Below are 70,376 nucleotides of genomic sequence, written 5' to 3'. Positions count from 1 at the left end.
AGGCCCAGCCAGCTCTGTGTCTGGTGAGGGGGTCGGGGGGTGGGGAAGGTTGGAGAGCCAACAACCAGTCTGGGGGGCTGACCTGGTGTCAACCCTTGAGCAGACACCTGGCCAGAACCCCAAGCCTCTGGAGTCTCAGCTCCGCCCCTCAGGCGAGGCCCAGCTGCAGCCTGGGGACCCCTGAGTGTCCTCGCCCCGGAGTCCAACACTGTGGGGTCACAGGGACCCAGGGTACTCACTAAGCCTCAGGCTCTGGGTCCTCCTTCCCTGAACCTGCAGCTGGTACAAGGGGAGCAGGGCCGTGCCAGGGGCTGGGCCAGGGAGAGGCCTGGCGGCTGCAGTCCCCCACCAGGACCCCTTCCTGCCCCAACAATCCCCACCCCGTCGCTGGGAGCTATACAGACAGCACCGTGGAGGGGGGGCACCCCTCAGCTCCGGGCAGGGCGGAGAACTGGAGATTTCCTAACGCCACTGCCGTGTCTATGCGCACATAACATAACCGTGGCCTGCAGCCTGGTTTCAGGTGACCACGCCAGTCGTCTCCGCTGCCGCGTACTTCTAAGAACTCAGGGAGATGTTCACACGCGGCTTGAACTCATGCCTGCCACTCAGGTTGCTCAGGGTGGGTGTGCAGGTTGGGGACTGTCCAGCTCCAGGCCCCGCTCGCAGAACTGCCTTTGCACCTCCAGTCAAGGTCACTGACATGAGTTCAGGTTCTCCTCTTTTTTCCAACAGGCCTAAATCACCCAAGCAAAGAGGTGACTCCCCCCCAAATCGGAACTTGAGTGATTTTGCAACACCCGATTTAAGCTCTCTGCACTTGGTCCTTGTAGGCTTTTTCCCCTCCAGTGGGTATAAAACAATTATTTTATTTATTTATTTATTTATTTATTTATTTATTTATTTATTTATTTATTTATGATAGTCACACACACAGAGAGAGAGAGAGGCAGAGACACAGGCAGAGGGAGAAGTAGGCTCCATGCAGGGAGCCCGATGCGGGATTCGATCCCGGGTCTCCAGGATCGCGCCCTGGGCCAAAGGCAGGCGCCAAACCGCTGTGCCACCCAGGGATCCCAAACAATTATTTTATTAGTTGCCGACCACAAGTAATTCATTTTGCAACCACGACATCACCTACGGAGTCAGCTCCACCCCAAGCTCTGGGCTGCGTGACTCGGGGGCCACCTGCCTGTGATGCTGTTGAGGATGGAGCGCACGAAGTCACCTGGCTCTGACCGCGGGTGCAGTCAGTGACCGACACCCTACACCTCCCACGGGAATGGAGCTCGCGGGACCACGTTGCTTGTTTGCATGTATGTGTGAGTGTGTGTGTGTGTGTGTGTCAGTGTGTGTGTGTGGTAAAATACACGTAACATAAAGTTTACCATCGTAACTATACATATTTTTTAAGATTTTTGTTCAAGGCACCTGGGCGGCTCAGATGGTTAAGCGAGTTCTGCCTCTGGCTCAGGTCATGATCTCGGGGTCCTGGGATCGAGCCCTGAGGCCTGCTCCCTGCTTAGTGGGGAGTCGGCGTCTCCCTCCCCCTTCTCATGCTCTTTCTCTCTCTCAAAGAAATAAATAAAATCTTTCTAAAAAAATAATAAAATCGGGATCCCTGGGTGGCGGCGCAGCAGTTTGGCGCCTGCTTTTGGCCCAGGGAGTGATCCTGGAGACCCGGGATCGAATCCCACATCGGGCTCCCGGTGCATAGAGCCTGCTTCTCCCTCTGCCTGTGTCTCTGCCTCTCTCTCTCTCCCTCTCTCTCTGTGACTATCATAAAAAAAATAAAAATAAAAAATAATAAATAAATAAATAAAATCAGGGCAGCAAAGGGGGCGCTCAGCGGTTTAGTGCCGCCTTCAGCCCAGGACATGATCCTGGAGACCCGGGATCGAGTCCCACATCAGGTTCCCTGCATGGAGCCTGCTTCTCCCTCTGCCTGTGTCTCTGCCTCTCTCTGTGTCTCTCATATATAAATAAATAAATAAATAAATAAATAAATAAATAAATAAATAAATAAATCTAAAAAAAATAAAATCATCTATTTATGGACAGAAGCATTTAAACTATCCTGCATTTATTTACTTTTATTTTTATTTTCTTTTTACTATCCTGCATTAAAGCACATTATTGATATTAGACTCTTTTCTTTTATTTCCCTGGACCCTCAAATAAGTAATAGTGACCTGGACTGTCAGACTCTGAGAGGCCCCTGACAGGCTCCCCTCCTGAAAACATGAGTCTCAGCTACCATTGTCACACCTCCGATCCCCTCTCTGCCCCTTCCCCCCTTCCCCAGCCCCTCTGTGCAGGCCTTCATTCTCTAAGACTCCCGGGGCCCCTTCATCTCCCATCACCTTGCCCCACTGCCCCACATCCACCATTTTTGTCCCCAAAGCTCTCTCTCTCTCAAATAAACTTTCCTCCCCAATCCAGATAACTACTTCCAATGGTCTGGAGTTGGTTCCCGGAAGACAGACTCCAAGATGGAAATCCGTAGGCAGGAAGGAAGTGTATTGGGGAGGGCTCTTGGGATTAGCATAAGTGGGGGAGGACGGAAGAAGTAGACTTGGGCAGATGAAGGAACTGAATGGTCAACACAAAAGTCACCACCACTCTCATAAAGCGCTCTGGAATCCAGACGGTCTTCAGATTTGGGGGGGCCTGGCTCTGGTCTGTCTCTGAGGTGGATTGCCCAGGAAGGCCATGTGACCTTGGGCCTCTTCAGCTGAGGGCAAATATGGAGAGGGATTCCGCTGGGAGCCCTCAGCCACTGACACTTCCAAGAATGAGGGAATGAGTGTTTTGGCCCCCAAAAAAGGGATCTGGGTGATGTACCGCAGCATGTGGTACACCTGCCACCACTTGGACGTCCTTGGGTAGCTCAAACTTGATATGCCCAAGACTGAACTGCCTCTGCTCCTTTTCTAGGTTCTCATGTTGTGGCCTAATTCCTAGACTTGTCAGGTCTGAGTCAGTTATCCCCCACTCTCCTTTACCCTACATCCAGCTGATACCTCATAGAGGGTGTTAGACTCGGCCTAAAGCCTCATGAACTCATCCCCATCTCCTCCTTCCCCATCACCACGGACCTGGCTGCTCGGGCCCCCACAGCCTTGTTAGGGCACCGTACTTCAGTTATCTTTGAGTATATTTAGTGGAAAGAGCCATGTAGCTCGGAACAGGTGCTGCATGAAAGATTTATTGGGATGCTGTTAAAAAAATGAATGAGGGGCGCATCAGTTGGTTAGATGTCCAACTCTTGATTTTGGCTCAGTTCATGATCTCAGGGTTGTGGGATCGAGCCAGCCCCCCAGCCACCCCCCCCAGGCTCCATGGTCATTGGGGAATCTGGTTGAGATTCTTTCCCTCTGTCCCTCCCCACTTGTGCGCGCTCGCATGTGTGCTCTCTCTCTCTCTGTCTCAAATAAATAAATCTTAAAAAAAAAAAACAGTGATTACTCAATCTCATTAAAAATCAGGAAGGAGGGCAGCCTGGGTGGCTCAGAGGTTTAGCGCCTCTTTCAGCCCAGGGCATGATCCTGGAGTCCCAGGATCGAGTCCCATGTCGGGCTCCTTGCATGGGGCTTGTTTCTCCCTCTCCCTGTGTCTCTGCCTCTCTCTCTCTCTCTGTCTCATGAATAAATAAATAAAATCTTTAAAAAAAATCAGGAAGGAAGGAGAAAAGGAGGAAAATGAAAATAACAGTTTTCATAACATATTAATTCTAATATACATAATAATACAGAGTATATTTTGCTAGGTATATATACAGTTATATCTGATAACTATTGATTTTGTATTTATTAAATTTGCAAAGAAGCCTTCATTTCTCAAGAGCAATAGAGACCCTTTGATCCAGAAATCCTGAGACTCTACCTCAAGCACATGGTTTGAAATATGAGGGGAAATATGAACAAAGATGTCAATTATAGCATTATTCGTGATGGTAAAAAAAAATGGAAGGATCTTAATTATCTAACACTAGGGGATGAGTTAAGTATGTTGTGGTTTGTTCTATGTAACATGATAAAATTATCAAAACTAATGGTCAAACAGTCAATGTAACAGCATGGAAAATGATTACTGCAATGTTGAGTAAATAAAATTGGGATTCATCATGCTTACACATCATGGTTGTGATGATGTAGAAAATATGGTTGGGGAAACAATCTAAAAGAAAATACACCAGCACGCTGAGTCATTGTATTAGAACAGAAGAGTCATTCCTGGTAGCGTTAGCTCCTCTTCTTTCACCATAATCTCCTCCTCATCCTTGGAGATTGACATTATTTTCTTATATATACTAGAGGTGAAATTAGTGGGTTGTGGAATTATAGTAACTCTATTCCAACCTTTTGAGAAATCCCTAGATTGTTTTCAAAGTAGCTGCATCATATTACATCCCCACCAGCAGGTCATGAGAGTTTCAAGTTCTCCGCATCCTCACCAACACTACTTATTATCTGTTGTTTTGGTTATAACCATCCTTGTGGGTGTGAAGTAACATCTCTTTGTGGTCTGATTTGCATGTTCCTGAGGGCTAATGATGTTCACTATTATTCATTTGTAACTGAAAATAATTTTTTTGAACAAAATAAAGTTGAAATGTTCCCGTTACAAAAGTAATTCATGCATATTATTAGATATTTTGAAAAAAAATTTTTTTTTAAAAATTTAACTGTACCCAAACAGCACCATCTAGAGGGCATCAGTGTAAAAATTTCAGTATTTCCTTTGATTTTTTTTTTTCTTTCTACTCTTTCTAAAATATGGCTGAAGTCACATGACGTTTGCAATTTTGCTTTAGGCATTTTTACCTAATACGATAAAATGGAAACTTTCCCATGACTGGGTGAACAATTTCCTTAGCCATTCCTTTTGATGGACCTTTGATGGGCCTTTCCAGTTACGTATAATATTGTAAACAATGGAATAATACAGTAGTTTGATGCTGTTTTTTGATCTGTGTTCCATTTATCCAGTGTGGCTGAGATCTTTGGGGGCAAAGAACCTGTTTTCTCTTCCCTTTCCATCCACCCACATCCTCCTGGGACAGTACTTGGTACAGAGGACTTACTGAGTCTTCACTGCAGGACAGGCACTGCTCTGAGCACTTGACACACATCAATGCATTTAATCCTCTCAATCTTCCCAGGACTAAGTAATATTTTTATCATCTCTGTTTTCTACGTGAGGAAGTTGAGGTAGAGAAATTCGCCCAAAGTCATCAGCAAGTAAAGCAAAGAGGTGGAATTTGAATCCAGGCAGCCTGGTTCCCGAGTCTGAACTCTTAACCAGCAGCCTATACTGCTTCCCTGTGATGCTGGAGGCAGAGGGAACTGGTGATGGGAGACAGTCATCGGCGCTTTGGGGGCCGGTTGGTTTGATGTGTGAAACCTGGCACCCAAGCTTGTCTCTTAATTGGGAAGGGAGGGTCAGGAGGGCTTGGGGGAGGGAAGTGATTCAGATCCAACTCACAGGCTAGGCGCTTCCAAGTGTCTCCAGCCTCGCGCCTTTCCACTAGCCCACGAAGCGCCAGTGGTCTTTCTTGTTGCAAATCCCATCTTGTCACTTCCCTGCTCAAAGCTCTCTACCACCCTCAGGATAGAGACCCAGCCCGCACCCAGCGGCCGAGCTTCTCTCTAGCTCCATCTCTCTCCACTCTCCACCTGGCCTCGCTTTGCCTTACCCACAGGCCCTACAAACCCCGCCACACAGGGTCTCACTCTTGTCCCTATTGGATTAGTACCCTGGACAGCTCTTTCTACCTCACCCCTGATGACTTCGGCCCCCTCAAAGTCCGCTTCCGCGCTGCTTGCTTCTAGAAGGCATGCTCCGAACCCCTTGACTGGATTCTGTTCCCCTTCCCCCGCCACAGACCTCTACTTCTCTCTTATAATTGCTTTTCTTAAAAACAATACTTTTTTGTTATAGAAAATTCAAATATAAGAAAAACAAAAGGGGATATGCTCACCCACAAACTCCAATTATCAGTTCACAGTCAAGCTGGTTTCACCCGAGCTTCCAACTACCTCCCTCCTCCTTTATTATCTTGAAGCAATTAATATAGAGCATTTTATTTCATCTGAAAACATTTAGCAAGCGTCTCTAGAAGATAAGGACTTTAAAAATGATAAGTACAGTATCATCATCATGCTTTTAAAAGCAAATTTTCTTTTTTCGCCTTTTTATTTCGAAAACTTTCAAACTACAGAAAATTGCAAGAGTAATTCAATGAACAACCCTACGTTTCTCACCTGTTCACCAATTGTTAGCACCTTGCCACATTTGTTCTCTGAACCGCCTGACACTAAGCCACAAATATCCTGGTCCTTTATTCCTATACATTTCCGTGTATATTTCCCCCGAACAAGGAGATTCTTTATTTTTTTTAAAGATTTATTTATTTATTTATGATAGACATAGAGAGAGAGAGGCAGAGACACAGGAGGAGGGAGAAGTAGGCTCCATGCCGGGAGCCCGACGTGGGACTCGATCCCAGGACTCCAGGATCACGCCCTGGGCCAAAGGCAGGCACTAAACTGCTGAGCCACCCAGGGATCCCCCAAGGAGATTCTTCTATGTAACCATAATACGCTTTTCATAGTCAAGAAGTTTAAGAGGGATATGATAAAATATGTATAATGCAATACATGTTCACATTTTTGCCAAATGTCCCAAAGCTGTCTTTTACAGAATTTTTTTTTTCCAGTTCAGTATCTGACCCAGAATCATGCTTTGCATTTAGTTGTCTTTTTACCCCGTTTAATCTGGAACAGTTAATTCTTCTTTCGTGTCTTGACTTCAATGTTCCTAAAGAGTGCCTGCCTGTTTCCTACCCTGACCTTGAATTGGGGTTTGTCTGGTGCTTTCCGTGCTAGTTCTGCACCCCTCAGGTCCTGCACCTTTGGCAGAAGTGCTACCTAGGTGACAGTGTGTCCTCGGGGCTTCATACCAGGGAGTGGAGGGCCATTTGTCTCACTAAGATGATATTTTGATTGCTTGATTAAGGTGTCCTGTAATTGCTTTTAAGTGTTTAAATAATCTGGGGGTTTTTTGTTTGTTGTTTTCCTGCCAGACTGTGAGCTGCATGAGGGCAGAAGCCATGTCTAGAGCTCCACCTCCATCTCTGGATCCACCAAGCAAAGCAGGTTTAAACTGGGGATGTGCACCTGCCCTGCCCCCCCTTCAGCCTCACAGAGCCTCTATGAGGGACTGAGACCTCAGATGAAGAAAATGAGGTTTAGAAAGGGCCTGGCTCCCTAACACAGTGATTTCCTCCCACTTTCACCTCACCTGAACTGTCCCTCCCTTCTAAGACTCTCTAGGGCTGGCACCTGGGAAAAGCCCGCCCCTCCCAGCCCCCCCCCCCCAATAAAAATTGGTTTCAATGGAAACAGAAATTCCCCCAAAGAAGGAAATCACATTAGCTGTCCAGAGCCTAGGGGCTGGAGGAGAGAGGTGGGAGGCCCTATTTGCATTTTTTCCATTAACAAGCTAGAGTCAGAGCTCGCTTGCCTGGGGAGATAATTTGAGAGGGAAATCTTTGCATATTTTATTTAAAAGCACGCTGCGTTAGGCGGGTAATAATGCGGAGTGCAGCGATTAGGTGAGGCCTGCGGGCGCCGGGGGTGGGGTCTTTTCCTCCCTGGCTCCCACCACCCAGCCCACCCCCAAGTCCTGGGAACCAGCCTCCTTGAAGGAACAGCCTCCTTAGGCCTCAGAGGCCGGTCGGGGCTCCAGCCTCAGTCGCCTGGACACTTTCTTGCTGAGTGAGCCCAAGAGGAAGGGCTCCCAAACGGGGACACTGGCCCTGCGGTTCTCAGCGGCTGGGGTGGGGGTGGAGTGGGGTGGGGTGGTGGTGGTGGGGATGGGGGTGGGGATGGGGGTGAGGTGGAGGTGGTGATGGGAGTGGGGGTGGAGTGGGGTGGGGGTGGGGTGGGGTGAGAGATGGGAGTGGGGGTGGAGTGGGGTGGGGGGGTGAGGGATGGGAGTGGGGGTGGAGTAGGGGTGGGGATGGGGTGGAGTGGGGTGGGGGTGGGATGAGGGATGGGAGTGAGGGTGGAGTAGGGGTGGGGATGGGGTGGAGTGGGGTGGGGGTGGGGTGGGGCGGGGAGGGCAGTACCGGGCTCTAGGGGGGGCTCTGAAGATGTGAGAGAGGTGCGTGGGCTCAGCCACTGCGGGGGGCCCTAATGGCACCTGGCACCTGGGGACACGATGCTAACACCAGCTGCCCGGGGCACGCGCTCCCGGCGCGCATGCGCGAGCCTGGTCCCTAACTCCTGCCGGGGCTGCTAGGGCCTCTGCCCAGCCCTGAGGTCGCGCGTGGGCCAGAGGGGCCGGGGGCGGGGGGGCTCCACGAGCTGTCCCACTCTGTGCAAGTCACTTCACTTCGCTGGAGTCTGTCCTTCCTCTTTTTTTTTTTCTTTAAAGCTTTTATTTATCTGTTAGAGGGAGGGAGAGCGTGCAGGAGGGGGGCGGGGGGTGCAGCCTCCCGCTGAGCTCACAGCCCTGCGCGGAGCTCCTCACAGGGCCCCGGGATCATGACCTGAGTGGAGAGCAGATGCTTAACCCACTGACCCCCCGGGCGCCCCTACTGCCTCTTTTATTAAAAAGGCACAACAGTGTCTCCTCCTCGGCGAGAGCAACGGGGAGAGGGGGGGGGGGGAAGGTTTCAAGTAGGGGGGGGCGCAGTAGGGGACGTGAGGAGCTCCTGGGGGTTAGTGACCCTTCTCCCCGCCCAGTTTGCGAGGCCAAGGCGACCCTAACCGGTCCCTGCTCACCAGTGGGGGACTCATCAGGTCACAGGTCGGTTAACCCTGCTTGCCCTGGACCGTAGCTTCGCCGCCGGAGAACGGCCTTCGCTGCACCTGCCAAATACCAGAACCGGAGGCGACTTGAGATAATCTCAAATGTTATGAGGCGGCCCGGTGCTAGAGGTTCTGCGGGTCCTCGCCGTGTCCAGCCGGGCCAGAGCAACCTGCCTTCTCCATCCCCTCCACCCCCGCCTCGGTCCCCTCCTCCGTTAGGTGAGGGCAGGGCCATTGACTTGCCTCCCCCAAAATGCTTTCGCGTGCGTGCACCTCCCCCCCCCCATGACCTAGAAGGTCTTCTAAAGAATTAGGGGAGTGTCTGTGCGTCTCACACAAAAAGAAGTCTCATTATGGAGAAGAAGGTGATGATTGCACCTGAGACGAATTGGGGGGAGGAGAGGGGTAGTGGGGAATCAATAAAAGATCCTGTTCCTGTCTGCCTGAGTTTGGGGATAGGAAGGAATTCGAGGTGGGGGGAGGCTGGGGGGCTCTATGGGTATCTGCCTTCCGCTTGGGTCAGGACCCGGAGGTCCTGGGATGCACATTGGGCTCCCTGCTCAGCAGGGTGTTTGCTCCTCCCTCTCCCTCTGTTCCTCCACCTGCTCAGGTTCTCTCTCTCTCTCTCTCTCTCTCTAATAAATACAATCTTTTTCTCCTAAGTCACTTAAATAAACAAAATCTAAGGAGGGAGAGGAAGAGGAGTGGGAGGGGAAGGTGGCTTGTGAGTCCTGGGAGGACCCGTGAGGATTCCAGGCCCTCTGGGCCCAGGAAGCAGAATAAGTAGGACCTTCCCTTCCCTCCATTTTCCCCTAAGAAGGAGGAAACCGTCATTTAAAGCATTAACTGGGGGGATCCCTGGGTGGCTCAGCAGTTTGGTGCCGCCTTTGGCCCAGGGCGTGATCCTGGAGACCCGGGATCAGGTCCCACATCGGGCTCCCACTGTGGAGCCTGCTTCTCCCTCTGCCTGTGTCTCTGCCTCTCTCTCTCTCTGTGTCTCTCAAGAATAAATAAATAAAACCTTTTTAAAAAATAAAGCATTAACTGTATAAATAATAATAGTAAAGCATTAACTGTAGGGGTGCCTGGCTGGCTCAGTCAAAGAACGAGTGACTCTTGATCTTGGGGTCATTAGTTCGAGCCCCACATTCCGTGTACAGATTTCTAAAAATAAGTCTAAATTTTTTTTTTAATTTAGAGCATTAACTGCAAAAGTGTACCAGGAGGCAGACACCAGCTATCATTTCTCCCTCCCCCTTCCATTCCCATGGCAAGCTCCCCCTCTTCTCTGCTCAGAGCCACTTAGCCCCAGGTGGGCTGGTGGGGATGTTCCCTAACTTATAGAACCCTTCCTAAGTGCAGATGTTTCTCGGGCAAGGAGTGTATAACCTCGCTTCTTCCTGCTCAGGGTTTGAGGGGGAAGGTGAGAATGCAGAATAGTTTGTGGGGTCCTACCATCAATGGAACCCACATAAAGTAACTTCTGTTTATTCACCTGTAAAATGGGAAAATAGAGAAATGGCCCCTCGGAAGGCCTGAAAGACACCCATGCCCCTCGTCTGCTCTTTATCTCTACCTTATTCCCACCCGCTTCTCTGTCCCACCCCCACTCCCATCTCCCCTCCTTCCCACCCTGTTCCCCAGCTCCTTCATTCACAAATATTCCACTTCCAGGAATCCTAAAAGTAGAACCTCCCATGGAAAGTATTCCCAACCTTGATGAATAAAAGCAACCTTCACTTTTCTTTTTAAAAGTTACTAATCAGATAAAAAAAATAAAAAGAAAAAATAAAAATAAATAAAAAGTTACTAATCACAAACGATAAAGGTGACCATTTCAGTAGACTTCATTACAATGAATTTCAAAACAGCATAAAAGGGACACCTGGGTGTCAGCGGTTGAGCATCTGCCTTTGGCTCAGGGTGTGATCCTGGTCCCTGCATGGAGCCTGCTTCTCCCTCTGCCTGTGTCTCTGCCTCCCTCTGTGTCTCTCACGAATAAATAAATAAAACCTTAAAAAAAAAAAAAAAGGTCAGCTTCTGAAATAACATTTGCTTCTAGAAAGGGTGAAAAATCATAGCAAGACCAATTAACAAAAAAAAAAAAAACCCACAACGCATTGGCCTGTAACAATTTTGCAATTTATAAAGCAATTTCAAGAGCACTTTTTTATACTTATAATAATCCTGTAAAGTAGATGATACTTGCTTTCTTACCCCCTTCTAACAGATGTGGGAGCTGAGGCTCCAAAAAATTAAATGACTTCGTCTCTTGGTCACAGGGCTAATGAGCTTGAGAACAGAATGGAAAGCTAGTTTTCTAAGGGCCACAGGGAAGAGGAGGGGAACAGAGATGGGAAGTCCCGAGGGGCCTGCTTGAGGTGAATGGGATGAAACCAGACACCACCGAGGTGGGAAAAATACACTCAGGACAGGATGCTAATGGCATTTGGGCGCGGAGACATGCACCTGCATGTTCTAGTTGGAGCCTGTGTTGGGCTCTTGCGGGGCCAAATTCAGTCGACACCAAGCAGGCCCTTTTGAGGGACTTGTAGGCTCCCGTGATGATACCCAACAACCCTGGTACAGAAGCCCTCTTTCCAGAGGACTGGCTTCTGGGGTGCCCAGGCTGCACCCGTTACTACCCCATATGCCACCAAACCATGAAGGTGCTGGGTGCACCGCAGACAGAGGTATGCCTGGCACACAGACGAGTGGGGTATTTTACCGACCGTAATACATGCCCCAGCATCCCAGGAAGTGACGTGATGCCAAACTGTTGAGAGTGAACATTTGTGACAGTTGTACAGACAAAGCCCCTTTCTGCACCGCAGTTGCTGGCTCAGAAGGACTCCTCTGTCTTTGGGGCAGTGGCCTGCTTCTGAACCCTCCGGCCCCGGGCCTGGCTCCCCAGGGCGAGGCCCCTTCCCTGTTCCTACAAGGCCCTTCCCCTCACCTTCTTTCACCCATTCTCCAGGTTGACACCAGCTCCTCTGTGAACTCTTTCTTGATCGGCCCTTACCTCCCTCATTGCACTTTCCACCCCAGATGCAGTCTTTCCATTCTCCACGTTCCCAAATCTGATCTCCGGAACACTCAGTCGATAAAGAGGATCTATGGAAAAAGGGTTCCCTGCTCAAATAGATTTGAGAAGCCCTTTTCATACAGCGCTCTCCTCTCAGGAACTCACAAGACATGCGGACACAGTAAAGGCCCTGAGGAGTCCTGCAGTAGAGGAGAAGAGGTCTGGTTTGCATGGTTAAAGCCGGTGTTCCCCAGGCCCCTGTGATCTCGGAAATCTTTTACTTCCTGCCTATTATTCTGGAAAGTGTTTCCATAGCCCTGCGTACACAGTCCTATTAGCACTTGTCACACTGCACTCTGATTACTTATGTCTGGGCCTGCCTCCCTGGAGAGACTGTGACATCCCTGCGGCCGGGACTGTCTCTGCTCCACCTGAGTCCCCAGTGCCTAGCGGAGCCTGGAGCCTGGTAGACAGCAACAAATATTTGTTCAATGCAGGGATTTCCTGTCTGGGACTAAGATGAGGACCTGAAGGCAGCTTCCGGGCAGTGCCTGGGAGGAGGTCTCTGGTGACAGTGGTGACGGGAGCAGGGTGACACAGATCCGCTTGCAGACTGTGGGGTTCTAGGCCTTCTGGGGATATGATCCGTCCTGAGGGGTCTGGGACAGAGGGTGTCCAGCATCTCTGGGGGTTCAAGCCCCTCAAGTGGCCTCTGGGGCTGCCGTGGTCCAGGAAGGGCAGGACCTTGTTCCCGCGGTGTGGGTAAGGCAGGGCCAGCTGGAGGGGGGGGGGGCCTCCCTGACTCAGCCACTGCCCTGTGTAGCTCCCTGGACCCCGGGGCGCTGAGGGCTGGTTCTGTGAGGAGCGAGGCCAGGCGGCGATTTCATTCCTTCCCCTGAGAGGAATCAAAATCCCCGTGAGGGCTCTTGAGGGAGGTGTTTGTGGACCAACCGGGAACCTGCAGCCCCGCAGGCGCTGGGGAAGATGGGCCAGAGGGAAGCAGGGAAGGCCTGGCCTGGGGAGTCAGCGGAGAGCTGCGGGGGGGCGGGGGAGCCCAGCAGGAGGGCCTGGCGAGGCCCTGGGGAGGAGGACCTGTGCTGAAGGTGGGGAGGGGGGCGGGGGAGACGGGGGTGGGGGGGAGGACAGGGGTGGGGGGAGCCCAGAGGAGGGGCTGGAGAGGCCCTGGGGAGGAGGAAGCGCGGCATCTGGTGACCCAGGGCCCAGGGTGGCTGGTGGGACCGGAGGCGGGCTCAGCTTGGGGATGGGGGGGGCTGGGTCCTGCGCACCTGGGGGGCGGGGCCTGAGGACGTGAGGCCGGGAGGGCGTCGCGGGGTCACCGGGAGGGGCCCCGGGGGAGGTGGAGATCCCCGGTGCTGGGGGGGGGGATGGGGGGGCGCCAGCGGCCGGGCCACCCCCGCGTTCTCACCTCCGCGCCCCAGCGGGGAGCCCCGCCCGCCGCGCCGCCTGGGTTAATCCGGCAGTTTAGGGGCGCTGCCCCCGCCAGCAGGGGCGCGGGGAGGGGCGCGGGGGGGACCCGGGGGCGGGGGGCGGCAGCTGTCCCGCGGGGCCGCGACAAAGGGCCTGCTGGCTGCGGCTGAGCCATTTGAGCCATTTTCACGCCTGTTGGGATTAGGCGCCGGGCCTGCCCCTCCCCTGCCCCCCCCCCCCCCCCCCCGCCCCGGGCTTTGTGCTGGGGCGCGGGCTGGGGAGGGTGCCAGGTGTTGGGCCACCAACGTCTCTACCCCGCTGCTCGCATCCCATGGCCCCAGCCCTCCCTCCTCTCCGGTGGGGGGTGCACCCTATAGTGGGATGAACCCCCTTTCCTGGAGTGGTTAGAGGGCCCTAAGCCCGAGCCGGCGCAGGGGTGAGGTGGGCGGGAGAACCCCCCAGGCCCGGAAGAGAAGCAGACCCCCTGGGGGGCACCTCTCCCGGGCGGGGCACCTTCTTTCCCCTGAGAGGGGGGAGCATGCATGCAAGGTCTGTGGCCAGAAGTGTGCATTTGTGAACGTGAGCGGGTTTGTGTGTGTGTGTGTGTGTGTGCTCGTGCATAGGTGTGCGCCTCTGGCCTCTATGTCTGGGGGCGGCCTGGGAGGTGTGCACTCGTATATGAGTGTGGGTTTGAGGTCTGGCTCAGACCCCAGAGCACCCCCATCCCCTGCTCCTCTGCTCCCGGCCACTTCATTAAACTCCCAGGGTCTGGGATTCCAGGCCCTTCAGCAAGGCTTTTCATAGACAGTGCGTGGCCCAGCGGCTCCTGCTACCTCATGCCCCTCCTCTCCAGCTCAGGAGCAGCTCCCAGTGGGTGGGCTGCTAAGGGCTCAGGTGTGAGCCCTTTCCATGTGTAAACTCGTTTATCTCTCACACAATCCTGTGAAAGTACAAATTATCCCCATTTGAGAGCTGACAAATGTGAGGCACAGCTAGTAAGGGAGGATCCGAGACAAATGGGTCCAATTTGCACTAGACATCACCATCCTCTGTGGCTCCAAACTTTTACTCCTTCTCTAGGCCCTTCTTCCTCCAGGGAGCCTTCCTGGATCAGGGGCTCACAGATTTCGCGGCTTCCTGGTCCTGTCACCTATTCATGGCGAGATTAGGAGCCGCCAAAGGCTTATGGGGCCTGGAGACAGGTCCCAGGCTGCCACCAGGGGGGTGTTGGGCCTCCAGAGCCCCGCGGTGGGGGGGGGGCGCCCCCAGCACGTGCTGCAGCCTCCTTATGCCCCCAACTCCTTAAGCTCCTCCCTGGTGCACGCTTCTGTCCCTGCACCCCAGGCTCTCACCACATCTGCCACACGTAAGGGCAACGACCTATTAGGAGACATTGTGGTCACAGAGCTAGGCCTCTGTCTCTCCCCCAGCACCCAGGCCGAACTTTCTCCCCACCGGACCCTTCCACACCTCACCCTGTCCCTGGGGCCTGCTCAGGGGCGGCTGTGGCCCTGCCCCTGTGGGTCTGGGGGGTGCACCCCCAGCTCGTCCCTCCTTCCTCCTACCAAGCAAGACTCCTCAGGGAGCCCCAGAAACCCGGTTAGACGTCCCTGCTCCTGGTCATGGGACTGGCTGGCTGGCTGGCGCGGGTGGCTAACTGGCTAATTCGGTCCCTAGAGCACAAGCCTTCCCTCCTATCACAGTCCCAGGGACTAATCTCCACCCAATGACTTTAAAACAACCTCCCAAGGAAAGAAGCTTCTGGCAGAGATCTGCACAGGGGCCCGCTTCCCCTTCTGAGGCCCAGGGAGGCTTGCGTCACCCCTGGGGTGTTAGGCTCCTCTGTGCGCTCAGGCTAGGCCTGCTCAAGGGCGCAGCGGGCTCCACAGGCCCTGGTGGCTTCTAATGCCCACGAAGCACCTCCAGGTTCATTTCCTCATTACAGTTGGCACCGTGAAGAGTCCGAAGCAGCCTAGAAGGCCTCTGGACCCTGTCTGCCCCACACCAGAAGTAGAGCAGAGGCACCGGCACTTCCCGCCATCGGCCTCCAGCCTACCTGCTGGGCGACGGCATCCACTGGGGTCTTGCCTCAGTTTCTCTGCCCCCACACTCTGCTGGCCTGGCTGCGGTTCTAACTCCCTGCTCTCGTCCAGTTTCTCCTCTCACTTCCCCCCCACACCAGGGGCTGGACCGACAGGGGCCCCATACAATTCACCACACTGGTTCCTTGGTCTGGCTTTATCTTTTTCTTGGTTCAGACAGCTTTTTTATGGAAAGGAATACTAGGCAGCTTTATTTTTAAAAAGCCTTTATTTTTTTAAAGATGCCTTTCAAATTTTAGACTCCAACTCCATAAGGAAAAATTTGATTTCTGTAAAAGAAACATTTAAGTGTGCATCACAAAAGCACTATTTATAACAACTCTCATTAATGCGGTTTACTATGTGCCAAGTAGAGTTCTGAGTGTTTTGCATATTATATATTCATCTAATCCTTGCAGCAACCCAATGAGGTAGCTGCTACTATTGTCCCCATTTTAAGATGAGGAAACTGAGGCACAGAGAAGTTAATTCACTTGCCCAGGGTCACGGAGACAGAAGCAACGGTGCCAGCATCCAAATCCAAGGTCTGTGCTCTTAACCCCTGCCTGTGCTCATGAAGAGCCTTCATACATTGAAGAAAGACCCCCTCTAGAAATTCACTATCTTGTGCTCTGAGAGCTTGACGCTGTCTCCTTGTTAAGAATCTCCACGGCTAAAGTTGTTAACCTTAAAAATAAAACTGTCGGTTATTTTCCCCAGAAAGATGGGCCTATTTGACAACAGCAAAGAATTGCCATTCAGAATAAACAAGCTTCAGCAAACTGTAGACAAGTTTGGAGACCCAAGGAGAAGAATGCTCCTTTATAGAGGAAAGGGGGGAGTTGGGTCAAGACCTGTTAGAAACAAACAATACATTGGCCTCACTCGGAAGCTTGAAGTGCAGTGGCGGCCACTGGCTGAGCGGTGACAGTCTCTCGCTGGCTGGGCTGTTGCCAGGCAAGGAGAAAACATTTCTTCCTTCTGCTTGGGCAGCAAAGTATAGGCTTCTTCCTGTTGGGAAAGCCCGGTAGACCCTTCCTGTTGGTGATGGAACGGACTAGGAGAGATGGGGAGAGCTCCCCCTTCTGGCCTCCCTCCTCCATTTTATTTATTTATTTATTTATTTATTTATTTATTTATTTATTTATAAAATATTTTATTTATTTATTCATGAGAGAGAGAGAGAGAGAGGCAGAGACACAGGCAGAGGGAGAAGCAGGCTCCACGCAGGGAGCCCGACGTGGGACTCCAGGATCACATCCTGGGCCAAAGGCAGGTGCTAAACCCCTGAGCCACCCAGGGATCCCCGCCCTCCTACAGTTTAAATGAGGTTTCCTTTATTTTTATTTTTATTTTTTTAAAGATTTTATTTATTTATTTATTCATGAGAGAGAGAAAGAGGCAGAGACACAGGCAGAGGGAGAAGCAGAGAAGCAGGCTCCACGCAGGGAGCCCGACATGGGACTCCAGGATCACATCCTGGGCTAAAGGCAGGTGCTAAACCCCTGAGCCACCCAGGGATCCCTGCCACAGGCAGAGGGAGAAGCAGAGAAGCAGGCTCCATGCAGGGAGCCCGACACGGGAGTCGATCCCAGGACTCCAGGATTACATCCTGGGCCAAAGGCAGGCGCTAAACCGCTGAGCCACCCAGGGATCCCCACCCTCCTCCAGTTTAAATGAGGTTTCCTTTATTTTTATTTTTTTAAATATTTTATTTATTTATTTATTCATGAGAGACACGCAGAGAAAAACGCAGAAACACAGGCAGAGAGAGAAGCAGGCTCCATGCAGGAAGCCGGATGTGGGACTAGATTTCGGGACTCCAGGATCACGCCCTGGGCTGAAGGCAGGCACTAAACCACTGAACCATCCAGGGATCCCCAAGGTTTCCTTTAATTAATTTTCAATTATTTCGGGATGCCTGGGTGCCTCAGTGGTTAAGCATCTGCTTTTGGCTCAAGGAGTGATCCTGGGGTCCTGGGATCGAGTCCCACATCAGGCTTCCTGTGGGGAGCCTGCTTCTCTCTCTGCCTGTGTCTCTGCCTCTCTCTCTGTGTCTCTCATGAATAAATAAATAAAATCTTAAAAGAATTTTTTTCAATTATTTGAATTTAGCTATAGCTCTCTGCTGGAACAACATCCCTCAATAAGTGGAATTTGTTAAAATTGGTTCAATAATTTTGTTTAAATGGCAAATGTCAAGGTGACAAGAATTATTAAGAGTTATTAATACCTTGGGGCTCCTGGGTGACTCATTCTGTTGGTCGGCCGACTCTTGATTTCAGCTCAGGTCATAATCTCAGGGTCCTGGGACCAAGCCCCCATCAGGCTCTGCATTTCGGTATGGAATTTGCCTAATATTCTCTCTCCCTTTCCCTCCTACTCTCTCTCTCAAATGGATAAATAAAATCTTTAACAACAACAAAAAATACCTCGAGTCATTGTTTCAGTGAAAAGTACACTTTGTGAGGTTTATTTATTTATTTTTATTTTTTCTTTGTGAGGTTTAAAATACATGTATCTTGTTGGGGAGAAGTATAGGGGAACATTAGATTTCTCTGAAATGTTTCAGTTTACATAAGAAGAACATAATTTTTATTTGTGTAATTAAAAAGCAATAAGAGTGGATCCCTGGGTGGCGCAGCGGTTTGGCGCCTGCCTTTGGCCCAGGGCATGATCCTGCAGGCCCGGGATCAAATCCCACGTCGGGCTCCCGGTGCATGGAGCCTGCTTCTCCCTCTGCCTATGTCTCTGCCTCTCTCTCTCTCCCTCTGTGACTATCATAAATAAATAAATAAATAAATAAATAATAAATAAATAAATAAATAAATAAATAAATAAATAAATAAATAAAAAGCAATAAGGGCAGCCCCGGTGGCGCAGCGGTTTTGCGCCGCCTGCAGCCTAGGGCGTGATCCTGGAGACCCTGGATGAGTCCCGCGTCAGGCTCTCTGCATGGAGCCTGCTTCTCCCTCTGCCTGTGTCTCTGCCACTCTCTCTCTCTGTGTGTGTGACTATCATAAATAAATAAATAAATAAAATAATTAATTAAAGAATTTGTCAAAGAATTAAAAAAAAAAGGAAAAAAAATGTGCCTCTATTTAATCAATCAAAAAATGCCTTCATGGGATCCCTGGGTGGCGCAGCAGTTTGGCGCCTGCCTTTGGCCCAGGGCGCGATCCTGGAGACCCGGGATCGAATCCCACATCCGGCTCCCGGTGCATGGAGCCTGCTTCTCCCTCTGCCTATGTCTCTGCCTCTCTCTCTCTCTCTGACTATCATAAATAAATTTAAAAAAAAATGCCTTCTGTGGTAGGCAGCCTCAGTAATTGCCTCCTGGCGATTACAGCCTTATAGACCCTCCCTTTGAGTAACTTGCTTTTTTAAAACAATTATTTAATTATCTGAGAGAGAGAGAGAGAGCAAGAGCATGTGAGCAAACGTGGGTGAGTGTGAGGGAGGAGGGCCCGAGCGAGAGAATTTCAAGCAGACTCCCTGCAGAGCACGGTACCCACATGGGGCCCCATTCCATGACCCATGAGCTCATGACCTGAGCTGAAATCCCGAGTTGGATGCTTAACCAACTGAGCCACCCAGCCACCCCTTGAGTATCTTGCTTTTAACCAATAGAATATGGCGACATTGAGAGGTCATCCCTTCCATGAGTAGGTTGCAGAAAATCCTGACCTCTGCTTGCTATTTATTGCTCCATCACCTTCTTGGCTTGCATGCTTTGGTGGGCGAGCTGCTATGTTGGAAGAACCCATGTGGCAAGGAACTGAAAGTGACTTCCCTTGGAGAACTGAATGCTCCAACAAATAAGACCCCAGACCCTGGGCTGACTCTTTGGCTGCAGCCTTATGAGAGATTCCTACAGAAATTGTGAGATAACAAATGTGTATTATTTTACGTCCCTAAGTTGTGGGGTAATTTGTTATGCAGCAAGAGATACTTTATACAGATGAATTTTTGAGAAGCTAATTAATAAATCATCATACAAACCAATGTAAGACAGAAGGTCGGGTCTAGATTGGCACAGTGAGTCTCGGAAATCATATGCATGTACCTAACCCCATCTGTCAGAACCATCTGAGGAGCCTAACTCAGTCTTTTGCAGTCAGGGCACCCTTCAGGGAAGTGGTGGCTCTAGGGCAGGGTTGAGTAGGAGTGTGGTGGGGAGGGAGGGAGCATATGTATCCCTCACCATCGATGCCTACCGCCCCCTATCTTCAGGCCCAAAGGTGCCTTAGGACAAGGGTAATCCCATAAGGTGCTGTCAGGCTGAGGCCAAGTCTCCTCCGTCAGACTGAGAGGCCTCTGAGGAGAAACTCTTTGCCACCCCCATCAGCCACAGCAGGCTGGATTCCTCCTCCCCGGTGACTCCCCCTCCATCGGTCTCCTCGCTCCCAGCCCAGAACCCTGCTTATAAGGGCAATTCAGATGGTGTCGAAAAGGGGCCACCAGGCACTGGGTGCAACAGAGACACAAACTCAATAAATGCATTTCGCTGCCCCAGTTTATTCACCCTGGCTTGGCCCAGAGACCAGGTTCAACATGCAAGGGTGAGACACAGAAGTCCCCAGGACCATTGCTTCAGCCTCAGTCCCAATACCCTTCACCCCCCCACACCTGTCAGGGATAGAACTCCTGAGAGGCAGGAAGAGTACCCGCATTTTGCAGACAGGGAGACTCAGCATCATGCCTCTGCTCATCTACCAGGATCCTGCATCCTCATGGCTCCCAAAAGCAAAGCAGAGCCCCTGGCTGCTTTAGTCCTTGGTTGTCCCCAGAATTCACCCACTCTCCGTTTCATGGGAACCTGTCAACCCCCGCTGAAAGGGCCATGCAGTGACCGAAGGGTGATGACCCAGTATCCTGAGAGTTTCCAGGGGCTGCGCTGCCGGCCCCCCTGTGCGCCCTGGAAGGCTGACCACGGCTCCTCTGGGCCCAGGCAGCCCGACCGCAGGAAAACAGGCCAACCGAATCTGACCTCCCGCGACGCTAAAGCCGGAGGGGGACAGCAAGTAGAGGCACAGAGACGAAAGGGAGCTTTCCTTCCCCGGCAGTCTTGGAACCCCTTGTCTGGCCCTCGCAGGCGCGTCAGCACATTCGCTCTTATCAGAAGCTTCAATCTATATGACCTGCAACAGCTCCTTGGACGTGGAGAACATGGAGAAGCTGGTTTGTCTCCAGGTGGTAGTTTAGAATCCGCATTCTCCTAGTCCTCACAGGGTCTGCAGCTGTCATCTCCCCTCCCCATCTCCCCCCCCCCATCTCCCCCGTGCCCTGAGGCAGAGTCCAAGGGGGACAGTCCTTTATCTTCTCTGATCCCCATCCCCCCGTCCCTGCCCCAGTGGCCATCACCACCCCCAGCGCCCCTCCCTCATTCTAAGTCTCTACCAGTTGCCAAAACTGTGGCCAAAAAGCCGTGGCAGGCCGGAGCAGCCCCCACACCTCCCACAGCGACTCTACCATCGGGGGACAATGGCCCTAGTAGAGCAAAGTCAGAGGGAGAGAGCAGGGGGTGGCCTGGGAAACCTCAGGGGCCTGGGTCATCCACACCCGCACATATGACTGCAGGCGCCCCTCCTCTGGACCGATGGGACCCTGTGGAGAAAAGAAGGCTGGGGTTGGCGATGGGAAACACAGGGTGGGGAGGCCCCAGAGAAGCAACTGAGTACGGATCTGTAGATACTTGCTTAGGAGTTGGCCTGCAAACACACATGCTCCAACTACACACTTCCTGGGCCTGGCCCTGCACACGCAAAGGCACTTTCACATACACCCACCACAAGCCCACACACTCAAACTCACTCATCTGCACACACACCTTTTGCATATATATCCTCGCTCACGTACACATATGCACAAGCATACCTGTTCACGCCTACATATACACACTCACGCCTTCCTACACGTGTGCTGTAAACACATGTGTATGCATTCACAAGTAGGCCTGCACCTAAGCTGGCTTTGTGGACACACGGTACACAGGTGCTGATTCACACAGGCCTGGCTGCACGTTAGCACATACGTCCTCACTTTTGCTTACCTGCACTCACGCCAGCCAAGGATCATGTACTTACTTGTGCGCAACCCCACACATGCCTGCAAATATATCCATGTACCCCTGCCCCCCGTGGAGGCACACCCTTAGCCCTGATCCTGGGGCCCAGATGGGGCCACCCTCTGTTGGAGGCAGCGGATGAGCTCCTTCCGGTTGTCTAGGATGGTGTCGAAGCTCTCCTGCAGACGGGTCTGCTGGTCAACCAGCTGGTGCTGCAGGCCACGGATCCACTGCAGCAGGGCCAGGCGACGGTACATCACCAAGTGCACGTGGTGCTTCTCCTTCTCCTGCTCTTTGTAGCGCTCCTGAGCCTGCAGCTGCCGCACCGCCTGGGCCACGGAGGGCAGAAGGGGATCCTGAGGGCCCGGGCCCCGAGGGGTGCCGCAAGCGGGCTCAGGACTGCTGCCGCGGCTGCTGGTGCTCAGGGAGCTGCTGGCGTAGCCATTGTCCTCCAGGGGGGAGCAGACGGTGCTGGCCCCACTCATCTTCTCGAGCTTGGCCCTAGGGATCTCCTCCCCCTCTGGTGGGCTGCGCACCTCCCCCTCGGCAAGTCCAGGGGCCTGGAAGGCCTGGTTGTCAGAGGGCAGCTTGGAAGAGCTCCTCATCAGCACGGGCTCCCCTTGGCCTGGCATCCCATGCCAATTCTCATTGGCGTCTTTGGCACTCGCCAAGAAGTTCAAGTTGCTGTCTGGCTGGAGCTCAGGCTGACATCCTCCAGGCGGGGCCCCAAGGAACTGGGCCCCCTCGGCTACCCCTGGCTGGATGGCAAACATCTGGTCTGCAAAGGGGAAGCAGGAGAATGAGTTAGAGTAGGACTGGGTCAGGGGTGGGGAATGGGGTGCCCCAAGTCGTGGCAACCTCGCTGCCGGGGTGCGGGGGCAAGGCCGCGGGTGGGGGCCAGAGGCTCCGCTTCAGTCCCTTTCCCTCTGACAACACCTCCCCTTGTGGCTCTCCTCCCCTCCCCTCTCTCTGTTGGCTCCATCTCCAGCAGAGGCTCTTCTCAGCCCCCTGAGGCAGGTTGTCTGCCCAGGACCTCATCTTCTTTTTTTTTTTTTTTTTTTTTTTAATTTTTATTTATTTATGATAGTCACAGAGAGAGAGAGAGAGGCAGAGACACAGGCAGAGGGAGAAGCAGGCTCCATGCACCGGGAGCCCGACGTGGGATTCGATCCCAGGTCTCCAGGATCGCGCCCCGGGCCAAAGGCAGGCGCCAAACCACTGCGCCACCCAGGGATCCCAGGACCTCATCTTCTGCTGGAGCTTTAAGCACCATCAGGTGTTGGCGACTCTCAGATGTGTCTCCAAGCCCCGATCCAACTGCTATCCGACTCTGCAACCAACCACAGGCTCCCCAAATTCTGCATGTCCCAACCAGCTCTCCCTCTCCAGTGTCCTCAGCAAAGTGGCCCACCCTCCATTCAGTCACCCTAGCCAGAAACCTACGTGCATCCTGGGCTCCTCACTCAGCTGCCTTCCCCCATCTCGCTGGCCACCAAATGCTGACAATTCTTCCTCTAAAAACCTGTGTGTCATGGCCAACATGCACATGACAAAATGTGCCAGAGTGGCTTGGCATCAGGGAAATACACATCAAAACCACAACGAGATCCCACCTCACACCGGTGAGAATGGCTAGAATGAACAAGACAGGAAACCACAAATGTTGGAGAGGATGTGAAGAAGGGGGGACCCTCTTGCTCTGTTGATGGGAATGGAACTGGTGCAGCCACTCTGGAAAACTGTGTGGAGGGTCCTCAAGAAGTTACAAATAGAGCCACCCTACGACCCAGCATTGTACCACTGGGGTATTTACCCCAAAGAGACAGATGTAGCGAAATGATGGGACACCTGCACCCCAAAGTTCACAGCAGCAATGTCCACAGTAGCCACACTGTGGGAGGAGCCACGATGTCCATCAACAGACGATGGCTAAAGAAGACGCGGTATGCAGACGACGGAATATGTCTCAGCCATCAGAAAGGATGAATACCCGCCATTTACATCGACGTGGATGGAACTGGAGGATGTTGTGCTGAGTGACATAAGTCAACTGGAGAAAGACAATCATCATATGGTTTCACTCGTATGCAGGGACCATAAGGGAAGGGGGGGAGACTGAGTGGGGAAGATTTAGGGAGGGAGACAAGCCATGAGAGAGACTCCTGACCCTGGGAAACACACAAAGGGGTGCGGAAGGGGAGGTGGGGGGGCATGGGGTCACTGGGTGACGGGCACTTTATGGGATGAGCACTGGGTGTTATACTTTATGTTGGCAAACTGAATTTAAATAAAATAAAATAAACAAAAATAAAAAATTGTATGTGTTCGCAGAGATCAACCCTCACTTTCTCTTGGTTCAGGCCATTTCTTACCCGGACCTACTGATTGCCACAGCCTTTTCACTGATTTCTCTGCCTCCAGTGAAAAATGTAAACGTGGTTTGTCGTAGCTCCGAGCTATGCGCTCTCTAAACTGCTAACCGTCCAGGTGGCCTACGGGCTGCGCTTCTAGGCCCTTGCTCACCCCTCCAGACCAGCCCCTTCCACTCTGTCTCCCTCACCACCCAGACTGCTCCAAATATGCCGTGAATATGCCGTCATCGGCTTCGCAGGATTCCCTGGCCTCTGGTACCCCACCCTTCCCTTCCCCTGTAAGCTTCTCCCTTGTCCACCCAGCAAATTCCTTTCTGCACCTGAAAGCCCGGCCCTCCTCCCTGCCCCTCTCCAGGCTGTGGGGTCAGCCTCCCCCACCGCCCCAGCAAACAGAGACAAGCCCAGTTAGATCCCACCACCCCCCCGGGGGTCCCTGCTGCACCCGAACACAGGGCTTGGTTTCGTGTCCCTGGAACATCGTTGATGGTCAGTAACTGCCTCTATTTAGTTGTCTCAGTTTTGGACAATCTGGAGCTAGCAGCCTGAGCGTGAGGCCCCCGGACTGGACATGTGGGTTCTTCTATGTGCCATTGTCCCAGGAGCCAGCGAAGCAGCACCAAGCAGGTGTCCTCGCACAGCTGCGGAGGGACTCAATGGGGGAGGAGGACTGCAGCCGGAAGAGGGAGCCAGCTGAGCAGGAGTCTCCAGCCCCCACCCCCATTGCCAAAAGCCTCTCTCCTGACCTTGTGCACGTCCCTCCACCTCTACTATCTTGTGACCCCCCAGCTCGTCCCATCCCGAGGCCCCAGAGGGAGGGCATATCACCCCACTCTTTCCTCCCCAATAACCACTTTTACCAAAATTAGGGTTTCAATTGACAAGAGGTTTCTGTCCACCGCAAATTGGCTGAATTGGGGAGGATTAGAAAGCTAGAGGATGATGGGCAGCCCAGGGCCTGACCCGGGAGACCCGGGGTCGAGTCCCATGTCAGGCTCCCTGTGTGGAGCCTGCTTCTCCCTCTGCCTGTGTTTCTGCCTTTCTCTCTCTCTAAGAATGAATAAATAAAAAATTAAAAAGAAAAAAAAGAGGATGAGTGAGAATGAGGGCCAGTGTAAGTACAGCGGGCACTAGGAGGTCTATGTGGGTGGCAGGGCCCTCCTTACACCCTGGGGGTGTAGGATGGTGCCCCTGACCTACGCCCCCACCCCCAGCAGTCTTGGAGATCTTCCCCGCCCCAAGATTTTCTCTTTTCCTGGGCTGGGCAGGACCACGGGGGAGGCTGAGAGGCGGTGGCTGCGGTGCTAAGGCTCCCGGGGTTCTCAGAGATGGCAAGATGGGAACCCAAACACCCCAGGATCAGGCTTCCCTCCAAGCTAATCTGCCAGTCGTTGGGTGTGGGGGGGAGATAGGGGTGGGGGGACAGGCGCTGGGCTGGGGGAGGCCTCCCTTCCTGCCCTGCCCTGCGGAAGAGGGCCTCCCCGGGAGTCTGAGGACAGAGACCACCCTTCCCGAAGCTTCAGCGGGAGGCAGCCTGGCGGAGGCTGCGACCCCGCCCCCTGGGGCTGGGCCCCCAGCCTCCCCTCCCCGCCCCTCTAACCCCCTCCCTTCCCCTCCCTCCCCTATCCCCCCTCCCGGAGCTGGGCCCCAGCCTCCCCTCCCCTCCCCGCCCCCCCTCACCCCGGGGCTGGACCCCCAGCCTCCCCTTCCCTCCTTGCCCCCCCCACCCCGGGGCTGGACCCCCAGCCTCCCCTCCCTGCCCTCTCCCTCCCCACCCCGGGGCTGGGTCCCCAGCCTCCCCTCCCCGCCCCCGCCCTCCCCTCCTCCCTCCTCCCCTCTTCCTCCTCCCACTCCCTCTCCATCCCTCCTCTCCCCCCCCCCCGCTCCCTCCATCCCCCTTCCCCCCACCCCGGGGCTGGGCCCCCAGTCTCCCCTCCCCTACCCTCCTCTCCCCTCCCCTCCCCCAGACTCACGGCCTGGACGCGCGGCCGGCGCTGCTGGCTGTGCTCCCCGGCCGGGCGGCGGAGCTCGTCCCTCCGGGCTGGGGGCGCGGCGGGGGGCGGGGGTCCTGGGTCGGACCTGGGGGGCCCGCGGGGCCGGGCGCGGGGTGCGGGGCTCCGGGGCGGCGCAGCGGCGGCCCAGGCCGGGGCTCGGGAGGCGGGGGGGAGGGGGGGCCGCGGGGGGCGGTGGCGTCAGCGCGGCGGGGCGGGGCGGCCCGGCCCACGTGGGCGGTTCGGGGTTCGGGGTTCGGGGTTCGGCCGAGCAGCCCGCGCCCCGGAACCCACTCCCGCGCCGCCGCAGCCTGGCCGGGCCTCCCGCGCGGTGATGCATGGGCTGACTGCGCCCCCGGGCCCCTCCGTCGCTGGCGTCACCGCAGATACAGGGACATCTTTCAAAAGGACGATGGGGTCACGTCAGCAGCCTCCCGGCAAAGCCGGTCAGACTGGGTAAACCGAGGCGCAGCTCGGGTGGGCGGCAGGTGCGCGCCCGTTCCCTCTGCCTCGACCTCTCGTCCCCTCCCCACGTGCGCAGCCCTCTCCAGATAGACCCCTCTGACCTCCTGGGCCACAGCTTGGGCCTCCTGGACCTCCTTCCCTTTTTTTTTTTTTTTTTTTTTAAATTTTTTAAGTTGGATTTTTTTTTTTTTAACATTTTACTTATTTATTCATGAGAGACACAGAGAGAGAGAGAGAGAGGCAGAGACACAGGCAGAGGGAGAAGCAGGGTCTGTGCCCTGAGCTCTTCCCCGCTTCCACCTGCTGAGGCCTGCACCCCCTCACTCCCCTCTTCCTAGGAGGCCACGGGAAGGGTTGGGACCTGGTTTCCAATCCGAGAGGATGGAGCTGGGTGGAGTCGGTGCTGACTCTAATGATGAGAAAGCACTAGCAGGTGTTGAGGAAGTTCCAGCTCCTCAAAATAAGTCCCGGGACACATTTCGGCCTCTGGGCATCCACGTGAGATTCTAGGGGGTCCCTTCCATACCCCACTTTACCAAGCAAAGCAAGCAACTGGCTACACCTCCTTCATGTCCTCCCCCATTAAAAACAAAATAAAACTAATATAGATTCATCTTTGAATCCTAATACCTCTTTTTTTTTTTTAAGATTTTATTTATTTATTCATGATAGTCACACAGAGAGAGAGGCAGAGACACAGGCAGAGGGAGAAGCAGGATCCATGCACCGGGAGCCCGACGTGGGATTCAATCCCGGGTCTCCAGGATCACGCCCTGGGCCAAAGGCAGGCGCCAAACCGCTGCGCCACCCAGGGGTCCCTGAATCCTAATACCTTTTAAAACACTCTGGTCTTTCCCTCATCTCTATGACTCCCCCCCCCCCCACCGCCCCTCCATCGTTTGCTATTTTTCAGACCTCAGCCCCATTTCTACATCAGGTGCTGAAGCCTAACTAGTCTTGTTTTTTCCCTCACTCACTGCAAGCTCCCCTTGCCTTTAACCAGGTGACCAAGGGGTCCTCGCTCTTTAGGACCTCGGCGGTCTGGAGTCATGTGGGTCTTCCCGCACCATACAGCTGTGTCAGATAGGTAGTTGTTCCGTGGGCCCAGAGCCACTCCCCCTGGCCTCTCCCGTGGACTCCATCTCTCCCAGATCTAACCGTGTGGCTCCAATGGAAGCCTGATGAGCCCAGGGATGGGACCCCCACTCCAGGTGGGTTAGTGTCCCTCTCTGGGACTTTCTGAAATAAAAGGAAGAAGAAGCAGGGAAGACATGAGGGCAGGGCTGCAGCAATCACAGTCCCTGCGTGGGAGTCAGTGGGCAGTAGGAGAACATGATGCTCGCACACGGAAGTGGAGACAAAAGGTGGAAGTCCTGGTGATGTTCCGGTCCCTGCTTCCTGAGGCCTTTCTATATATTCCCATAAGGTCCCTCTTTTGCCAAGCCTAACTTGAGTGGAATTTCCTTCACTTGGCAATCAAAGAATCCTGAGTAACACAAGAGCACACGGTGCTCAAGGGGGTGCCCCACGGGTCCCTCTCATGGACCTCTCAGCCCTCATTCTAGGGTAGCCACTCTGCTTCCCCATGGGAGCCCTTATCAACCCAGCTTACACTGGGACCTCCTTTGAAATGCAGTGGAATCATGGGGGTGTCCTGTCCTTAGAGACATTTCCCCCAAGCCACTGAAACCTCCTGGTCTGTAGGGGCTACAATGGTGGAGGCAGGAAGCAAACTCTTGGAAAAAGTCATCAGGTACAACCACACGTACCTCTGCCTTTTCATACAGACTGGCTCCAGATGACCAAGAAGTCTATGCCGATTGTTGACGTAGAGTCTACTGTACTCTGTGGGGCAGCACACGGCCTGGCTCAGCTGACGCAGCCATTGGCCTTTGCGGTGTTCTAGAAAGCTACTCCTTCCTAGAGAACACGATCTCTGCACAGTCGGGTGAATTCCAAGGGCGTCGGATTGTGGTCTCTCTCCTTAGTCAAGGGTAAAGCTGTGGGACAGGCCAGCACCGTGTAGTTAGGGCCGCAGGTGCTCAGTGGTCCTGGGCAGTCCATCGTTTACAAAAGCCGGGAGCCTTGAGAACCAAAACCCCCAGGAAGGCAGGGCAGCCACGTCTGCGTGATCACAGACAAGCAGATGTACACGTGTGTGTGATTCATTCACCAGAAGATTCCACAGTCAGGATGCCGAGGCATCCGTCATTCGATGTTAAAAGCGAGCATCTGTGGCTGTGTCCACCCCGGCTACATAGATGGCAGGGGGCTTGATGGGCAGGGACACAGAAATCCCCAGAGATGGCCAGCAGCGGCCCGAATAGGCCAGCCCTGGGCAGTGGGGACAGGTCCTGGACAGGCAGGCAGATGTCAGAGCCAAGAGAGGCTAGCAGGGGGTAAGTAGCCAGATCCAGGTTCGAAGGGCCTAGAGCGTCAGGCAAGGGTGGGGAGGAGTATTTCTACCCCCGGAAATAGGATGGCGTAAGAGCTCCTCCTGTGGAGGGTGAGGGTAGGATTAAAAGGTTTCAACCTCCTGGACTTCACTCCTCTTGTCCATTCACCCCCTGCAGCAGGGCTGTGCTGAGGGGGGACTGGGAGCAGAATCAGAACTGGCAGGTCCCCCCACAGCTCCAGGCAAAAGGAGGGAAGGAAAGGCTCCACAGAGGGCCTGCTTGAGCCAGGCTTTGAAGGATAAGCAGAAGCTCCCCAAGAGAGAGCGGCCAAGGCCCGGGAGACCACGTGGTGTGTATACCTGGAGTGTGGCCAGGGTGGCCCCGGTGGGAGGGATGTGGGGGGAGGACGTGAGGCTACAGTGGGCCCAGGTGTGAGGGGCCTGTCCCCCCCCCCCCATTCCTGCGGGCAGCAGGGGAATACCCCACAAGGCCGCAAGGCTTCGGCGGCCCAGCAGAGGACAGGCATCTGTGGGGAGGGAAGCTGTTGCTTCCTGCCTTGTCCTGTTTCCCTGGGCCCCCATCACCCCCTAGCACCCCGGGGATTCACCAAATCAAAGCATTTTCAACTTTGCAGATTAAATCAAGACGATGTGCCTTGGACACGGTAAAAGCACTGTGATTGTGAACATCGCCCCTTGCACTCCCGGTCTAGGCCCGGCCGGAGGACCTCTGAACCATCGATGTACCCGGCGGTCGGGCGGGCGGTCGGTCGGGAAGGCACATGAGAAGGAAGCTCTCAGTCCCCCCAATTAGCTTGTCCTGGGACAGAGGCCCACAGCGCTGGTGACCTCGTTTTTCAAGCATCTCTCTGCTGCTTCTTAAAGCTACAGCGCTGCTCTTGTGTCAGGAAGCCGCTGTGTGATCACTTTAGGGAACTCGCTGCCACCTACCTAACAAGGCTGTTTTCTCAGCTGTCAAGTGAGGGGCAGGTACCTCAGATCTGAAGTCTTAGGGCGCTTTTTTTAAGCCTTGGAATCCACCTCACCCCCCAGAAAATCTATGCAGCAAACCCAGACGGAGATCTTGTCCCCTCCCTGAACCTTCCACCCTAAATGGCTCCTGAGGAGGCTGCCTGAAAGCTTCTAAAGCTCCTGGGGGGCACAATTTCAGATGCCCGGCCCCACAGGAACCAGGAGACCTGGCGTTCACCACCCCTGCCTCCCCTGGGGCTGGGTAGTGGACACTCTCTTTTTAGGGCACCCCAGGGCTGACCGGCGTCTTGGGAACCCTGCTTCTGCGAGGGGGGGCGGGCGCGGGGGGCAGCCGGCTGCATCCGAGGGCCCCGCGGCTGTGGGAAATCCCAGAGCCCACGCAGAGGGGGCGAGCTGGAGAGGAGGGGAGGGCTGGGAGCGCTGGGAGGACGGGGTGTGCGCTCCATGCCTCCCAGCAGCTGCGCGGGGCCCTAACCCCGGGCCTCCCCCCATTCATCAGCCTCACCGCAGCCGGGTCTAGCAGGGCCTCTGGGAGGGTGGCGTGCAGCCACTTAGGCCCCTGAACAAAGGGCCTGGCTGGGTGCTCTGGGCGCCAGCGGCCTGCGGAGGGGGGTGCTCAGGATTGGGGAGGCCCCCCCCCCAAGCGCTCCGCTCCAGCTGCGCTCAATGCGGGAGCCAGAGTTAGGCGTGGGGCAGCGGCAGCTGCATCCCCCCACCCCCGCCCCACAATGATTCATTCACGCTGAGAGCACACACCAGAGGACCTGCGGGGGTCGTGGCCCCGCTAGTCACGGAGTCGCGGCGCCCGCAGCAGCTCAGAGCGCCCCTCCGACTCCTCGCTTGGTGCTCCCGCCGGCCCCCCTCCGACTCCTCGCGCACTGCTCCTGCCGGCCCCCCTCCGACTCCTCGCGCAGTGCTCCCTCCAGCTCCTCGCGCTGTTCCCCCGCCGGCTCCTCGCGTCATGATCCCGCAGGCCCCCCTCCGACTCCTCGCGCAGTGCTCCCTCCAGCTCCTCGCGCTGTTCCCCCGCCGGCTCCTCGCGCAGTGCTCCCGCCGGCCCCCCTCCAGCTCCTCGCGTCATGATCCCGCAGGCCCCCCTCCGACTCCTCGCGCAGTGCTCCCTCCAGCTCCTCGCACAATGCTCCCTCTGACTCCTCGCGCGGTGCTCCGGCCGGCCCTCCTCTTCCCCGCCCGCCGGCAGGTCCACGGCCCTGCGACCTCGAGAGGCCTGAGGTTTGGGGGCAAGCTCTTTGAATTGGCTCCACCCAATGTCAGCCGCTCTCCCTCTGAAACCGTCCTGGTCAGGTTTTGCTCAAACCCATTGCACAGGCAGAGAAACTGACGCAGAAAAATAAATAAATAAATAAATAAGTAAGTAAGTAAGTAAATAAATAAATAAAAGGCGCGCAGCTTGACCGCAGGAGGACTGCCCCAGGGCAAGGGCTGGAGAAGAAGCCGGGCTTGGGGTTCAGCCTGGAGCCAGCTGACGGATGAGGGGCCGCCCTGAAGTCTCATGGGGTGAGCTAAGGGCCACTAACCAAAGGGGTCCTACTTGCTGTCCAAGCTGCTCCCCTTAGTGCCGTCCTCCAGCCACACCTGGCTGACTCCTGAAACGATCTGAGGGAGAAATCGGGGATCAGGGAGAGAATGAAGACAGCTAAGTAGAGGTGCTAAAACCACTAGGTCAAAAAACGTGTTGGGGGCTCCTGACCCAGGATAGAGCCCACAACCCTTGATCTTGGGGTCATGCATTCAAGTCCCACGTTGGGGGGGGGGGGATAGATTGTACTTAAAGAAAAAAAATCTTTAAAAAAATGGTGGGTGGGTCATTGGTTCTGAGAAGCTAAATTGTGCCAAGAATAAATTTGTTTTTGCCTTCTGGCCTCCACACCTCCTGTCGCCAAAGCCAGATCAAAAAAAAAAAAAAAATCATAATAAATAAAACTAAAAATCAATAATGTTAGCAGAACAGGGAGAAGCAGATTGAAGTGACCATCCTCAGACGGCCCCGGGCCTCCTGGCCCCGAGCTCATAATTACCCTGTCACCCAGAAAACAAATCTATTGTGGGTGTTAAAAGTGGAGAGGCGGGGGTCCTGGGCGAGGAGCTGGCCCCGCTGGGAGGTGAAGGGAGTGGGTGGGAAAACAGGTTGGCCTTGGGTGCTGAGGGGGGACGGGGAGGGGGTACACTAACCAAAAGTAAGGCCTTGAAAGTTTCCAAAAGTTTTTTTCAGACGGGAGGGTAGACACATTGAGGGAGGTGACGCTGCCTGGTAGGGGACAATAGTGGTGGGAAAGCAGGGGGCAGGTCCCCAGCCCTCTCCCCGGCCCACAGGGCGGCCTGCTGTGCTGCTGCTGCCCCCTGGTGGGCCTGAGCCACAGCAGCAACCCCTCCAATGCCGGAAACCTGGAAACACCCGGGAAGTCTGTCCTTTCCCAGGCTGAGGCCTAGGCAGCCAGGACTAGCAGGCCCCAGGGAGCGGACGCTCGCTGAGAAGTGCCTTGGGGTCAGGGGGGCTCAGTCGCTTGTGTCCGACTTTTGATTCTGGCTCAGGTCAGGGTCTCAGGGTTGTGGGATCCAGCCCCACATGGGGCTCTGTGTCCAGAGCGGAGGCTTCTTGTCCCTCTCCTTATGCTCCTTCCTCCGCTCTTCTCTCAAATAAATAACATTTTAAAAAAGAGTGGGGGGGGGCAACCTGGGTGGCTCAGTGGTTTGGCACCACCTTTGACCTAGGGTGTGATCCTGGAGACCTGGGATTGAGTCCCAAGTCGGGCTAGCTGCAGGGAGCCTGCTTCTCCCTCTGCCTATGTCTCTGCCTCTCTCTTTCTGTGTCTCTCATGAATAAATAAATAAAATCTTAAAAATAAATAAATAAAAAATAAAAGAGATAGAGAGAGGGCCCTTGGGATCAACATTGGTGGAAGGGCCGGGAAAGAAGCTGAACAGCCATTCAGGGCCCCCGATAGCCTGGGCCAAGCCCTCCGGGAGCTCTGAAGTTGGACGGCCCCTCAGGATGGTCCCAGAAAGAGCGTACAGGGCCAGCCCTTCATCCCCCTGTCACTGGAGGGGAGGCCATGCTGCAAGGGCCCTGACCTCAGGCAAGGGGCTGCAGAGGCGGCACCCCCAGAGGCCCTGAAGTCTGTCTGCAGACGGTGCTCCCAGAAACTAGGCCAATGAGGTCTTCCTGGAAGGGCGACGGGGCAGCGCACCGCACACAGCACCGATGCTCATTAAACATGTGCTAAATTAGCCGCCGGGTTAGACCGAGCATCAGGCTCCCGGGCATAGCCTGCGAGTCCATGATTCAAGCAAGCGGCCTTGGGAAACGGTCATGGGAGCCTTGATGCTCGAGCCCATGGAGCCACTCGCTCAACCAACACTCGTGGGCTTTACGGCGTGCCAGGCCTGGAGGGAGGCGCTTTACCCACGTTTTTCTTATTTAATGCAACTGCGGGGCTACTATGAACTTAGATTATTCACATGAGATCAAGTTGTTCAGTGCCTTGCAAGGGGCAATGACACTTTCAAAAACGACACAATGGGGGACGCGTGGGTGGCTCCGCGGTTGAGCATCTGCGTTTGCCCAGGGCGTGACCCTGAGGTCCTGGGATCGAGTCCCACGTCGGGCTTCCTGCATGGAGCCTGCTTCTCCCTCTGCCTGCGTCTCTGCCTCTGTGTGAGTGTATCTCATGAATAAATAAAATCTTTAAAAAAATAAATAAAAATAAATAAACGACACAATGGAACACGTGCTCTTGCTGCTGTCAAAGGTCCTTCAGACCACAAAGGAGTCTTGACTTTGTTGTGTGTGTGTGTGTGCGCGCGCAGAGAGGACTTCGCCTCCAGCCAGATGCTTCCTCCCCCACAGGCAAGAGTCACGCCTCCGTGGCTTCTTGCTCCAATTCCTTTCTTTCTTCTTCTTTTTTTTAATAGCAGAAAAGTTTATTTCTCATTTTTGACATGATCTAGTGCAGTTTGGGCAGCTAGCCTGGGCAGCTTTCCACTAAGCCAGGGGTTAACAACATCTTTTTGATTTAAGAATTTATGTATTTATTTATTATATAAATTTTTTTTTATTAAAGTGCAATTTGCCAACATATAGTATTACTCCACTTCTTTTCTAAGCACCTTGCTGCTCCGGGGTCACAGGAGCACGGGCTTAAGCATTCCCAGTTGTAGCTGCCGAGCTAGCGCCTTCCCTGGGTATGTATGTATGTGTGTATTTATTATTATTTATTTATTTATTTATCTTCCCTGAGTATTTAAAGAACACTCTTCACCCCCTGCTCTTTGGCCATCGGATCATTAGAAAGTCATGAAAGGATGAGTCCGCCCCTTGATGTCCAACGTCCCCATGTACATGGTCATCTGGGGATCACTTTGATGGGATGGGTGGCGGAGGTTTCTGCTCCAGAAACTTCTCTGCACCCCGTACCTCTCGCTAAGCCGGCTCTGTGGGAGGCGAGGGCTGGAGGGAGAGGGCAAGGCCCTGAGCCTGCTCTCTAACAGCCCTGCGGCCTTCTGTCCTTGGCCCATCGAGGCTCCCAGCTGCCAACATACACATGTTAGTTTTCTCATTTAGATTCCAGTCGTAAGGAACTTGAAGGAAAAAGAGTTGCGTGTGTGTGTGTGTGAAGGGGGAAGCTTGGATGTCATGGGGCAATCTCTGGGTCTGACCACAGTGCCCTCAATATTTCTCACCCCCCCACACACGCACACGCACGTGCACACACAGGCCTTTCCTCCTGGGCCCCCAGAACCTAATTTTTCACGTTTGGAAAACCCAGATGATTTTTGCCTGGGTCCATCTGGTTTTCCAAATAACCTGTCTTTTTGATAAATAACGTAAGTTAAATTAGACAAGACAGAGAGAGGGGTCGAGCAGTGTGCAGTTTCCCCTTCCATCAGCCTCAGAGAGCAAAACCTTGGCCGTGCCCCCGCCGCCAGGCCTGCCCCAGCACTTGGCAGCCGTGGAGCGGGCCCAGGGGTCCCCCAGGCCGAGCAGGCCCCCCGCCAGCCACGGAGACTGCCTGGCGGGGCCGCTTGTCCCCAAGGAAGGGGGGCCAGGCGCTCCACCCGGGCTGTCCCCCTTCCCGGCCACAGCCAGCACCAGGCGCCGATCAATAAGCTGAAAATGAAACCGTTGAGGTGAGAGGAGAGGACCGAGGGGATGGGGACGCGCGACTCAGACGGACGTGGCCCTCCCGGGGACGGAGACCCAAAGGCGACCCAGCCTGCTCGAAGCCAGGCCCGCCCACTCGGCCCCCAGGCCTGGCCCCCAGGCAGGCCGGGGTGGGGGAGAGCCCACTCCACGCGTGCCCCACACCGTACCTCTGATCCCAAGTGCAACCCTGTGAGCCAACCTCCTCCTTTCCCTCAGGGCTCCTTTTGGTGGCAAAGTTCAGAGAGTGGCTTCTCCGAGGTCGTGCCACTTGTAGGCTGCAGAACGGGGACGGAAGGCTGCACACCGCTGCCGCTTCTATGTCCAGCCCACCCTGCAGAGCTTCCTCGTGGGCACTTCCGCTCCAAGCTTTTTTCTTCTTTTAAAGATTTTATTTACTCATGAGACACACACACACACACACACACAGAGGCAGAGACACAGGCGGAGGGAGAAGCAGGCTCCCTGCGGGGACCCCGATGCGGGACTCGATCCTGGGACCCCAGGGTCACACCCTGGGCCGAAGGCAGACGCTCCACCGCTGAGCCACCTGGGCCCCCCAACTCCAAGCTTTTCACCATTAGCTCTTCCAGGCTTCAAATCAATCACTTCTTGCTCAGTAAGTATTTGATTCTATGTGCCAGCTATGCTGCTACCTATAGTTTTGTTTTATATTTTTTAAAATAAGACTATGTTTTCATAATCTTATATTTTTTATATTTTAAAATATAATTTTATATTTTTATTTTTCTCTATATCCAACATGGGGCTCAAATTCACAACTCCAAGAGCCGCATGTTCTATGGACTGAGCCAGCCAGGCACCCCTTTATGTTTTTTTGTTTTTTTTTAGCAAAACAGATATGGTCAGTGGATCCGCTGACTGCACCAGCCAGGCCCCTCCCAAGGAAGATCACATTTTTAAGATCACATTTTTTTTTTTTTTTTTTAAGATCACATTTTTAAGATGTTTTTAAGATCTCACATTTGAGACACATAGGAGAGTACGCGCCTTTTAAGGAGTTGTCCACAAAGCATGATACAGTTGGGACGGTGGCGACTTCTTACACTTGTGGAGCAGCACTTGACATAATGCATTCACGTTCATTTTCCAACTGAAGCCTCAAAGCAACCCCGAGACAGGCATGAATTACGGTCCTCATTTTATTTTTATTTATTTTTTTAAAGATTTTATTTATTTACTCATGAGAGACAGAGAGAGAGAGAGAGGCAGAGACACAGGCAGAGGGAGAAGCAGGCTCCATGCAGGGAGCCCGATGTGGGACTCGATCCCAGCTCTCCAGGATCAGGCCCTGGGCTGAAGGTGGCACCAAACCGCTGAGCCACCCGGGCTGCCCAGGGTCCTCATTTTATAGCTATAAATGGAGGCTCGGAAAGGTGTGGTGTTATCCATTCAGTCTTCACTAGGCAACACTACCTTCCAGGCTGCCTATCAAGGAGTGAGGAGAGGGGGCACCTGACTGGCTCAATCGGTACAGCATGCAACTCTTGATTTTGGGGTTGTAAGTTTGAGCCCCACAGCAGGGCATAGAGAATACTTAAAAATAATATATATAAAAGAACAAGACAAATGGGTAGACTACAAGGCAGAAACAGAATGGCATCTCAAGTGTGCTATGATCGGATGGTATCATGACACTCCTCCCAGAAACACGCTCTGCATCCTCGGGCGAACGAGTCTTACGACAGGAAGCTTCAAGAGTTATTAAACACATGTAGGAGATAAAGAGCAAACATGCCCAGTGTGAAGCACGAGAGATTCTCAGAGGGTAAAGTTTGTGGAGAAGCAGTTGAGACGAGGGATTGCAAGGGAGCTGAGCAGCTTGTCCCCACGGCTGCTTTGATGAACAGAACCTAATGCTTTATGCAACAGGCCGTAGGACGGTTTGTACAACTGTGGACTGAATTAATGAGATCAGAGACCTGTTCGTGTGAAGTAAATACATGTGTCCCTACCCCGCGGCGTGGAGCTAGGAGGGGGTGAAAGGGCTGGCACAGAGCAAATCTATCTCACAGGCCACGAGCTCTTACCCCTCCGGGTACATCGGTTCCAAGCTGGCAGAGCTGAGCCCTAGCAGGAGCCGCAGCAGCGGGCCCCGGGGCCTGTTTCATCAAAACGCAGCTGAAGCTGATGGCTCGACGTTTTGGGCACAGGCATCTGGGTCAGGAGGCGACTCTCCACGTCAGTCCTGTTAGCAAGGTCAAGGCTCAGCTTGCCGTCTGACAGCTACACCGGCGAGGGGAAAAGTGACCCAGAGCTCAAGACCTTACTTCTCTTTCTCCAAAGACTGCTTTCTTTCCAGAGCCCAGAGCCTAGGACAGAAACCATTTGCTCCCTGGAATTTCTTTTGCATTGCATTTCTTTTTTTAAAAAGATTTTATTTATGAGAGACAAGAGAGAGAGAGGCAGAGACACAGGCAGAGGGAGAAGTAGGCTCCCTGCGGGGGGCCCAATGTGGACTCGATTCCTGAACCCTGGGGTCACGACCCGAGCCAAAGGCAGCCGCCTAACTGCTGAGCCACCAAGGCGTCCCCCTTGCACTGCTTTTCTTATCCTCAGTGGTCAATTCCAACCATCTTCTCCCTCTCTCCCCCCAGAAGGGATATGGGAAAGCAAGAGGGGAGAAATATGTCACCCTCCTTCCCAGTTCTCTCTGTGTGGCAAAGGCTGCCCACCTGGGACACCGTTTAGAGGGCTCCGGGGGAGGGGCGAAGCCCTCACCTTGGACCCAAGGCTCCTGATCAAAGAGCTCTGACAAGAGGTACCGTTCATGTAAACTCCCCGCTGAGAGGCCCGGGAGGGACAACTGCAGCAGGGGGCTTCCCGGGGGAGTGGGGGGGGGGGGGGGGGAGGCGTGCAGCCTGAACATGAGGCTCCTCAACGTCAGACAGGCAATGACCTAAGAATGAGCACCTGATCCGGATGGCAAACCCTGCCTTCAGGCCTGGAGATTTATTGAAACACTACATACATATTAAAACATCTTTATATACATTTTCCCCTTTCCAAGATTACAAATATACAAATCCAAAGCATCTTGTGTATTAGAAACAATTGTAGAGAACCTACACCCTAACTGCAGCAATTACACTGGCGTTCTCCGTCTGCCAATAAAAAGCTGGCATGATTCGCCCAATTTCTCAAGTCCAGCTCCTGACGGCGAAACCACAGGATTCACATGGAACGTGTTTCCAAAGCAGCAGTGACACTCCATTTGGGGCGTGGGGGGATGGAATCGGTCTAGAATTCTGAAAGCTTCATGATTGTTCGGAGAAAACTGGGACTGAGGGCAATTCTCTTCAACAATGTTTTGATCATCAAGAAGATGTGGTCTTCTTTCTAAATAAGTCACGAAGTATTGTGCTCGGACTGGTCAGGGCAATAGACCCAGGTGAATGCAATAAATAATGGTTATATTTCTGTCAGGAGGAGAAGGGAGTCCTTGAGCAACACTGCTGCACAGTGAGAATTTAGTTCCAGAAGAGAGCTCTCCCTGCGCCATGGAATATGTACTTTGGACAGGCACCGGTGGGTGTCTTTATCCTCATCGTCCAGAAAATCCGGGCCACAGTCTTTCTGCCTTGAGTACCAATGTAAGCCCTTACTCTCAGGGAAGCAAAGGTCAACCGGCAAGCTGCGGCTGCCTTGGGAAGAGGCAAACAGGGAAACAGAAGGGGCAAGACAAGTATAACGGCCTGTCTCTTGGTTCCGAGGTCCTCCAAGACGCTCTCTTCCACGGAATCCAGGTCACCGTGGGGCACATCTTCGGGTGTGAAGGATTCATCCCGGTATCGACATCCCTTGGGTTCTCTCATTTCCATAACACCACACTTTTTCCTCCTCCTCCTCCAACCACCCCTTTCAAAAAAAGTCTATCAACCCAGGAGCCTGCTAGGATAAAATGTCAAATATATAACGGAGGACGTGAGCCTTCACTCAAGCATCTGTGCATTGATTTTGTAAACGCTGCAGAATTAAGGTTAGTGGCCAACCTGGGAAATAATACTAGGAAAGGAAAAAGATGTCCAGAGCCATGCAGTGGGAAGAGCTGGATGGAATCTCTGTCCGTAACCTTAATGCACGGACTATAAAGGAAGGGGAGGAGGGGAGATCAATCATCCCCACAGGCATCGATTCCAGCCTTCAACACCACAAACTTCTCAAAGTAGTCTCAACAGGTGCCAGCACCTTTGACGATGTTAACTTTCCAAGTATCTGAAGATGCTTTGCTTCAATCCTGAAGTGCTATCATCTGTCTTGAGGCGCTTAGGTGAAGGGGATGTCTTTAAAGATGGACCCCTTCTTCTTACCTGGAGAGCAGAGAAAGAGTCAGGACCAGCTCAAGACTCCCACACAAGTACTTAGGTTCAGTTAGCTCTTAAGGCACTCATAGTCAAATCACGGACATTTAGGAAAAAAAGAAATACGAACTTTTTAGGAAGCTTTCAACGCTGATGACCTCCTGGGGGTAGCAGTCCTCTGATATTTTATTGGGGAGTGCAAGAGTGAACACCACACCCTAAGCCTTTAAGCCAGAATCATCTATCTATCTATCTATCTATCTATCTATCTATCTATCTATCTATCTAATTTTTTAAAGATTTTATTTATTTATTCATGAGAGACACAGAGAGACAGAGACAGAGGGATAAACAGTCTCCATGAAGGGAACCCGATGTGGGACTTGATCCCAGGATGGCAGGATCACACCCTGAGCCAAAGACACACACTCAATCGCTGAGCCACCCAGGCGTCCCTAATTTTTTTTTTTTTGAAAATCAATCCATCAATCTTGCTGGGGACGGCCACATCAGTTCTCAAATTCCCTACCTGAGGTTTAGACGGTTCCTTCGCTGCCTCAGCCTTGACAGGAGAAAGTGTATGAAAGACAAAGTTTCTTAAATTTCGAGGTGCATTGGGGTTCGGGTCAGAGAGGGCAGCCAGTTTCTGAAGCACAGCTTTGGGCTGGTTTAGCAGGGAGCCTGTTTTCAGCTGAAGAGAGAAGAGTCATCAAATCCCAAGTGCCAAGGGAAGAATGAGAAGTCCGTCCCTCCCTGGCACCCCCAGATCCTGAGGGGACATATTCCTGCCCCACTCAAGCAGAAAGCAATAGCAGGTGCCCTTGACACCTACTGTCTCCTGTAGCCGCCTCCTCCCCCTAACGACAAAGTAACTCCTCCCTTAGCCTGACCTGGGCCGATGTAACATCGCAGATCCTGACATCAGGCTATCCATGTCCCCAACCAACCTGGTGGGCACTCTCTGGCCTGATGGCTTCAAAGGGATTTCTGAGTAAAGACTTTGGTTCTTGAATAACCACGGTGCGATTGGCTGAAAAGACAATAAAGGGAGGTTTGTTCTGGGCAGAGCTGGATAGAATTACCTTTAAATCTAAACAAGCTAAGAAGCCTCTAACTAAACCAATAAACTAAGGCTTAATAACCCGGATTATTTTATCATGGTGACTTGAAACTATAGTAAGGAGTGGCAGGAAGATAGACAACCAGCTTGATTGTTGACCGTTAACAGTAATAAGCAAAAGCAAGCGTGGTAGGCTGAACACAGATGGTGTCTAAGAGCCCCATTCTGGAATTAGCGCCGGGTTCAATATCCAGCTCTAACACAGTCTTGGGCAACCAAATAAAGAAGCTAAAATTCCTACTCTGAGTTGCCTTAGAACCATCTACGTCTACTCACAAGTACAACGTCCACTGCCCAAAAGTCTAAGATCCAAGAACACTGTCCTTTCCCATCTCGGAGGGTCCTCTTTAGCACAATGTGAGACCAAGGCCCCGGCCTACAGGGCAACAGTCCCTGAGGCTGGAGTCACTTCCGAGGCTCCTGCATGAACCATCCAGGGGACTGGGCCTGGAGGAGGACGAGAGCTCACCATTATTCTGTAGTGCTTTGGCTGTAACTTTCTTGGCCAGCATCATAAACTGACTGTCTTCCCCGATGTCTTCTTCTTCAGCTGCAATTTTCCCCTGCTCTGCCTGAAAATAAAAATCAGACCGCATTAACATCAGTCTACTGCGCCCCCAAACGGTTAGCATGGCCTGGGTTGTAAAGCTAAGGTACCTGGGATAGCCTTGGTTTTCCCTTCTGCAACCTTTGTTGCTACAGACCAAAAAAAAGGATCTTGGACAAACAAACGTGAATGGAACTGCCCATCGTAATCTTCTCAGAACACAAAAGAAAATTCAAGGATTAAAAGGGACAGCAATATGCTGCCCAGGATCTTGAAACTATCCTGACAGGGGAGGTGAGTGGGTCCCCTCCTCCTCAGCAGCCAGGAACACAACAGAGGACTTCCTACCTGGTCCCGAAGCCACTGTTCTCGTTCAATTCGCTCCTTCCTCCAACGGGCTTCCGTCTCATCAAACTGCTCTTCCATCTGATCATCATCAGAGTCTCTGTGGAACAAGTCCATCTGGGAAGCATCATCTAAAGCAAAGAGTCAAGGCCATGAGCATTCTGCAGTCTCCCAGGAGAAGGCGCTCGGACAGATGCAAGGGACTCATCATTCATCACACACTGACACAAGCTTTTCCGTTCACTAACAGAAAGTCAGTTACAGCCAGGTCCTCCTCAGTAGCCTGCTGCGGTTTGGATTTCCACTCGTCGTCTTAGACGGGACACACACGTACACCATACCATCTGTTTCTGAAAGCAATGACCAAGATACCTATGTTTTTCCATCGGAATTTCCTCATTCGGCCAGGACCGTCACTATGCAGATCTCCATCGGCAAGGTACCTCTCTTGGTATAAACGTAGCTGTCGCTTATCATCATCCAACATCGTTTTCCTGCAGGAAAGATACAGGGTTCAAAGCCAGGACCACTCTGGCTGGTTGTGGAAACGTCCCATCACTCAGAAGGGCCTGCTGGGATACTGACATGTGTATTTTCTTGATTTGATTCTGTAGCTCCTCATCAGAAGGGAGTACTTCATCAATTTCGTCCTGTTCATATTCGTCGATATCTTCCCCATCATACTCATCTTCACTTCCCACATCACTCCCCGACACCTCTGCCTCATCCTCCAGGTACTTCTTCAATCTCCTAGGAAGGAATTTTGAAGATTAGAAACGCAACAATGAATACAGACACAGACTATGGATGCAGTGAGAAAAGCAGAACACGGAGCCACTTAAATTTTAATGATACACTTCAGTAATACTTAAAGTCTATCATTTAATACACACCGTATGCCAATACCTATGCTTCCCAGGCTTCATGGCATTATCTCAGGAGGGAGGACTATTATTTCCCTTCAATTTACAGTTGAATGACAGAGACTCAGAGAGTAAATAAATGACCCAAAAATCACACAGCTAGGAGGTCGATTAGGTTCTCTAAAGCCAGAACTCTCAATCTCCTCTACATCTGGGACATACCTGCTGGAAGGTTCAGATTATTTTGTTCCATATTTAAGCTCACCAGGATCGGGAGACAGGTGAGAGATGGTATGGTAATAGAAGGTAATAGCCTGGGATTTCTTAGCAGCTGCCAAGTCTTGACCCTCAAGTTAGAGGCACACCTGAGGCTCAGAGTAACTGGTAGGTAAAACCACTACTTCCTAAGTTTTTGTGACCTCAGTTCCTACTGAGAACAAATCTGCTGTCACTTTGGGTTCAAAGTCCTGTCATCTATCATCACAAGTGGCAAAAGTTTGATGGCTTTCTGAAGGATGATTTTTATCAAAGACTTACATTATTTTTTAAAAAGCTGAGTTCCTCTAAATGCTAGGGATCCCAGGGAGTTCCTTCGAGGGCTAAAAGCCACTGAATTCTCTAATCTTCTCATTTACCCACTTGGAACAGCACAACTTTTAGCTGTCATTCTTTCTAAGATTTCTTTTGGACAAAGGATTCTCCAGTTAAGTAAGGTTTAAGAACCACTACCTTAGAAAAATCTATAGATGACCCCAAGCTGTAAGAGACAGTTAATTTGACAGGTGACAAATTAGAACCCCAAACTGATCTTAATAGAATGGAATGACAGGCTAGAAATAATAATATAAAGCTAATAGAGATCAATATGATATCCTATATGTGAATTCCAGAAGTCATCCGTGTACAATATAATAATGAATGCCTATTAAAATGGTCTTTATGAAACTTTTAATATCATGGGAAAATCATTATGGATATTCCAAGTGGGAAAAAAGCAAGACACAAAAATATATATACGAAAAAAAATTGCACAGATCTCAACTCTATGAAAACATATGCATAAAAGTGGTTATGGAGCAATCTACCATCCAAAGTTTCATTAGATACTTGGATGGTGAACACAGATGACTTTTTATTTGTAGCTTTGTCTTCTTTTAAATATTCTAAAATAAGTGGTTTACTTTCATGAGCAGAACAAAACATTAAAAAGGAACAAACAGGAGGTCATCTGCCTAAGACTAGGATGAGGAAAACCTGAAATGACAGTAATCCATAGGAAAAAAGACCCCATTCCTTAAAAAAGGAATTTTCATTGTCTACTAACTCCTCAAAATCTACAGCGACTCAGCTCTTAGGATCCCTGGTTACTTGACGAGTAGTATGCATCCAGAACAAGGACGTGGTTGTACCACCATATACAGCGGGAGGTGGACCACACCTGAGGATGAAGAGAATATCCGGTACGTGAGGAGTCAGGAAGCAACGCCGTGTGAGAAATAGCTGAAGGAACCGAGATATTTAGTACAGAACTCACCTAAGGAGTATATAATCATTTTTGAACACTCAAGAGATACCACGTGAAGGGGTGTATTGGATCTGTGTTGACCACGAAAAGCAAAGAACTGGCAGACTGAGGTAAACGGTGGCAAGCTACAACTCAACTGTGAGAACTTTCTCCAGCAATGGGAGGAATGGACATAACACCTACATTTGCCTTCTCAATTTCTCGGACTGCTTCAGGACCTCTTCCTCGTCATCATCTTCAGGGTCTTCCAATGCCAGATCTTCGTTATCAGAGTTACTGGGTTCATCCTGAAAAATCAGGGAGTATCACACACAAAGTTAAGCTGAACAAAACGTGTCCTCAACTAAGACAGGATTTATGAACTTCTGCCCAAACATCTCAATCTAGGAAATGGCTTCTGATAACATGCCAAACTCAGAATCCTCGCCCACTCAGATTCCACTCAGATTAGGAAAAAGACAAGACGGCAGCAGCAGTACCTGGAGTTCAGTTAGGATTACTTTGTTCCCTTCAAGACTCACCTCATCACTATCCAACTCGTTATCGTTTGGGACAAGCCGAAAGTCTCCAAATTCCTCCTCTTCACCTTCTTCTTCCCTAAAGTACAAATCAAACCAATAGGTTGCTGAAACAAACTACGGGGAGTCAGCCAACTTACAAATTGAAAATATTTTACTAGCACCAACCATCTCTTCAAGAGATAGGAAACAAGAGACCTTGCCTTTAGAAAAAAATAGTGATAAAATATACATAACACAATCATGTTGTGCAGCCAACCTCCAGAACTCTTCTCATCTTGCAAAACTTTTTATTTATTATTTATTTTTTTAAGGCAGGGAGGGGCAGAGAGAGCATCTTAAGTAGGCTCCATGCCCAGTGTGGAGCCCAACATAGGGCTTGATCTCACAACCCTGAAATCATGACTTGAGCTGAAATCAAGAGTCAGACACTTAACTGACTGAGCCACCCAGGTGCCCCAAAACTCTATACCCTTTATTTTTTATTTTTAAAAATATTTTATTTATTTATTCATGAGGGACACACAGAAAGAGAGAGAGAGAGGCAGAGACACAGGCAGAGGGAGAAGGAGGCTCCACGCAGGGAGCCCGATGCAGGACCCGATCCCGGGTCTCCAGGATCACACCCTGGGCCGAAGCTGGCGCTAAATCGCTGGGCCACCGGGGCTGCCCAACTCTGTACCCTTTAACCAACAATTCCCCACTTTTCCTTCCCCTCAGCTCCTGACAACTACCCTTCTACTTTCTCTATGAATTTGACTACTCTCAGTACCTCATCTAAGTAGAATCCTACAGTATTTGTATTTTGAGGACTGGCTTATTTCACCAAGCATAATGTCCTCAATGCTCATCCATGTTGTTGCATGTGTCAGAATTTTGTTCCTTTCTAAGGCTGAATAATCCATTTGTGTGTGTGTGTCCACCATATTTTGTTTATCTACTTGGGATGCTTCCACCTTTTGATTATTATGAATCATGCTACTATGAACATGGGTTTACAAATACCTGAAACTCTGTTATCACTTCTTTTGTGAATACACTTGAATCATATCATATTGTTTTTAATTTTTTGAGGAATTGCCATTTCGATTTCTAGAGAAGCTTCCCACCAACAGTGGATAAGGGTTCCAATTTCTCCATATCCTCACAAAAACTTATTATTTTGTGTTTTTGTGGGTTTTTAAAAATTTTTTATAGTAGCCATCCTAATGGGTATGAGGTAGTATCTTACTGTGGTTTTGATTTGCATTTCTCTTGAACACTTTCATGTGCTTATTCTCTCCCTTAAAATAGAGAGAGAGAGAGAGAAATGTGTTTAATGGTGAAGCTTAGCACACTTTTAGCACCATATACGGCCTGAAGTTGAAGCAGCAGGGACAGGTAGGCGACTCCCATTAAGTCTCACATGGCAAAGAGGATGAGGAAGGCAACCAGCACACAGAAGAGCCCCGTGTCCTCAGGTCAAAGCCCAGAACGGCAGAGAAGAGCTGCTGCTTGAGAGACAGGTTCCTGGCACAGCCAATGATCAGGATGCCAAACACTGTTCCAATGCCAGCCCCTGAACCAGCCACACCAATAAATGGGGCTGCTATGGCAATATCCCAGGAGACGACACTGGTCTGGAACTCCATCGGGCTACCTGGAGTTGGGGAGCTGCTCTAGGATGGCTGTGTAGATGGGATCGCTGGCCTACTCAAGGAGGCAGACACAGGCCTGATTGGGCCCCTGGTACAACCTGAGATCAGAGCCAGAGGAATGAGCAGTGCCCAGTGGGCTGCACTGTCTGCCTCCCAGCTTTAGCTCTAGGTCTCTATTCTTGGCTTTTTTTCCTTTTTCTAAAAGAATTTATTTATTTGAGAGAGAGAGAGAGAAAGCACGAGTGGGGGCAGAGGCAGAGGGAGCAGCCTCCCCACTGAGCAGGGAGCCCGACGTGGGGCTCGATCTCAGGACCCTGGGATCATGACGGACCCAAAGTCAGACACTTAACCGACTGAGCCACCCAGGCTCCCCATCTTCTTTCTTTCTTTAACCCTGTTTTCCACCGACTAAAGGAAAGCATTATAATTTCCTTACTTTGCAAACAAGACTCCAACGTATCGCAAGACTCCCAGACAGGATATGAAGCCCTTAAAATGGCTCATTATTGTGGACCTCAGGATTTTATCAGAAGACGAGGCCTTCCTAAGTTCCCTTCAATCACTGAGACTTACCTGTCTGTGGGGAAAGATCCCGAGCAAAGAGCAAGTGCTTCTTCCATGGGATCACCCAAGCTGCTCTCTTTCTCCGGCTTATTTAACTCTGATGGAGCCAGAGTGGAGGCATCTATATCACAACAAAGAAAAAGATTTGTCACCAAGAAATAACAGCTTTATTCTCTCTCCCCAGCCATCTATAGACACTCCAGCTCAATACAGTTCTAAGGTAAGCTTGCCAAAAAGAGCTTACCATCCATTCATTCAACAAATCCTTATTTAGTGCTTACTATGTGCCAGGCACCAGGGATACAGTAGTGAGCAAAACAAAAATCCCAGCTCCCACAGAGCTGACATTCTAGCCATCAGGGAGACAGGAACATGCAGATGGAAATAAGTAGGCATTTATAGGAAGTTTACTATTACAAGAGCACTCTTCTAAGCTCTGCATACATATTAACCATAAATGAGAAATCGCATGGCAAAAACTGAAGCTTAGGTTGACATTTTACCACCTTAAGAAAGCAAAGGCTCTAAACATCAGGAAGCTAAGAATTCAACCTACACACAAGAATATGTCACACCCTTGTTTTCTGTGAACTTTTCACCCAAGGGTAACAGGCTTCTTCTCAAGGACACTGACAAGATATATGGTTGTGGCGAGCCTGACACTCTCTGTTGGCTATTTACCCTGAGAAGTGAATTTTCCTGAACAAAGATTCAGAAGTTCCTCCAGGTTTTCTTTCTTGTCGTTCTTCCTGGACAGAGTCTTTTCAGTTTGAGATGTGAACTTTCCAGTACATAGATCCAGTAGCTCATCCATGTTAGCATCCATGGCATTCTCATCCATACTGGCCAATGGCAATCCAGGCTTCAAAGCTTGGTACTGATTTCTGTGGTTTCTAACATTTAAGAACCTACAAATGCAATGAAGAATATAAGAAATTCTCTAGGAGAAACAACAAAATAGCGGCTAAAACATTTTAAAGAGTTTTGTTTTCTTTTTTTTTTTTTAAAGAAAGAGTGGGGGAAGGGGCAGAGGGAGGAGAGAGAAAATCTTAGGCAGGCTCCACACCCAAGACAGAGCCGAAGGCAGGGCTCGATCTCATGACCCTAACATTATGACCTGAGCCAAAATCAAGAGTTGGACATTTAATTGACTGAGCCACCCAGGCACTCTGGTATTTCTAATAAAACCAAACTTAAAAGCTGAATCTCAGGGGCACCTGGGTGGTTCAGTTGGTGAGGCATCTGCCTTCAGCTCAGGTCACGATCTTGGAGTCCTGGGATTGGGCTACTTGCTTGGAGGGGAGTCTGCTTCTCCTTCTCCCTCTGCCCCTCCCCACTGCTCATATTCTCTCCCTCTCTCAAATAAATAAATAAAATCTTAAAAAAAAAAAAAAAGGCTGAATCTCAAACCAGCAAAGGATCCAAACTGCAGCCTTGTGATAATCTAAAGAGGGAGGGAGTTTAATAAAAGAATAAGTGCTATTTGAAAGGTAAAGGGTAGAGGATCATTTCTGCTTTCAGACAGTGTCAGTGTTATGGCCGTGCAACGTGCCACGGGTCTGTCAATCCCCAATCCACACAACAAGCCTAACACAGCAGGACAGGTCATCCAATGCCCTTACACGAGCTGTGCATTTCAAGTAAAGCAGAGATCAAAGGATCAGAATGCCAGGAAAGACTATTTACGTTTTACTTTCTGGAGAGCTTTTGTTCAAACTTGCAGAATGTAATCCTAATGGTCTGTACACCTTCTCTTTCTCAGAAGAGAGAGCACAGATGGAGTAACAGAAGCTCACTTTATTTTTAAACAAAATTAAGCAGTACCCAGCACCATCCCACCCACAGAAACATAAAACTACCTACCCATCTGCATCCAACAGTTGGCTCTGAGTGTCATCTTCTAAACAGAACTGGAAGTCTCCTGCTCCTAGGAAAAGTGTCTTAGGCTCTGGGGAGGCGTTATACAGATCCTGGGAATCCTCTATGGGAAGTGAAGGCTCAGACAGCTTTCCTGAACTCTGGCACCAAAACAAAACCAAACAAAAACAAAACATTTTATAATTGTCATTCACTGTCATGACAACAACAGAAGTTGCTATTTCCAAGATTTTATCTACTCTCAGGCAATTGCAGCTGAGGAGGACAATGCATAGCCAAGAGAAGGATAAAGAAAAATATCTTCAGGAAAGTAAGAACACTGGATGAGGCTTGTTTTTAATACACAAAGGGGGTGGTTTCTTAAAACCGAGCACACATAACGTGGTGGGAGTTGGTTGGCTCAGACGCATTTTATTTAGCAGTGTGGGAAGTAAAAGGGGGAGGAGATTAAAAGACCATTACCATCTTACCTTCGAAGCTGAGCTGACCAAACTGGCTCGAAATAGCCCAGGGGAGGGAGATCTGAATCCTCCCGCTACAGGGAAAAAACCGGTCCCACGGCCTGTCTGTCTGTTGCAAGGCTGATAGGATGGAATCGTGGAGCCAATCAGCTCAAAGCTGCTATTGTGGCTGCTTTCCTTTGTTAACAACGAGCATGAATCATCTTCATCTAAAGAAAGAGAAATAACTTTTAAGTGTATGATTCCAGAAATAAGGTGGATCTGTTTAGGAAAAAGAATTGAGAATTCAACTATCAGGTAACATTCATAGGCAAACCCCTCAAGTTATGTGTCTAAAACATGAAGTTGAAGGTAAATTACAGTAGCAAGAGAGCATTATACAGTCAGGGTTTATCACTCTGAGCTACGTGACACCTGAAAGTTCCCAACTTTCTCTCACCCTGCCTAATGCCTATGATCACTCTCCCCATCATCCAATCATGTCTACATCTTCTTTTTATCTACTGTAACATAAATGTTCTCACGGCTCAGTTAATCAACACACACTACTAAGGACATATTATTATTATTATTATTATTATTATTATTATTTTATTTATGTATGATAGTCACAGAGAGAGAGAGAGAGAGAGGCAGAGACACAGGCAGAGGGAGAAGCAGGCTCCATGCACCGGAAGCCTGATGTGGGATTCGATCCCGGGTCTCCAGGATCACGCCCTGGGCCAAAGGTAGGCGCTAAACCGCTGTGCCACCCAGGGATCCCCTAAGGACATATTATATGTCCATGTTCAACTGTGAAGAAACGCAATACAAAATTTCAAAACCAGACCCGAGAAAAATCTTCTAATTCGTTAATTCCTTTCAGAAAAATTTTCTAACTCATAAATTCCTTTCATTGCCACAGGGAAGACGGAGAAAAGTCTACTGAGTTCAAAAAAATGCAAATCTTATGGAATTGTAGGCCTTCAGTACCAAAGCTAAAGGAGCTAAGAAAAGTCAAGTTCTGCATAAGAGTCATGACTTACCCAGTTTGCTAGACCTTTTGCCTGAGATTTCATCTGTTTCTGATTTTTCTTCATTAGGAAAGTAACTATGAAACAAGAAAGAAAATTGTTTACCTGTTTCTGCTACTTATTTATTTTTTTAAAGATTTATTTATTCGAGAGAGAGAGAGAGAAAGAGAGAGAAAGAGAGAGAGAATGCACACAAGTGAGGGAAGAGGCAGAGGAAGAGGAAGATTCTCAAACAGAATCTCCACTGAGCCTGGAGTGAGATGCAGGCCTCGATCTCACCACCCATGATGTCATGACCTGAGCTGCAGTCAAGAGTTGGACGCTTAACTGACTGAGCCACCCAGCCGCCCCATGTCTCTGCTTCTTATGAGAGAGGCAAACCCAAGGGAGTCTTATCTTTCCCTTGAGAGAATTACTTACCCCATCTTGGAAGAGTTGTCCTTAAATAGAAGCAAGGTAGAATCAGATGACAGAGGCTTGGGGACAGAGAGGCCAATGGACTTGCTAATGTCACTACTGCCATCACTATTGTCTTTATCCATTTCTTTCTCTTCTTTGGTTTCTATTTCTTCACCACTGAGAAGGAATTCTGCATTCTTCACCAATCACATTGCCCAAAAACAGAAAGTCAAAAAATTTAAAAGCAAATAGGCTGTTAGCCTGACATACAGCTGCTTGGTTACAGTTCACATCTTAAAGCTCAAACGGTAGACCTGAAGGAAGCTTGGTGTAATCATTGTCAGTAACATAATTTTCCCTGACACTCCAGGAGCTCTTTTGTACTTATTTTACCTTTTACCTCCTCAAATTGCTACGAGATTGTGAAAGAAGACTGGGTTATCACTTTACCAAGGCAATGAGAGGTTAAACAAGTAGCCTGAGATTGCAGGACAACTAGTGGCCTCAGACCAAAAACAGGCTGTGACATGCTGCCCAGTTCAGCCCCTGCTTTCTTGCTTTACCCAGGGATAAACGTGAACCAACTCTTACAGTGACTGCAGAGTTCCAACAAAGAGGCTTTTCTGTTTCATTATTATTATTTGTTTTTCTTGGTGGCTTTTTTCTTTTTATTAATACCCCAAACCCTACCATTATCTATCTTACCTAGGCAGAAAACAACACAATTGTAAAAGGGCAAGAGGCCCTTTTACAAATACTCTTCTCAGTGAAGAAAGAGACTCAGGAAGGTCTCAGCTTGCCTGAGAACTTATTCCAGACCTCAACCTGACCAAGGTTAAGACTGCTGTTCATTCTGAATAGAGAAAACTACATAAACAACGAAGATAAAAGTATCTATTAATATAAAACCACTTCCATTTTAGCCTTAGATTTCAGTAAGTAGACTAACAGGTAGAGCCAAAGGTAGGGCTCCGTGAACTGCAGGTAGCCAAAGGTGCTGATGGAACTGAATGCATTTGGACTTTGGTACATATGAGCTAGTTACGCAATCTCTGCCCCTGAAATCTCCTACACAATTGAACATACTACTCTACTCTAATTCAAATCTGATTTTCTCTTTCCCTTATCTACCTTGACCAAGTAACAAAATTAAATAATTGTCAGAACCTCCTGATTGCCTTCTTCCTCCTCTTCTTCCTCTAAATCTCCCTCTTCCTCCTTTTCTTCCTCTAAATCTCCATCTTCCTCCTCTTCTCCATCTTTCTCCGATTCATCTGTCATTTCTTCCTCCTCTTCCTCCTCTTCTTCAAATCCATCCTCATTATCTAATTTAAATAAGGCTTGGCGCTTTTGGCGTTCCTCATGCCTACGGAGTTTCATCGCTTCCTGCAGTTTGGCTTTCAGCACCTGAAGCTTTTCACCTGAACAAAAATATGAAGAAACACGTTAGACATAATGACCGATTATCTATTGCAATCATGGAAGTGTGCATTTCAGGGAACACCAGAAGTGTTGCAGTCACATCTTCAAAGGAAAATCAGAGACCTTAGTACTCTAAGCTTTTGTTATCTTAACAAATAAGATTATGAACTAAAGTGTAAAAGAGAACTTCCATAGTGATGTCCTATACCCTGGGTCAATAAACTGTACAGAAATTATAAAGTTATTAAAGAAGGAAAAAAAGGGGCGGAAGAATAGGACTCTGAAAATCTCTGGCTCAGAAGCCATGAAGGACAACAATGATAAACTTGCCTATATTAAAGAAAAGAAGAAACAATTCGAGAGTAAAATGGGCAAAGGGTATGTTCAAAGAAGAAACGAACATATGTGGTTAATAAACAAAAGTAATGCTTAACCTCATTTCTTTCTTAAGATTTTATTTTTAAGTAATCTTTATACCCAACATGGCACTTGAACTCACAACTGCAAGATCAAGAGTCACATGTTCCACCAACTGAGCCAGTTGGGCATCCCTCACCTCAGTTCTAATTAAAGAGATACAAATCAAAATAAGAGATCGCATTTTTTACATATCTGGCAAAAATTAGGTTTGATAATATCTCTTACTAAGAGGAAACTGGAACTCTTTTACACTGTGATTCAGCGGGTAAGTTGGTGCAGCTATTTTGGAGGACAATGGGATGCTATCTATCAAAATCTGACTCAATGATTCCACTGTAAGTAACTCTGCATCCACTACACCAACGTGTACCTGATACTGAGGTGCAACACTGTATGAAATGCCAAACACTGGAATAAACAAGATGCCCAGTAACAGCAGTATGGTCAAACAAATCCTGTTACAGGGGAATATTATGCGGCTGTTTTAAAAAACCCTCAAAAGCAAAATAATGTGTATCTGAGCTCTGAAGTTAGGTACTATGGATGAGGCTGCTGGTTCTACTACTTATGAGCTGTTTAATCTTGAGCAAGTTGTTTAAATGCTTTGCCTATCAGTTTCCTCATATATAAATATATAAAATAAAGATACTAATATTATTTATAGTAAAGCACCTAGAGCAGTGCCTGGCGGAGAGTAAGTATCCAATGTCTATCCGTCTGTCTCTCTCTCTCTCTCTCTCTCACACACACACACACAAAATGGTGTATGCATATTAATTTTCTTCCTAGGACACAAGAAATCGTTAACAGCTGCCTTTAGGAAGACTAATGTTCCATTTCATACATTTTCCTCAGTGTCTCAATTTTTTCTATGTGACCTATTTATTGTACTTTCAAAGTGGGAGTGGGGACAACAGACATTGTTAAAACAAAAAAGCAGATTAGAAAGCAGAATGCATAATATGATCAACATTATTGTTTGTTTCTAAAAACATATATAGGGCAGCCTGGTGGCTCAGTGGTTTAGTGCTGCCTTTGGCCCAGGGCGTGATCCTGGAGATCCGGGATCGAGTCCCATGTCGGGCTCCCTGCATGGAGCCTGCTTCTCCCTCTGCCTGTGTCTCTGCCTCTCTCTCTCTCTTTCATGAATAAATAAAATCTTTAAAAAATTAAAAAAATTTAAAAAAACATATATATACATACATGCAAAGTTTTTTTTAAAAGATTTTATTTATTCATGAGAGACACAGAGAGAGAGAGAGAGAGAGAGAGAGGGAGAGGCAGAGACATGGGCAGAGGGAGAAGCAGGCTCCATGTAGAGAGCCCGACGTGGGACTCGATCCCAGGTCTCCACGATCACACCCTGGGCCAAAGGCAGGTGCTAAACCACTGAGCCACCGGGGATCCCCCAAGAGATCTTTTTTTTAAGACTTTATTTATTTATTCATGATAAACAGAGAGGCTGCCTGGGAGCCTGATGTGGGGACTCAATCCCGGGACCCTGGGATCATGACCTGAGTCAAAAGCAGACCCTCAACCACTGAGCCACCCAGGGGCCCTGCAGAAAGAGATTAAAAGGATACACAATAGGGATGCCTGGGTGGCTCAGTCGGTGAAGTGATAGACTCTTGATTTCAGCTCAGGTCATGATCTCACAATCGTGGGATCGAGCCCCGTGTGGGGCTCTGTGCTCAGCAGGAAGTCTGCTTGACATTCTCTCTCTCTCTTTGTCTCTGCCCCTCCCGCTACTTGCACCCATGCTCTCTCTCAAATAAACAAATAAATAAAATTTAAAAAAAAAAGGATACACAATTATAGGTGTCTGTGATAGAGGATAGTAGTTTTTTCTTTATTCTTTCTTTGTATTTTCTACAATGTTTATAGTTTTTTATCTTTTAATTTTTAAAAATTATTCATTTTTACTTATTTTTTTTAACAATTTTATTTATTTGAGAGAGATAGAGTAAGCACAGAGGAAGAGTGAGAGGGAGAAGCAGGCTCCCCACAGAGCAGGGAGCCCGATGAGGGATTCGATCCCAGGACCCCAGGATCATGACCTGAGCTGAAGGCAGACGCTCAACCAATGAGCCACCCAGGGGTCCCCACTATAGTGTCTTCAGTAGCCACAAAGACCATCAGTGTACAAAGCATAAAGCAATCAAATAAACAAAAACAAGAACCCAAATACCTGGCTTTGTGTGGCTTGTTCCATCCAGCTTCTCAGACGCCAGAGTCACAGGCACCACGTCTGCCTTCAGCTCTTCCTTCCCATCAGTGCCCAAGCCTTTCACTATGATGTTCACATTCACCTTCTGACCAGCCCTGGGTTTGACTGCTGGATTCGCATGCTTCCAGAAACGCTGCTTCAAGGCTTCCAGTTCTAGATCCAAACACCAACCAGTATGTCAGTTTGCCACGCTTAAACTCTTTCCTTTAAGATTCCAGTTAAGACTCATAGGTTAAGTTTTTAAGATCAACAAAGTTGTAGGGGGAAAAAAACATCCAAAGACACCAAAAACTCCTTTGCTACTAACACCTCTGTCAAATTCATGTAAGTTAACCCAGACTAATGAAATGTTGCAACTGTTCTTCCTCAAAAATCATTTTAGGGTAGGAATTTATAACTGATGTTTCTAAATGTATGCAATTCTTTTTTTTTTTTTTTTTTTTTTTAAAGACTTTTAAGGGCAGCCCAGGTGGCTCAGCGGTTTAAGCGACGCCCAGGGCCTGATCCTGGAGACCTGGGATCGAGTCCCACATCAGGCTCCCTGCGTGGAGCCTGCCTCTCCCTCTGCCTGTGTCTCTGCCCCTCTCTCTCTGTCTCTCATGAATGAATGAATGAATGAATAAATAAATAAATCTTAAAAAAAAAAGACTTTTAATTATTTATTTGATATAGAGAGAGGGGGCATGAGCATGCACAAGCAGTGGGGGAACGGCAGGCAGAAGGAGAGGGAGAAGCAGGCTTCCTGTAGAGCAGGGAGCTTGATGTGGGGCTCGATCCCAGGACTCCAAGATCATGATCTGAGCTGAAGGCAGATGCTTAACTGACTGAGCCACCCCAAGCACCCTAAATGTATGCAATTTTTGAAAAAAATATATTAAACTGGTAGGACCATTAATAATACCATAATTATTAATCATCCAATGGCTTAATTTTTTGTAAGTTCCAGCCTTTTAAAAACAAATTCCCTATTCTGAACATTTCACTATTTATTAGCAATCTTACTAAACACAGGGAAGGTCAATTAAAAAAAAGGGGGGGCGGGCAGCCCCGGTTGTGCAGCAGTTTAGCGCTGCCTGCAGCCCAGGGCATGATCCTGGAGTCCCGGGATCGAGTCCCATGTCAGGCTCTCTGCATGGAGACTGCTTCTCCCTCTACCAGTGTCTCTGCCTCTCTCTCTCTCTCTCTCTCTGCATCTCTATGAATAAATAAATAAAATCTTAAAAAAAAAGAATATATATCATATAAAAAAAAAGGAAAAAAATGACAATTCATCCAATGATGTAACCTAGCAACAGGACTAGAAAAGTCTGTTGGTGAGACTGTTAAACTTGTACAATCAATATAATCAGAAAGGAAATTCTATTTACAGGTGGCCTCTATACCACACTTATCTTACAGAGGGGACTATATATACTGGGAGCAGTAGGTTCAGTGGTCCAACGGCAATAGTGCCTCTCCTCACTTCCCCATTGCTGTAATAGCTCAGAATTTCTTTCTCCTTTCTCCCTCAGCTAGCTGCTATCTGGCACCATCACCTGCTGCCTCTGTGGGAGACATCATATCACTGTGGGCTGTTTTAAGAGAGCTGACAGTTACAAAGAGAAAAGATTCCTTTGGGGGTCAAGGGATGCTGGATATTTTCACAAGCTTTCTCTTCTATATAAGATGTCCAGAACACTCCACATTTGGTTCTTTTTCTAAAATGCACTCGAATTGTATTTTAGTGGTTTTACAGTTACCAGCTAGATGTGGTTCTTCCTTCCTTAAAAGGGAACAGAAGAAATGGAAGGAAACCTGTTCATTCTGAGTTCCTAGTATAATCAAGTAGCAAAAATCCAGCTCCAAAGGATGATATGTTTACCTAACAAACAAAAGTGTAAGGAGAGAAGATGTGAGTTTGCACCCGCATGGTGGTTCAGTGAGGCTGGAAGCAATGGCGGGATGAAAGTGGAAAGCCAACAGAAATAGGCAGGTCATTATTGGCACCAACAGATTAAAACAAATGGATGTGGAGCAAGATTTGCTTGGGACCTAAAGTAATAATGAGGCAGAGGAGTTGCCTTCATTCTTCTAGAGAAAGCCAGGGTCCTTAGAGCTCTTCCTCTCCAACATATCAGGACACCTGCTTTCCTTGCCCTTTACTACATGACTCAACCATCTTCCTCCTTGCCCTAGAAATCCTGCTCAGGTTTCTCTCTGTCCACCAGTCTTTTTCCAGGATCCGTTCATGTCCTAACTGAAGGGTCTCTGCTCCAGCTTAGGTTTCCACCAGCAGCATGAATCTAAAACTATGCTCATCCCCATTGTTCTTAGTCCAGAAAAACAGAGGAATTAAGGGCAGAGATGATCCTCTACACTATTGCAGGCAGCAGGAGTTACACATTTCTAGTACCCCGATGTTTAGATCTACATGCGTTTTCTCATGGAAACCCTACTCTATGCGAGGTTAAGGAAACTAAGCTGTTCCTACTACTTTTATTCTTAACTCCTTTCAATGTGTCCACCATACTTGCCACCAGATTGACCTCCCCAAAATGAGTATCTGATTGGGTCATTTCCTTTGCTAAAAGTTTTTCAGTGGCCCTCTACTAACAAAAGGCAAAAGTCCAAGCTCCTACCATGGCCTCAAAGCCCTGTATGATCTGGCCTCCAGTTACCCATCCTCAATGCCTTTGCAATCTTCACTCCAGCTCACCACAACACCCTGTATTTTCTCTGGTCATTGTTGGATCTTTTGTGGGTCTCTTCCCTCCACCAAGAATGCCCTCCCTCACTTCTCTGCCTTGGTATCTCTACTAGGCTTTCAGGACTCAGCTCTGGTATCAGTTCCTTTCGGAAATGTTCCTGACTCCCCAAGAGACATTCCAAGTTAGGTACCCTTCCTCCAGGCTCAGAGAATAGACGCATTCACTATCCAGTCGTGTAATGAATGCCCTGTTTGCCTGTCTGTCACTACTACCAGGCTTTAACTTCCTTGAGAGCAGGGACTATGTCTTGTATACAAAGCATCCGACACCATGCTAAATAAAGGTTTATTGCACAGATAAATAAAAGTTGATCCTAACTTCATAAATATGGAACTGGCTGGTATGGAAATCCAACTTTGATGTCAAATACTATTTCTGAAGGAAAACATATTCCGACCCAAAAATAAATGCCTACTATGTGCCAGGCACTGTGCTAGTTCCCTATATAAGCCAAGTAATGTTGGAAAAATTACCCAGCCTCTCCAAGTCTCCATCTCTTCACTGCAAAATAATACCTGGGGCTACGAGAATTAATAACAATAATAGAGAATCTATCAGTGTCTAATGTAGTAGGTACTCATGAAAAAGGTTTCTTCCCTTTCCTGTCTCAGTCCAGAACTGTTTAGAGAGCTTCAAGTCCCAAATAAAAAAAAATCTCACAGTGTCTAGTATTGTTAAGTACTCAAAAAATGTTGCTTCCCCCTCTCTTACTCTGGAGCTGTTTAGATAACTCCCACACCACAAAACTTTCCCTCCGTGTTTCAGGCAACAGCTTATTTCCCTGCTTCTCTGCTAATGGAGCTACGTTAGTTTTTTTTTTTTTTTTTTTAATTTATTTATGATAGTCACACAGAGAGAGAGAGAGGCAGAGACACAGGCAGAGGGAGAAGCAGGCTCCATGCACCGGGAGCCTGACGTGGGATTCGATCCCGGGTCTCCAGGATCGCGCCCTGGGCCAAAGGCAGGCGCCAAACCACTGCGCCACCCAGGGAACCCATCTACGTTAGTTCTGTTACACAAACCTTTCACTCCATGTCCTGCTCTGGTTAAACTGACTCACACATCCTCCCAATATGCACCATGCAGAGCTCTTCTTGTCCCTTTCAAGAGTGTCCTTCTCTCCACTTCCAAAAAGCCCACTCATTCAATCAATAGAATCTCTGGGCATAATTTACACACCAGATACTGCTGATGACAGAGCACCTGCCAACCATAAGCTGTTATGGTTACGATGTAAATAATTTCACTAATAATAGAAATAGGAGCCACTATTTGAGTGCTTCTTTATGCATTTCTATGCCTTATTTCAACAAATCTTCACTATAGTCCTGTGAACTGGATTTTCTTTTTTCTTTCTTTCTTTCTTTTTTCCTTAAGGTGCCTCAGAGAGGTCAAATGGCACACTCAAGGTTAAACAATGAGTAGCACAGTCTAGATTCAAACCTTGGTCTTGCTACAGAGTCTAAGCTCTTATCACGCCAAATGGCCTCAATGCAGAGGAGGGAACACCCAATTCCGCCTACTAATCAGGAAGTCTACCTAATATGGTAATATTTAAACTCTGTCTTGAAGGAGCATTCATTCATTCACTCATCCAATATAAACGCCTATAATATGTCATCCACTGTGGAAGCACTGGTGATAGAGTAGGGAAAAAGCTAGAAGATCCCTATTCAAAGTATAAAAGGAAAGGCAGTGAACAAGTAATTACACCCACCTACTCTTCAAGCCTTCTTCTACCCACCTATTGGAAGAAACTAATCCTTCCTCTAAACTGCCCCAGCACTTTATTCTAAATGTTTCTTTTGGCAAAGACTACTTTTCCCTTTTGTTCATTTAATTTTTCCAATTATCAGTGACACACGTTCATTATAGATGTCACTTTCCACCTTCTCTCTGGTATTACTGTTACTTGCATACTTATCTTCCGTACGAGAGCATAAGTAGCTTACATGTACAATAAATGTCAGATTTCTTTTGGTATGCCCTACAACACCTTGCATGTTATGGATAATTTAATATTTGTTAAATAGTAGGGGAAAAATAAGCTTTTTACAAACAATTTACCAAACTAAAAGGTCTCCCTTTAATGGTGAAAACGATGAATAATGCTTTTTTGAATGTCATGCCATAACAAACAGCCAATGCATCTCTTTTGTGTACTAACCTATCAACAAGCTTCCTGTTTTAAACAAGGTTGAGAACATTCTGATGACAGGCCAGATTCATCTAAATAGAATTTTACCAATATCTGGTACAACTACAGCATAAGATCACGTGTGGTTATCATTTCCTCCTGGGTTCCCTAGCCTCCACAGGAGCAAATACTAGACAGCTGCCAGAATAAATTACTCTGGAGGCTCCCCCACAATTCAAAGGATTACCTCTGTTGGTTTCAGGTTCTTCAAGTATCACAAAGGAATCTTCATCAGCACCCAGCCGAGGTTTAATGGAAACATCTACTCCCAGTTGCTTAAGCCTATCCAGTGTGAACCTCCTCACTTTTTCAGGTTGCATAATTATGGATTTAGTTTGCTGCCTGGGCTCTTCCACCTTGTCATCTGCTTCTTCTGTTTTCTTCAGGCCTTCTTCTCTCTCCAGAGAGTGAGGTTCAGGTGCCACAAGCCCTCCGGCCTGATACTCTTCATTGTCCTCATACCCGAGGGAGCTGGATTCCTGCTGAGCCACGTAGCTGTCCTCAGGTGAAGGTCTGTCATCACTCTGCTTCTGTTTCTCCTGAATTTCTTGCTCTTCACTTCCCATCACATCCTTACTGCAAGACTCCTCTGATCCAGTAGTGATCTGGGCTTCATTTGAAGCTGCAGGGAGTGCATTAATGTCCATTTCATATCCCGCACCTCTTGTCTGCTCAGAATCTTTGCTTTGGTGGTCGTTATTCTTCTCGCTTGTATTTGCGGTGTCTATGGATTCTTTGTGATGGCTTGACTGATACTTAGATGACCTAGAGAAGGGAAAATGAGCTGACGTTGAAAATTATCCTAAGTGGGAAACTCTCATCTCAGTATATAATGATATTCAGCTAAATCAGTTTGATGAGTGAGGAATCTGAACTTTTTACACCAGATGTTTGTTACAAAACTGAGTATTTGCAAAAATTATAATCACAAGGAAAGAGAGTTCTTACTTCAGTAGTGCCATGGCATTCCCCTGGCAAGTGGGTCGGGGTTTACGTTTGAAGAAATCATGAATGGTTTTATTCTCAGGCATATGATATGGAAGATTAAGCGCAGACTCTATAAAATCAAACAAAAGAAGCAGCAAATACATTTACTGTATATTCTGAAATGTCACTTCATATCCAGTTAACTAAACAGTACAGTGAAAGCCATCACCAAAAATAGAAAACAATCCTGGCTTTAATAAAGACAGGATTTTTTTTTTTTAAGATTTTATTTATTTATTCAAGAGAGACAGAGAGAGAGAGAGAGAGAGAGAGAGAGAGAGGCAGAGACACAGGCAGAGGGAGAAGCAGGCTCCATGCAGGGAGCCCGACATGGGACTCGATCCTGGATCTCCAGGATCACGCCCTGGGCCAAAGGCAGGCGCCAAACCGCTGAGCCACCAGGGCTGCCCTAATAAAGACAGGATCTAAGTACAAAAGAACTCCCTGAAGACCGGTGGCTTTTAAATCTGGTTGTGAAATCAAACTGATTGTGGGTGGCTCACTTGGTTAAGCATCTACCTTGGGCTCAGGTCATGATCTCAGGGTCCTGGGATCAAGCCCCGTGTTGGGCTCCCTGCTCAGTGGAGAGTCTGCTTCTCCCTCCACCCCAACTCCACCATTTGTGCACTCGCGCTCTAACAAAATCTTTAAAAAAATATTTTGCCACGGCCAAGTTGAGCCTACAAAGAAATATTGTGATTTGCCTCAAAGTTACTGTACTGGCTTACGTTACCTCGAATAAGGCGTTGAGTCTCACTATGCAGTTTTTTTAATGCTTCCTTACTTAATCGGGCTGCCTTCCTTTCCTTAAAGAAAACAAAAAATGAGACTACATTAATGCTATTATTCAGAAAGCTATTCATCCTTCAAGAGTTTGCTCTTTCCAAGAAAAAGGATGGAGAGGCAAAAGCAAGCACTAATAGATTCAGTACAATATAAACTCAAAGATATCATTTATTTGTAGATCACATAGAATTAATTCAACACAGTCCATATTTGTGTCCCTACCATGTACAAAGCAATATCTTGGGCACCAGGAAACTGTGACAGATTTGATAAAATATTTATCCCTCAGAAATTCACCATCTCCTGGAGAAAGAAAATCAACATGACAATTGTACAGAGCTCTATCTTACCTTCCTTATGGTGCCTTTGGATAGCTCAGTCTCTTCTTCAAATGGATAGACTCCACTCTCCAAAGACAGTTCCTTTTCCTAAAAGAGAAGATTACAAGCTGAAAAATATGGACAAAAATTAAACCTAAGGGGCGCCTGGGTGGCTCAGTCGGTTAAGCGACCAAGTCATGATTTTAGCTCAGGTCATGATCTCGTGGGTTATGGGATTCAGCCTTTGTGGGGCTCTGTGTTGAGCAGGGAGTCTGCTTGGCATTCTCTCTCTGTCCCTCCCCCTACTCGCTCGCTCTCTCAAGGAAATAAATCTTTAAAAACATTATTAAAAAAGAATTAAGCTGAAATAAGAGGAAATTGCCTACTCAAAAGATTGCTTTTGTATCCCAACATCACATCATGCTACATTAATAACAAGTCAATAATTATTAAATATAAAGTTTTAAACATATAGCATCCTGGGTTACCTAGATGGCTCAGTGGTTGAGCATCTGCCATTAGCTCAGGTTGTGATCCTGAGGTCCTGGGATCAAGTCCCACATCAGGCTCTCCACAGGGAGCCTGCTTCTCCCTCTGCCTGTGTCTCTGCTTCTCTCGAGACATATTTAAATAAATTTATCTATCTATCTATCTATCTATTTATTTATTTATTTATTTATTTATTTATTTACGATAGACACAGAGAGAGAGAGGCAGAGACACAAGCAGAGGGAGAAGCAGGCTCCATGCCGGGAGCCCGATGTGGGACTCGATACCAGGTCTCCGGGATAGCGCCCTGGGCCAAAGGCAGGCGCCAAACCGCTGAGTCACCCAGGGATCCCCATATTTAAAAATGTTTAAAAAAATAAACGTATAGCATCTCTATAAAGCTTAGAAAAAAAAAAGCTTAAAAAAACTTTGCTGCCTCAAATGGAGCTTGAGCTCTCATTTCTTACACGCCTTTATTATCTTTCCCAATAACTCCCAAGGAGCTAAAGATAATCTTAGCAAGAATAATTGCACTTCCAAACACTCAGGACAATGATGTTTCACTACTGATACCTTCCCAGAAACACTTTTTTTTTTTTTTTAAGATTTTATTTATTTGAGCACACGAGAGAGAACATGTGTGCACAAGCAAGGGGAGAGGCAGAGGGAAAGGGAGAAGCAGACTCCCCACTGAGCAGGGAGGACCATGCGGGACTGGATCCCAGGACTCTGAGATGACCTAAGCCAAAGGCAGGCAGTTAACCGACTGAACCACCCAGACGCCCCACCAGAAACACTTTAGGTTCATTTCTTAGAGGCCACAGGAAAATAAAACTTGTATCTCTGCCCCATTCATACCTGTTTCTTATACAATATAAAGGCTCACTTTTTTCCCCCTGACATCCTATGAGGGTAGTCAAAATACTAGCTTCCACACAAGTTAGCACGTCTATCACTTGTACTGCCTGATTCCAAAATTAACAGCCAGAAAACTTAAATCAATTGCCACATGTTTTTCTTCAGTTAAAAAAAAAAAACTTCCAACAGTAAATCAGAAAATAAAGCAAAGGTTAGAAGCAGTGGGTTAGCTCTTACGCAATCATCTTTTACTTGCCTTGTGCTTTTTTACTTTGTTTTTCACAGCTGCCCTTATCGATTCCAAAGACTCTTCGTCTTCCAATGCAGAGTTAGTTTCCTCCTCCTCCTCCAACCCAGTTTCAAAAAGGTCTTTATCCACGAGAAGACAGCCACTATCATTAAATGGCTGTTTCACATCATCTTCCTGGATAACGCATAAAGAAAAAAGCTAAATCCAATCACTCAAACTCCAATATTCCACAATATAATAAGCTAATTTGGATCAGGCAATGAAAAGCCCATACATAGTACATCAACAGACAAATATATGGCATTTTAGAACAGTCTCCTGGGCCCCTACCCACAGTCATCCTTTGAGGTCCATGCTGTGATTTTACTGCCCAAAACCAACTTAATAAACAGTATATATATTTTTTGCAAAATCAATTAAATACTTATTAAGCAACTACTTTATAAAACTTGAAGATGGTTTCTCTAGTCAGCAAACCAGACTTGACGTATGGATGCCTAAAAAATTCTCCTCTGAAAGTTAATTTTCATCAAATCAGAAGCAGCAGTTATTCCATACGCTTGCAAAGAAAATCAGAAATCTACTTTATTTGGAAGTGTCCCCTATTTATCTAAAATGGAGAATGAGACCAGCAAGTTTTAAATTCCATTATCTCAATACTTGCAACGCAAAACAATCAACTCGAAGCTATATTCTGCGTGCAGAAACCTCAAGAACTAAAAGCAACTTGCTCTAAGATGTTAAGTTCATCCACCTTAGAAAGAACAAATTTGTTCTTTTAAACATACCTCACTTTTCGTTTCCTTCTTTTTTAGCCGCCTGATTTTTTCCATCTTTTTTTCCTCTTTCTCAAGTCTTCTCTTTGATTTTACTTTTGCTTTTCCTCCAATTCCTTCTTTATCACGTTTGGGTTTTTTGGAAATCTTTCTGTCGACTGTGAAGTCCACAGAGTTTTCAGATTGGAGACTCCGCTCTAAGCAAGGCATCACCTGGGTTTCAAGGTTTTCCTGATACAAAGACTCCTCGATGTCACTTTCAGCACTGTCTGCCAGAGTTTTGTAAATCCTTCTAACTTTTCCATTTTTTCCGGCATATAAATTCTCTTTATTTTCCTCCTCAACACTGTCATAGGGAGTTTGCTCTGGGGAGGCATTTGTGTCCTCTCTCTCAGAATCACTGTCTTGTAGCACCTTCTTGCTTTTCAATTTCTTACTCGTGAATATCTCTTCATCTGAATCTGGAGGAAACAATTTTAGAGGTCTACTGTCATTCGGCCCTCCTCCTAGTCCCACTGGTCTTCAAAAATATCCAATTATTCAAGTGCTATGTCACCTTGTGAAATTATGTAGCTACCACTAAGAACTGATTGTAGCAAAGCAAATCTAAAAATAGGTTTTGAAAAACATTTTCCCTGGAAAAATGTCTCTTACTGAGAAATGTAATTATATATATTTACAAAGTGTAAAGTTGTTCTAATTCTTCTGGCAGATGTTAAAAATCCTTTTATTAAAGGATGAATGCATGCAACAAGGCAATGTGGTAGCTTCTAGACATTTTATACATTTAATAACATAATAGAAATAGCTAATGTCAAAAGGCTACAAGCACTATTATTTTGTTTATATAATAAGACAAATAATACGGTTAAGAATAATTTAACGAAACAAAAGGATAATGAAATTAATCCAGTCCACTTACAACCCAAGCTCCTACATTCTATTCTTAAAAATAAAATCACTATTACAAACCTCCATCACTCAAGGGCACAATTGTTTCACAGCTGCCTTGTCCACTGTCTGAAGGACTACTGGCTCCTTCCTGTGAAATGAGCTTTGGATCACTGATTTCTAGGTGAACCTAGAAAATGAGAACACACTTTGCATTAACCAGCTGATGACAAAAAGCTCTAAATATCTAATGATTCACAAATCATCATAGGACCATAAGACTCAAGTAAGGAAAACACCAATACAATGGTTCAAAGAGGGATCCCTGGGTGGCGCAGCGGTTTGGCGCCTGCCTTTGGCCCAGGGCACGATCCTGGAGACCCGGGATCGAATCCCACGTCGGGCTCCCGGTGCATGGAGCCTGCTTCTCCCTCTGCCTGTGTCTCTGCCTCCCTCTCTCTCTCTCTCTGTGACTATCATAAATAAATAAAAAAATTAAAAAAAAAAAGAACAAACAAAAACAATGGTTGAAAGAAGGGATGACATTAAGAATTACTGCACAAGGGGTGTCTGGCTGGTTTGGTTCAGTGGAACATATGACTCTCGATCTTGGAATTGTGGGTTCAATCCCAGGATGAGTGTAGAGATTACTTAAAAATAAAACCTTAGGGGCAGCCCGGGTGGCTCAGTGGTTTAGAGCCACCTTCAGCCCAGGGCGTGACCCCGGAGACCCAGGATCGAGTCCCACGTTGGTCTCCCTGCATGGAGCCTGCTTCTCCCTCTGCCTGTATCTCTGCGTCTCTATGAATAAATAAATAAAATCTTTTAAAAAATAAAATAAGGGGATCCCTGGGTGGCTCAACGGTTTGGCGCCTACCTTCAGCCCAGGGCATGATCCTGGAGTCCCGGGATCAAGGCCCACGTCGGGCTCCCTGCACGGAGCCTGCTTCTCCCTCTGCCTGTGTCTCTGCCTCTCTCTCTCTGTGTCTCTCATGAATAAATGAATGAATGAATAAATAAATAAATAAATCTTTAAAATAAATAAATAAAATCTTAAAAAAAAAGGAATTATTGGACAAAAAAATTCATTGTTCATCTTTGAAGAGTGCTACAGAATCAATGCTTTAAGGTACATAAACCAAAAGAATTAAGCATTTATTACACATTTTTTTTGGAAATGTTTCTCAGTATATCCAAATGACATGTTAAATAACATCACAGAGATGCAATCCAGATGTGAAAAACTCTGTAGTACAAACTGTGGATTTCCTTAACAGTAAACTGCAAGAAAAAAAGACAAATGGGGAGATCTATATGGAGTTAAGATACACACACATCAACAATTGCAATTTGCAGACTTTGGATCCTGATTCAAATAAACTGAAAGTATATGTATATGTGACTCAAAGAAATCTGAACACTAACTAGATATTTAGTATTAAACAACAATTGTGAATTTTTTAGGTGTAGTAATAATATTTGTGGTTATCTGTTTCGGGAAGTCCTTTATCGTAGAGATTAATAATGAAATATTTGTGGATGAAATGAGGTCTGAAATATGCTTCCAAATAATCCAGTGAGGGGGGAAAGTGGGTGAGACTATAAATGAAACAAGACTGGCATGATTTGATAACTTGAAGTTAGGTGATAGGTTCTTTTTACCAACTTTGCTGTGTTCATGTAGGTTTCAAATTTCCCAAATAAAACCATTTTAAAAGTCACAAATAAAAAACATGAGCAGGATGGTGTTAGGTGACTTGACTAGTTAGCAACCAGGCTGACCCTAGAGGCCAGATCTCCTACATCCTTGGCTTTCTTTTCTTTTCTTTTTTTTTTTTTAAGATTTTATTTATTTATTCGTGAGAGACAGAGAGAGAGAGAGAGAGAGAGAGAGGCAGAGATACTGGCAGAGAGAGAAGCAGGCTCCATGCAGGGAGCCTGACGTGGGACTTGATCCCAGGTCTCCAGGGTCTCGCCCTAGGCTGAAGGCAGGCGCTAAACCCATGAGCCACCAGGGCTACCCATCCTTGGCTTTTTTTTTTTTTTTTTTTTTAATTTTTTATTTATTTATGATAGTCACAGAGAGAGAGAGAGAGGCGCAGAGACACAGGCAGAGGGAGAAGCAGGCTCCATGCACCGGGAGCCCGATGTCTCCAGGATTCGATCCCGGGTCTCCAGGATTGTGCCCTGGGCCAAAGGCAGGCGCCAAACCGCTGCACCACCCAGGGATCCCCATCCTTGGCTTTCTTAGGGCTCTGAATCCAATTAAGGGGGGGGAGGGTGTGCATGTGTGTAAATATTAACATCTGTACTGTAGTCAGGCACTTCCCACCTTAATGATTTCTCAAAACAACTATTAAATTGATTTAAATGTTTGGTACAGTTATTTGAATAACAACCAGGGTAACAGGCACTGAGGAGCCCCTGAGGATCATCACGCATGTTCTGATGGTTCTCCCAACAACCTAAACAGTTAAGATTCTTTCTGGGTGCAGAAACTGAGTTTGGGGAACCACATGACTCAGCACATAGTGATGCTCCTCATCACCGAATTCCGGGCAGTTTGTACCAATATCAGCAACAGCCACCGCCAGGAACAGGGTGAGGACAAAGTCCAGTCTCAAAACCTCGGTCATCAAGATTAATACCTTAGTGCAATATTTTTTTTGTTTTTATTTATGTATTTTACAACACTTTTTTCTAAAAATAAATGGAACTGGCAAAGCTATGGCTCACGAGGTCAGCCAACCACTTTTGCTAACAATTTTTTTTTTTTTTTGCTAATAAAATTTTTATTGAAACCAGGGCCAGGATTTAGGGGGAGGTGCAGAGGTGCAGAAGCGCAAGCGCAGGCAGGGGCTGGCTGGCTTGCTGTATCTAAAATTTCAAAATACTGGATTAAAACACTATCTCGATTACGGAGTTTTGGGTAGCCCTCTTAAAGGTGCCCCCAAGGCTGGTGCCTCCCCTGGTCCCGGCCACACGACCTCAGAGCCCCCGCGCAGACCCCGCCTCCCGGAGGCCCCGCCTCCCATTTCCGGGGAACCGCCCCCCTGCCCAGCAGCCCAGGTGCTTCTGCGCCTGCGCCGTCCTCTGTTGGGGGAGGGGAGCCAGACGAGGAAGAGCCCCCGCGGCAGGAAACGCGCCGCAGGGGCGGCCGGGCGGGCGGAGGAGCTGCGGGGAGGCCGGCTGCGCGCGCCGCAGGAGTCAGGAGCGACGCGGCCAGCCCGGCGCCCGGCGGGAGCGGAGAGCCGCGAGCCCGCGGGGCCGTGGGAGCCTCCCAGCAGCCTGAGCGCGCGCCGCCGCCGCCGGGCACGCCGGGAGCTGTAGTCCTCTCCGCCTCCGCGCCCCGCTCGGGCCGCTCGACCCTTTCCCATCCCCGCCCCTGGGCGCCGGGCCTCGGCAGCCGCGGACGGCGGCCTGTGCACTAACTCACCTCAGAAACCACTTCGCCGGGCATGACTCCGGCCTCTCCCGCGCTTCGTTGTGACGGGGCAGGTCTCGCGTTCCCGTAGCGCGGGCGCAGCGGCTCCCGCGGTCTCCAGTCCCGCAACGCTGTTTGAGCTTTCGCGCCCAGCCAGCGCGGAGGCCCCGCCCCAACGACCTGCACCAATCCGGAGGCGGCTTTCTGCGCGAGGCCACGCCCCCGCGCTGTCCTACCAATCAGGAAGCGGCGCCGGCCAGACTCGCAAATAGAACCCGGGTCGGCTTGGCGGGTCCCGGCTGCTCCAGTCCCTGCGAGCTCAGGGCGGCTGGTGCCCCGTCTGCGGGACGGTCGGGCCCTCTGGCCTTGCAAGGCCCTACCTGGGGAGCGGTGGCTTTGACCTTTGGCCCTTGCTGCAGCGCATGTTGAGGAGTAAGCCCTTCAAGCGGGAAGATCCCTGGGCCACTTCTAGAAGACACCTGCGGGGGTTTTCTCCGGGACCTCCATCCCAGGAGCAGCTGCGTCCCACCTGCTCCTTGTACACGGAGCATTCACGCCCCTGAGCATCGACGAAAGTTCTATGGGCTTCTCAGATACCAAAGAATATCCTTGGATGGCCTTTACAATTTTATTTATTTTTTATTATTTTTTAAAAGATTTTTTATTATTTATTTATTTATTTATTTATTTATTTATTTATTTATTCATGAAAGACACAGAGAGAGAGAGAGAGGCAGAGACCCAGGCAGAGGGAGAAGCAGGATCCATGCAGGGAGCCCGATGTGGGACTCAATCCCGGGTCTCTAGGATCATGCCCTGGGCCAAAGGCAGGTGCTAAACCGCTGAGCCACACAGGGATCCCCTATAATTTTATTTAAAGTTAATTTGAGGATGTAGGAAAATACCTACCCATCCACTCCTCAACTCCTCAGACAAGGCAGGAATGAAGAATAAAAGGTCCGGAGTCAGACTAATCCCAGACGATTCTAATTCCTTGTGACTATGCTGGTTACTGTCTTTTTGCCCCTCCAGGTCCATTCTCATTCCTTATCCTGCTCTGCCCAGGCCAGGCTGACCACTCCCGGCTGTACTACCCAAGCCCCCTTGCCCTCTGGCTTCCGGTTGAGTCAAGTTCCTGGAAGGGACTTTACAAGATGACTGTAAGCAGGAAGTCAGAGGGCACCAAGAAGGGAAGGCCGCAATAGTTACCATCCTTCCCTACTTCACTCTCATGATCTTATCCATTGATAGGTGACCAACTCATCTGAATTTTCCCACGACTTTTCCAGTTTATTTTTTTTAAGATTTTATTTATTTATTCATGAGAAACACACAGAGAGAGGCAGAGACACAGGCAAAGGGAGAAGCAGGCTCCATGCAGGGAGCCCCACGTGGGACTCGGTCCTGGGACTCCAGGATCACGCCCTGAGCCAAAGGTAGACGCTCAACCACTGAGTCACCCAGGCATCCCACTTTCCCAGTTTTAGCATTGAGAGTCCATCTCCCGAGAATCTCAGTCCCAGGCAAACCAGGATAGTTACCTTAACCCCTGGCTTCCTCTATCCAAGTTTCCAGCTTTAGCTGGATTCAGATAAAAATTCTCTTTCCTCATCTTTATTTCTTTACCTCCCCACCACTTCTCAACCCACTTTTTCTCCCCACATCAAGACCCCGCTGTACATCCTCTTCTCTCCCATCCATCTAGCCACATTTTCACCCACTTTGCTATTTCTACACTGATGATTTCCAAATATACATTTATAGCGCTTCTCCTTCATATCTACAGGGCTAACATTTATCGGAGGCTTACCCTGCGACAGAAACAGTTGCAAGAATTTTGCAAACATCTTATTTAGTCTTCAGAATAAATTTGTAAGGTAAGTAATACTACTGTCTCTACTTTAGCGGGACATAAACCTTTAAAAGGCTAGTAACTGATGGAGCCAATATTCACACCCTGCTCAATCTGACTCCAGAGCTCATACTCTTCAGAGAGGCCTTGCCTGAGCCCCACTCTCCACTATCTCTCCATCCCCTGCTCTGTTTTCCCCAATAACAAGTCTGCCTGAAATTTTATTTTTATCTATTTGTATATTGTTGCTACAGGAGGTCAAGTACTTTCCTTTACCACCATATCCTCACTATCTAGAATAGTTGGAGCATGATGAGAATGATCTGAAGAGCTGGTAACAAGGTTACTGAACCCCACTCACTCCCAGAGTTTCTGATTTAGTATGTCTGATGTGAGGCTCAAGAATTTTCTTTTTTTTTAACATTTTATTTATTTATTCATAAGAGACAGAGAGAGGGAGAGAGAGGCAGAGACACAGGTAGAGGGAGAAGCAGGCTCCATGCAGGGAGCCCGACGTGGGACTCGATCCCAGGTCTCCAGGATGGTGCCCTGGGCTGAAGGCGGCGCTAAACCGCTAAGACACCGGGGCTGCCCGAATTTTCTTTTTTTAAAAGATTTTTTTAAAAATGTATTCATATCATAAATAAATAAATAAATAAAAGGGATCCCTGGGTGGCGCCGCGGTTTGGCGCCTGCCTTTGGCCCAGGGCACGATCCTGAAGACCCGGGATCGAATCCCACGTC

The 70,376-nt window shown here is 49.0% G+C and overlaps 2 protein-coding genes and 1 pseudogene across 4 annotated transcripts; all 3 read right to left on the bottom strand.

The window, feature by feature from the left end:
• Positions 1-19,851: 19,851 nt before the first annotated feature.
• On the bottom strand, positions 19,852-25,931 carry C13H1orf216 (chromosome 13 C1orf216 homolog). 3 transcript variants are annotated; one of them, XM_077844787.1, is made up of 3 exons: positions 25,763-25,931; positions 21,505-22,198; positions 19,852-20,960 (listed from the first exon to the last, which is right to left on the bottom strand). In XM_077844787.1, the coding sequence occupies exon 2, from the start codon at positions 22,191-22,193 to the stop codon at positions 21,507-21,509; it is 687 nt and encodes a 228-aa protein (XP_077700913.1). In that variant the 5' UTR covers positions 22,194-22,198; positions 25,763-25,931; the 3' UTR covers positions 19,852-20,960; positions 21,505-21,506. The 3 variants fall into 3 exon arrangements, with proteins under 3 accessions (XP_077700913.1, XP_077700911.1, XP_077700912.1); XM_077844785.1 differs by lacking the exon at positions 25,763-25,931 and adding exons at positions 23,234-23,470; positions 24,235-24,533 and having other exon boundaries at positions 19,852-22,198; XM_077844786.1 differs by lacking the exon at positions 25,763-25,931 and adding an exon at positions 24,235-24,533 and having other exon boundaries at positions 19,852-22,198.
• An 11,801-nt stretch (positions 25,932-37,732) lies between these two features.
• On the bottom strand, positions 37,733-67,941 carry CLSPN (claspin). The gene is made up of 25 exons (XM_077844784.1): positions 67,793-67,941; positions 64,438-64,546; positions 63,478-63,926; positions 62,696-62,863; positions 61,123-61,200; positions 60,720-60,792; positions 59,948-60,056; positions 59,187-59,764; positions 54,017-54,208; positions 51,154-51,407; positions 50,008-50,183; positions 49,600-49,664; positions 48,584-48,783; positions 48,099-48,253; positions 46,917-47,143; positions 46,245-46,356; positions 44,038-44,113; positions 43,700-43,803; positions 41,714-41,878; positions 41,501-41,622; positions 41,132-41,259; positions 40,706-40,808; positions 40,064-40,146; positions 39,646-39,807; positions 37,733-39,125 (listed from the first exon to the last, which is right to left on the bottom strand). The coding sequence occupies exons 1-25, from the start codon at positions 67,814-67,816 to the stop codon at positions 39,015-39,017; spliced, it is 4,023 nt and encodes a 1,340-aa protein (XP_077700910.1). The 5' UTR covers positions 67,817-67,941; the 3' UTR covers positions 37,733-39,014.
• On the bottom strand, positions 44,753-46,175 carry LOC144282683 (ATP synthase F(0) complex subunit C1, mitochondrial pseudogene; annotated as a pseudogene).
• Positions 67,942-70,376: the final 2,435 nt, after the last annotated feature.

This window comes from Canis aureus, chromosome 13 (genome assembly GCF_053574225.1).
Source record: "Canis aureus isolate CA01 chromosome 13, VMU_Caureus_v.1.0, whole genome shotgun sequence".
Lineage (NCBI taxonomy): Eukaryota > Metazoa > Chordata > Mammalia > Carnivora > Canidae > Canis > Canis aureus.
This window is presented reverse-complemented; position numbering and strand designations above follow the sequence as displayed.

Coding starts and splice junctions, on each gene's coding strand:
- C13H1orf216 (XM_077844787.1), bottom strand. CDS start 22,193: ATGTTTGCCATCCAGCCAGGGGTAGCCGAGGGGGCCCAGTTCCTTGGG.
- CLSPN (XM_077844784.1), bottom strand. CDS start 67,816: ATGCCCGGCGAAGTGGTTTCTGAG. Junction 50,184..51,153: donor AGGAAGAAGGCAATCAGGAG/GTTCTGACAATT, acceptor TGATTGGTGAAG/AATGCAGAATTCCTTCTCAG. Junction 44,114..46,244: donor GGATCTTTCCCCACAGACAG/GTAAGTCTCAGT, acceptor TTTGTACTTTAG/GGAAGAAGAAGGTGAAGAGG.